The sequence below is a fragment of the Apium graveolens genome, chromosome 6, assembly GCF_009905375.1.
Source record: "Apium graveolens cultivar Ventura chromosome 6, ASM990537v1, whole genome shotgun sequence".
Lineage (NCBI taxonomy): Eukaryota > Viridiplantae > Streptophyta > Magnoliopsida > Apiales > Apiaceae > Apium > Apium graveolens.
The window spans coordinates 36,832,947-36,905,035 of NC_133652.1; the positions used below are offsets into that span (position 1 = coordinate 36,832,947).

Sequence of the window (72,089 nt, forward strand, 5' to 3'; positions counted from 1 at the left end):
AGGAATATCAGGAGTGACAATGGAACTGAGTTCAAGAATTTGTCAATAAGGCTGTTCTGTGAAGAAAATGGAATCATGCATGAGTTCTCAGCTCCAAGAACACCTCAGCAAAATGGGGTAGTTGAAAGAAAGAACAGATCTTTGATTGAGGCTGCCAGAACAATGCTTGAAGAATCAAAGTTACCAACATATTTCTGGGCTGAAGCTGTTAATTGTGCCTGCTACACTCAGAATATTTCTTTGATCAATCAAACTAAAGGCATGACTCCTTATCAGTTGTTCAAGAGAAGAAAACCAACTCTAAACTTTCTTCATGTCTTTGGATGTAAATGCTTTATACTGAGAAATCAATCTGACCATAAAGGGAAGTTTGATGCAAAGGCTGATGAAGGGATATTTGTTGGTTACTCAGCTGGAAAATCTTATAGGGTCTACAATCTAAGAACCAACATTGTTATGAAAACTGTGCATGTTGTTTTTGATGATAAAAAGATTGATGGACTAACAGATGAGGGACACCATGAGAGACTCAAATTTGACAACATTGAGATATATTGTGATGATAGTGAAGAGGAGATTAATGGAGATGACACTTCAAAAGGGATTCAAAATATGCCCTTGGATAATGCACAAAATTCTGCACCCGTTGATAGAGGCAATGCAATATCCGTTGAAAGACATAGTGCATCATCCGTTGAAGTACAAAATGAAGCATCCGTTGATCATAGTTCATCAACGGATAATCGATTTACATCATCAGTTCATAGAACTCCAAATTCCCTGCAAAGAACCAACAACTCAGGGGGAGTTTCAACTAATCAACACTCTGTCTCACATCATGACAATACCGAGGCCACCTCATCTAGAGCAAATCTTCCACCTCAAAGGAAATGGACCAAGAATCATCCCTTTGAACTGATCATTGGTGATGCATCATCTAAAGTGCAAACAAGAAAAGCTACTCAAGATGAATGTCTGTATAGTAGTTTTCTATCTCAGGAGGAACCTAAGAAAGTGGAAGAAGCTTTATTGGATCCAGATTGGATATTAGCTATGCAGGAAGAGCTGAACCAATTTGAGAGAAACAAAGTTTGGAAGCTGGTACCCAAACCAAAGAACAAGAGTCCTATTGACACAAAATGGGTATTCAGAAACAAGATGGATGAAAATGGTATTGTCATAAGGAATAAAGCCAGATTGGTTGCTAAAGGCTATTCTCAACAAGAGGGAATAGATTTTGATGAAACATATGCTCCTGTTGCAAGACTTGAAGCCATCAGAATTTTTCTAGCCTATGCAGCCCATGCCAATTTCAAAGTCTATCAAATGGATGTCAAGAGTGCATTTCTAAATGGGAAATTGGAGGAAGAAGTCTATGTAAGTCAACCTTCAGGGTTTGAAGATCCAAATTTTCCAGACTATGTGTATTATCTGTTGAAAGCACTCTATGGACTGAAGCAAGCACCTAGAGCCTGGTATGAAACCTTATCAAAATTCCTTTTGGAGAATCACTTCACTGGAGGTACTGTTGATAAAACTCTCTTCTTTAGGAATGTTAATGGCTTTAGTATACTTGTTCAAATTTATGTAGATGACATAATATTTGGTTCTAAAGATAATAAACTTTGCAAAAAGTTTGCTAAGCTAATGCAAAGTAAGTATGAAATTAGCCTGATGGGAGAACTAACCTATTTTCTTGGTTTACAAGTTAAACAAGTTAGTGATGGAATTTTCATTAGTCAAACTAAATATATTCATAATCTTCTAAAAAGGTTTGACTTAATGGAATGTTCATCTATAAAAACTCCCATGGCCACTGCCACTAAACTTGAGTTGAATAAGACTGAAAGGTCTGTGGACATTACAAGTTATAGAGGCATGGTTGGTTCACTTTTATATTTAACTGCCAGTAGACCAGATATAATATTTGCTACATGTCTGTGTGCTAGATTTCAAGTTGATCCTAGGGAGTCTCACTTAATTGCTATCAAGAGGATTTTCAGATATCTCAAGGGTACACCAAATTTAGGTATTTGGTATCCTAGAGAATCTGGCTTTGATCTAATTGGTTATTCAGATGCAGACTATGCAGGTTGCAAAATAGACAGGAAAAGTACAACAGGCTCCTGCCAATTCCTGGGAAACAAGCTTGTATCATGGTTTAGCAAAAAGTAAAATTCAGTCTCTACTTCTACAGCTGAGGCTGAATACATTGCTGCTGGAAGTTGCTGCTCTCAAGTGTTATGGATGAGGAATCAACTCCTTGATTATGGACTTCATGTTGACAAAATTCCTATCTTTTGTGACAACACAAGTGCCATAGCCATAACAGAGAATCCTGTGCAGCACTCAAGGACCAAGCACATTGATATCAAGTACCACTTCATCAGGGAGCATGTCATGAATGGTACAGTGGAACTACATTTTGTTCCAAGTGAACAATAAATTGCAGACATATTTACCAAGCCACTTGATGAATCAAAATTCACAAGATTGGTAAGTGAGTTAGGTATGCTTAGTTACTCATAAAATTTATGTCCTTATTGCAATTTGAATTGAAGCCTGAAATGTATTAGTTGCTAGAACAAATTTGACTTCTTAACAAAGATTATTCCATCAACGGATATTTCCTATCCGTTGAAAGTCAAAATTGTTCTGTCAACGGATGTTCATTATCCGTTGAAAGACATATACATTTCTGGAATTTTTATCCGTCAACGGATAAAACTGAAGTACCTTTCAACGGATGACAGTTTACTTTATCCGTTGAAATGTCACATCAGTCGATTCAGGTGTTTCACATCCGTTGATTCTATTTTCTTAACCGTTGATACTCATACATACAACTGTATGTATTTGTTTTAAAGGTAGTTTTTAGAATACTTACAGTTTATTCTTAAACGGCTGAAATTCACTAACATATATTTATTGTTTAATCTTTTATTTATACTTTTTAATTTGAGAAAGTATATAAGCCCTTCTGATTTTTCATTTTTACTTTACGCTTTCTTGAAATTTCAAAGCTTTTACCATTTTCTTTCTGCAAATCCTTCAAGTTATTCTCTGCAACTTCTACTTACAACAATGGCACCTGTAGTAAAAATTATGTCTCAATCTGGGTTCATCTATGAGAAGAACAATTTCATAGTTTTGGTAGCAAAGAATGAAGCCCACTCAGATTATCACAAAATGATGGACTTCATCAAAAACTGTAAACTTAGCTATGCAATGCTGGAAGCCCCAACGATTTACTGTGAAGTAGTTGAGGAGATTTGGACAACTGCTGAGTTCAACTCCATAGATATGACCATCTCTTTCACTCTCAAAGGTAAAAATCACTGTGTTAACTGTGATGATTTACTAGCATGTTTTAAATTGCCTGAGAACAATGCCATGACACCACACACTGATAATGATGTATCCAGCATGTTAGATTCCATAGGTTATTCTCTTAACTCTGCTAGTTTAGGGAGTATTAAAAGAAAAGGCCTTAGGAAAGAATGGAGTTTTCTTGGGGATGCCTTTATCAAGGTTTTCTCTGGGAAAATTAGTAATTTTGATGCCATAACTTCATCCTTTGTTAACATGCTCTATATGCTTGTTTCTGATAGGTATTTTAACTTTAGCAATTATGTTATGCTAGAATTGGGTACTAGATTAGGTAACAAAGCTAATAGACCTAATAACATCTATTATGCTAGATTCTTTATGTTATTGGCTAACCATGTTGCTGAAGGTTTGGTCATAACCAATGAGAATAATAAACTCAAGTGCTGGGCATAAGAGAAAAGAGTTCTTGCAGATTTATTGAGAATGGATCTCAACAGCAGTGTACCATTGGTATATTTACCAATCATGGATGCACCTCAGGTAAATGAGGTAATTGTTTCTACAACTCCTACTTCTTCCAACCCCTCTATGTCTTTATCTTCTAGTGTGCCCATGGAATCTGTGACAATGCCCCAACAGATTCCTACCAAGGTCACCAAAACTAAAATTTCAAAATCAAAGACAAAGAAAACCACCTCTGTTGTTTCTCAAAAGACAACAGTTGTAACACCTACCCTTAACCCTGAGGGGAGTGGACAGGGTGTGAGTGGTGAGGGGAGGGGTGAACATCAAAGAAACCCCCAGGATAAGGAAGGAGAGATAAGTGCTTCCCAAGCTAGCCAAGCCACAGTTTCTCAAAAAGCTGTGGTGGTTGAAAAGGTCTCTAGCATATCCCTAGCTGCATCCTCCCAAAAGGATGTAACTATTGAAAATAGTTCCCAACCAGGAACACAGAACAAACGAGGGAGGGACACTGAAGCCAAACACTCGCCAACAAAAGCTTTTATTAGAAGAAAGAGGGCTAGAACCCAATCTTCTACACAGGGTGCACACACTGCACAGATACATCAATCTGTATCTATGCCTTCTCAAACTCAGTTTGATGTGGCTCCAACAAATGTGGAGTCACAGCCCCATTCTCTCACAATTCACACACATCAATCACCACACACTTCATCACCATCTCTGGATGTGGATATGTTATTCCCATCAATTCCTGATTCTCCCTCTTTACAACTCAGGGAGGAGCCCCACTCAAATACAGGTGATCGTCATCTTTTAGATGATTTGTTGGATCACCCGCAAATTCTTTCAGATGTAATTGAAGGATCTGTGTCACCAAAACTCAAATCAATCCACACAGATTCAACAGTTATATCACTTTCAATTTCTACTTCTGTTCCTTCTTCAACGGATATCACTCATCCGTTGACAAGTGGTTGTTCTTTAACGGATAAGCTTAACATCAGTTATTCGTTGATACCATCAGTGTCACCTTCAACGGGTATTCCATATCCGTTGATAGTCTCTACACACTCAACTGAAACAATTCCAAGTGTAGAAGACATGATTACTGTACAATCACTTTTAGGACTGAGGGAAGGGAGTGACAATTTGAGTGAGAGGCTGGGTTGCTCCCAGGCAAAAGGAGAGATTGAGAGCTCAAATAAGCATGCTATTTCTTCCAGCATGGCAAAAGTAAGTGAGAGGAGTACCACCTTAGTAGGTGAAGGTGATGGTGTGAGGAGTGTGAGCCAAGGGGAGCCCCTGATGCAAGAATATAGAGAAAAAGAGAGAAAGGCAGGTACAGCAGATATAAGGGTGGATCCAGCCATTGCTAGTGAGTCAATGATTGTGGATGATGCTGAAAAGGAAAGACAATTTCAGCAACATTACAAAGATGTAATTGATAACATTTCCTTGGATGCTGACACTTTTACTCATCCTGTGTCAGCCTATCAGTTGTTGGCTGCTCAGGGCAATGAGGAGGCAGAAAAGACACTACATCTAGTACATACAACAGAATCTCTTCAAAGGGATAAAGCTGCTATTAACAAGATGCCTTCTACAGCTGGTGAGTCATCTGAGGAATTTGGAGTAAATTCTGATGATGATGACTCTGTTTCTTTTGATGGAAGCATAAACTTAGGGGGAGATGAAGGCCCTAGTTCTATTCCAAATTTACCTGAATGGGCCTTGACAAAGGAGTCTACATCAGGGCAATTCAATGTCTCCTTAGTCAAACAAATCAGTACTATCCAACAGGCCATTCAGAAAACTTCACATGCTGGTACCAAGGCAATCCTTACAGCTCATCTGGACTCACTGCATCTCATGAAGTTGCAGCAAGTAAGACAGAATCTGAGTGTGGATGAACTTAAGAAGGATATTGCTGACTTGAAATCCTACAATTCTGAAAAATTGGATTCAGTCATGCCCTATGGTACAATGAAGGACTTATTGTTGAGATTGAAAAAGGATTCAAATACTGAAAAGAGGCTGGCTAAGTTAGAAGACAGAGTCCAAGTTATTGAAAATTCTGTGGCCAGCATTCTTCACAACCAACAATCTCAAACAAGTCTACTTATGCAGCTGGCAAAGGCACAAGGTTTGACCCCTCTCCTTGATGATAACAAAAAGGGGGAGAGAAAAAGGCAAGGGGAAGGAGAGCCATCTACAAAAATCCAGATATCTAAAGTGCTAGTTCCTGCCATCACTACTTCTCCAATTATGCAAATCAAAGGAAAGCCTGATGGAATTGACCTAATCCAGCTAGCAGCAGCTGAAATTCAAGTGAAAGAGCAAAGGAGGAGAATTGATGAAAGGGTGCAACAAGTGTTTGGCTCAACACAAGATAAATCAATATCTGTGAAACATAGCACAAAGGTTGAACCAATCATTATGGAGCACAAGCCAGAAAGGAGGAATAAGGTTGGAGAGACTTCTTTCAAGAATCTAAAACCTATGGTTCTCAAGCCCAACACTAGATCCATCAAGGACTCCACAAAGAACCCCCTAGACTTTGCTCAGATGAAAGAAGTGGACTTTCCTCTTCCAAAGCCTGATGAAGACAAAGTTTTGGGTGCTAACATCATAAAGTACAAGGAGACCAAGGACATAGTTGAAAGAATGAAAATGGCCATTATCTTTAGAGAGGGAAAGAGTATCTGTGTGATGCAAGGACATCCCAAATTTCCAAAGGCCAAGAGGGAAGAAACCAAAAGATTGAAGAAAGAAGCTGAAAAACTCAAGGCTGACAAAAGAGCACAAGCAAAGCTTGAACAACAGCTAAAGTCAAGTCAAGTTGAAGGAGAGAAAGAAATTGAAGTCAGGGGTGAAGACAAGATTGCAAACCTAGATGAGGTTTTTGGGAGTATATTTGGTGAGAGTATGGAGGAAAGAGAGGAATGGCAGAAGGGAAACAGAAGAAAGGCCAAGGCACATAGAAGGAGTGAAGATAACACTGAAAAAACTAAATCAATATCTAAACCACTACCTTCCATACCTGAACCTTGTGTTGCTGATCCCACTATAAACATCCATGGTGAACTAATCATCCCAAAAGAGGAACCTATTGATTGGGACACCATCAAATTGCCTACCTTTTTAACCACTCTTCCACTACCAAAGAAACAGAAAAGAAAATCCAAATCTACACCTCCCCTAACCTCTAAGAAATTCACTCAAAAAACAAAAACCTAAGCCTAAGCCACCCATTTCTAAAGATGATTATGTTCACATCTGTGACATAAAAGAAATTTCAGACATTAAACTCTATCTGGATGAGCTGGAGGATGTAAGGGGCTGCTTACAGACAGCTACCAGAGAGATTGGTGTTCAGATACAAAGGAGCTGGGGAAAGAACATGGCCTCTCTACAGGATTCTGAATGAAGGCTACTCTACCTTGATCAGAGTCTTTTCAGCCATACAAAAGGATTCTGGCTTTACCAGGACTGCCAAGACTGAAATTCTCAACAAGATTGCCAACATAAGGAAAACTTGGAGGGAGCCCAATGCTTTGCCCAGAACTTTACTTATTCAAGAAAGGGGAATTACAATCCACAAATCACCTCATTGGTTGATGGAATTTAGAGATGATAAAGGAGTTAGAATATCAGTGATGAAGATGAAGTTGAATTCTACAGACAACTCCAACTCCAAATTGAGGAAAATGACAAAGGGCTAGGAAAGAAAACAAGGGAACAAAGAAGAAAAAGATGATTTGCTCAGACTAGAGGAGCACCCTTGGAAATTCTGTAAATCTTCAATTACCTCCTAGTACATACACTTTTGCAGCACTTTTAAATTTCTACTTAGTTTCAATTCATATATTTGTTAAGTGTTTTGTTATCATCAAGTTAACCCTGAATTTATGTCTACAATTCTTATAGACATAAATAGGGGGAGATTGTTAGGAATATATGTGCATTAGTTTGATGATATGTTTAACAAAACACTTAAGTAGAAGTTTAGTGTTTGTAGCCTCAACGGATAAGACCACTTTGGCTATCCGTTGATGGTGCAGCTTTACTTAGAAATAAGTCTAGTGTTGTAGCACATTTCAGTCTCTGTATTTAAGATATAATTCTTAGAAGTTGAGAGAAAATATAAGTCATGTTGACTACTAGAAGATATGCAAATAGGAAGGCCAATTGTAAATATTTCATGCCTTGTAATTTTGTATAAATGAAGTGGTATCAACGGATGTCTTAAAGACCTTCAACGGATGAGAAACAAAGCTTCAACGGATGTCTCTAAAGCTTCAACGGATAGAGCTTCAACTGCTAACACATCAACGGATAAAGCCATCAACGGATGAAGGCTTCAACAGATGTTCTGTTAAATAGCAGTTGATAAGTGGTAGTTGTAACAGCAGACAGAGGCACATGGGTTGACAGAGATAACTGAAATGTGGAAGCCTAATTTCAGGAACATCAGAAAAAGCAGCCGTTCTACTCTAGTACAAAGAGGCAATAGTCAACAAAGTACTTGAGTGATATGGAGAAGAAACAAGTGGAGAACTTATTTTATTATTGTATTTTTATCTTTGTCTTCACTTGTACACTTGGTGATATATAAACCAAGTAGCAGCTAGTAATTAGAAAAGAATTTTTCCAGTGCTGTTTAGAAAAATCTTGAGAGAAAAATTATCTAGTTTGTACTAGGATGCAGCTGTGATCAACATCTTGAATCACAGATTTTCTGAAATACCATCTCTGGTGGAATAATAATCCACCAGAAAAGTTTTTAAGGTCTGTTGTGTTCTTTACATTAGTGCTTGAATATATATCTGTCTGTATTAGCTTAAAGCAATTCACACACTTGTTTATCTTGAACACAAAGCCTTTAAAACTGCTCAAAACTTGAAAAAGTTTTGAGATTTACATTCAACCCCCCTTCTGTAAATCTCATTGTTAGTCCACCAGGGCAATGAGGAGGTAGAAAGGACCTTAAATCTAGTACATACTTCAGAATCTCTACAAAGGAATAAAGCTGTTGTCAACTTGATGCCTTCTACAGCTGGTGAGCCATCTGAAGAATTTGGAGCAAATTCTAATGATGATGACTTTGTTTCATTTGATGGAAGCATGAACTTAGGGGGACATGAAGGCCCAAGTTCTATTCCAGACTTACCTGAATGGGCATTGACAAAGGAGTCAACACCATGACAATTCAATGTCTCCTTAGTCAAACAAATCATGTTAATCTAAAGAGCCATTCAGAACACCTCCAATGCTGGTACCAAGGCTCTTCTTCAAGCCCACCTAGATTCTCTACATCTCATGAAGCTACATCAATTAAGGAAAAATCTGAGTGTGGATGAGCTCAAGAAGGATATAGCTGACTTAAAGTCCTACAATTCTGAGAAGCTGGATTCAGTCATGCCCTATGGTACCATGCAGAACTTGTTACTGAGACTAAGAAGAGAATCAGATGCTGAAAAGAGGCTGGCCAAGTTGGAGGACAGAGTTCATGTCATTGAAAACTCTGTGGTCACCATTCTTCAAAATCAACAGTCTCAGACAAGTCTACTCATGCAACTGGCTAAAGCACAAGGCTTGACTCCTCTCCTTGATGATAACAAAAAGGGGGAGAATAAAGAAGGGGGAGGGGAGCCATCTACAAAAATTCAAATATCCAAAGTGCTAGTTCCCGCCATCACTACTTCTCCAACACTTCAAATCAAAGGAAAGCTTGATGGAATTGATCTAATCCAGCTAGCAGCAGCTGAGATGAAGGTGAAGGAGCAAAGGAGAAAAATTGATGAAAGGATGTAACAAGTGTTTAGCTCTACAACTTCAAAATCATTATCTGTGAAACATAGCACAAAGGTTAGGCCAATCATTATGGAGCACAAGCCAGTAAGGAGGAATAAGGTTGGAGAGACTTCCTTTAGGAATTTGAAACCCATGGTACTCAAGCCATCCACTAGACTCAACAGGGACTCTACAAAGAACCCTCTAAACTTTAGTCAATCAAAAGAAGTAGATTTTCCTCTTCCAAAACCTGATGAAGACAAAGTTTTGGGTGGCAGTATCATAAAGCACAAAGAGACCAATGATGTAGTGGAAAGAATGAATATGGCTATCATTTATAAAGAGGGAAAGAGTATCTGTGTGATACAAGGACATCCCAAATTCTCTAAAGCCAAGAGGAAAGAAACCATGAGATTAAAGGAAGAAGCTAAAAAGCTGAAGGCTGACAAAAGAGCACAAGCAAAGCTTGAAAAACAGCTAAATTCAAGTCAGGATGAAGAAAAGAAGAAGATTGAAGACAAGAGTGAATAAGACAAGATTGAAAGCAGAAATGTGGATATGGGGAATGTGGTTGGTGAGAGTGCGGAGGAAAGAAAGGAATGACAGAAAGGGAACAGAAAGAAGGCCAATGCAAAAAGGAAGAGTGGAGATGACACTGAAGAAACCCAATCTAAATCTAAACCACTACCTTACATTCCTGAACCTTTTATTGCTGATCCTAGTATAAATGTCCATGGTGAACCAATCATCCCTAAAGAGGAACCTATTCATTGGGACACCATCGACTTGCCTACCTTCCTAACTACCTCTCCACCACCAAAAAAACTGAAAAGAAAATCTAAATCTACACCTCCCCTAACCTCAAGTAAATTCACTCAGAAATACAAACATAAGCCTAAGCCACAAGCCTCAAAGGATGATTATGTTCACATTTGTGACATAAAAGAGTTTACAGATATTGAACTCTATCTGGATGAGCTGGAGGAAGTAAGGGGAATAAGTGCATACAAACAGCTCCCAGAAAGGCTAGTGTTCAAGTATAAAGGAAGTGAGGAAAGGACTTGGCCTCTTCAAAGAATTCTGAATGAAGACTATTCTACCTTGGTTAGAGTCTACTCAGCTATCAAAATGGATTCTGGCTTTACCAGGACTGCCAAAACTGAGATTCTCAACAAGATTGCCAGCATAAGGAAAACTTGGTGGGAGTCTAATTCCTTTCCTAGAACAGTACTCATACCTGAGCATGGAATTAAAATTCATAAATCACCTCATTGCTTGATGGAGTTCAGAGACAATAAAGGAGTCAGAAGATTTTTCAGACTTGAAGACCAGCTTAAAATTGCCAGTAATGAAACTCTCAAGGAAATGCAATCTAAGTTGGACATCAGTGAAGAAGATGAAGCTGAATTCTACAGACAACTCCAACTCCAAGTGGAGTAAAATGACAGGAGGCTAGGAAAGAAAACAAGGGATCAAAGGGAAAGAAAACAAGGGATCAAAGGAAAAGAAAATAATCTGCTCAGCCTAAAGGAGCATCCTTGGAAATAATGTAATTCTTCAATTCTATCTCAGTTCATACACTTTTGCAGCACTTTTGAATTTCTACTTGATTTCAGTTCATATATTTGTTAAGTGTTTTGTTATCATCAAGTTAAACCCAAATTTATGCCTACAATTCCAGTAGACATAAATAGGGGGAGATTGTTAGGAATATGTGTATTAGTTTGATGATAAGTTAACCAAAACACTTAAGTAGAAATCTAGTGTTTATAGCCTCAACAGATAAGACCATTCTGGCTATCCGTTGATGGAGTAGCTTTACTTAGAAATAAGTTTAGTATTGTAGCACATTTCAGTTTCTGTATTTAAGTTATAATTCTTAGATGATTGTGGGAAATTATAAGTCATGTTTACTACTAGTGGATATGCAAATAGGAGGGCTAATTGTAATCATGCCTTGTAATTTTGTATAAGTGAAGTAGTATCAACTGATAAGCTAAAGGCCTTCAACGGATGAGAAACAAAGTTTCAACGGATGTCTCTAAAGCTTCAACGGATAACATCCATCAACGGATGAGTGCATCAACGGATAAAGCTTCAACTGCTAATGCATCAACGAATAAAGCCATCAACGGATGAAAGCTTCAACGGATGCTCAGTTCAATAGCAGTTGACAGTGACAATTCATAAGCTGACAGAGGCACATGGGTTGACAGAGACAATTGAAATGTGGCAGCCTCTTGGAGGAGTCAAGAAAATGCAGCATTTCCATTCTGGTGCAAACAAGGAAGTATTCAAAGATTCACAGATTATCTTAGATTGCATTGGACAGAGAAATGAAGAAGAAACATGTGAAGAATCTTTTTAATTGTATTTGTACTTTTGTCTTCACTTGTAAACTTGGTGATATATAAACCAAGTTGCAGCTAGTAATTAGATGGTGAATTTTTCAGAGCTGTTTAGAAAAACATAGAGAGAAAATCATCTATTTTGTACTAGGACGCAGCTGTGATCAATTCTTTTGAATCACAGATTTTCTGAAATACACATCTCTGATGGAACAATAAATCCACCAGAAAAGTTTTTAAAGCCTTTGTGTTCTTTACATTTGTGTTTTGAATATATATCTGTCTGCACCTGCCCAAAGCAATTCACACACAACTGTTCATCAAAACACTTAGCCTTTCAAACTGCTCAAAACTTGAAAAAGTTTTGAGATTTACATTCAACTCTCCTTCTGTAAATCTCATTGTTAGTTACTTGGGAATAACAAAAATATAAAAAAAAATTATATTAATTATTTAATACATCAGATATTACAACAAATTAATATTCAATTTAAAATAAAAAAAACAAAAAAAATTAAATTTAAAAATCATAGTAGGTGTGAAAACATTATAGCAAAGTTTTATATTATTTACATACATACGCGTGATTGAAATTAAAAGTAATAAAAAATAATTTATAAAACATATTGGATGACATGTTAAATTTTATTTTGCTAAGAAATAAAGTTTTATTATAGAAAGTACAATAATCGGTTATGAAAATTATAGTAAGTGTGAAAACACTATAGCAAATTTTTATGTTATTTACATACATTAGCGTGATTGAAATTAAAAGTAATAAAAAATAATTTATAAAATATATTACATGACATGTTAAAATTTATTTTGCAGTGTATTAATATGAAATTAAGATTTATTATAGAACATATAATAATCAGTTATGAAAATTATATCGTATTGAGGGTTAGAAATGAAAATTTTATATTATAAATTTTAGAACACATATATTCTTACTATTTATATTAAAATATTAATCATAAATCAATATATATATATATAAATCATGTAAAATGTATATATTTAAATATATTCAAATCATTCTTTTTGTAAAAGTCATAAATAGAATAGTTCAGTTGTAAATAAGTTTAAAAAAATATTTTATTTAGAAAAAATAAAAGAATTGTCACGTGTAATGTACCACTATATTGAGTAAAAATAATAAAATTTTAACATTTGTAAATTTCAAATTACTAAAAACAAAAAGATGTCTGATAAATACAATACAAGTTAAAATAATAAAAAAACTAAAACTTAAATATATAGCATCATTAAAAATTATTTATATTATTATGGGTTAACATCTAAATGTGCAATTATAATTTATATATGTGTTACTAATATTAAAATTAAATTATTAAATTTAATGTTAACATAAATTTTATAAACTAGCCCGTACATTGCACGATTATAAATCTAGTTTTTATTAGGATGAGTATTCAACAATATGATCGGGTTCGGAGGACATAAATATTCGTACAATAAATGTTGTCACAATTTAACTAAGCTTTATCATAATCAATAACAATATTTAATAGGAGTAAAATTAAACAACCCAAATTATACGATTTGGTTGGATGGTTAATTGATTTTAAACCATTAAAATCAAAAGAATCATTACATACTCGTAAATAATTTTAATAAATTAATTTTCAAAATGTAAGCTGGCGAAGTAATATTTTTATTACAAATTTGTTTTTGAAAACTAGTATTTAATAGAGATGGCAAAATAATCCGATCCGACGAATATCTGATCTGAAACCCAAAATTTTGGATTTACCGAACCCGATTTTTTGAATTTGGATTTGGATATAGATTTAATTTTTAAACCCGATTTTTTTTTGGATTTGGATTTGGATATTAGTTATACCGCTCCGAAACCTGATCCGAAATCCGAAATTCTATCCGAATCCGAAATCCGAAGAAAATTCGAATTATTATATATATATATATTAATTATATTTTATATATATTATATAATATTAGAATTTTGTATATTACATATTATAATATTGTAATATATATTTATATATATATTATAATTTACATTATGCATCTTATTATATAATTTTTAGAACATATTTTTTTAATATTTATGTTAAAAATTAACTAATTATAAAGTTTAATGAAATATAGCTATTCAATCATTTAAACCGATGATAAAGTTTATAAGGTTAACAAAACATCTTTCGGTAATAAATCTAAAAAACTGGGTATCAATTGAGTTAATTTGTTTGTATATTAGCTATACATATAATAACACAATTAATGATGTGAAGGAGTGGTCGAAGATGATACGTTAAAACTTTTTCTCTGCAAATCGCATGTTCGATGCCAAACACTTGCAATATCAATAATTATAGAAATTGTCATATTTCGGCTTCAGGTATGAATATCCAATTAAAAAAAATCGGGTTTCGGGTATACCCGAATCCGATCCAAAATCCGATGGATCGGGTTCGGGTATTCATTTTCGGGTATTTTCGAGTTTGGACCGGGTTCAGATATTGATAAAATTTTCGGGTTTTGATATGAATTCTTCAATAACCGACCCGATCCGATCGTCATCCCAAATATTGAACTTGGTAAGTCGTTTTAGTTGTTCAAACCGTTAAAATCAAAAGAACTGTTACATACTTGTAAATAATTTTAATATATTAATTTCAAAATATAAGCTCGGGAAGTCATATTTTTGCTACAAATTTAATTTTCAGAACTAGTAATTAGCTTTGGAAGTCGCTAAACTCGGGAAGTCATATTTTTACTGCAAATTTAATTTTCAGAACTACAAATATTTAGTTTGGGAGTCATTTTGGTTGTTTAAGATGAGTGGTGGCCTAGTATTAAGATCTGGATATTGGAAGAAGACCTGATGAATGAGTCCTGTTGAGAAAAGATGTTTATTGTTAGCAAGAGAACTACCAGGGGATCGCGTAAATCAATGTAATTTTTGGCTCAAATCATAAATCAAGACATGATAAAAAATTTAACCTCATCCGCACCGTGTAATCTCAAAAACCGTACAAATTATATCACAAAAATATGGTGCGGTCCGTTCAATTTATTTATTAAAAAAATAATATTTACATACAAATATAATAAAAATTTGGCTAAAAGTAATATGTTTTTTTATTATAAATAAAATATGTCACTAATTTGTAAGATGTAAACTATTATATACAACATAAAACTATAGTAAATAAGAAATAAATTTATAATATATAATATATCTATATGCATATATATATATATATATAATTGCAGTACGGTGCGGTTTGAACCGCAATATTAAAATTTCAAACCGCACCGTGCGATTTGTCGAAAATTAAAACCGCAACCGTACGCCTAAATATTAAAAACTGCATTTTACGCTGCGGTGTCAGGCGGTCTGACGATTTATGCGATTTGATGATCAGCCCTAAAAACTTTACATGGATTCATCATGAACCGTAAATTGGAATACACTCGACATACTTGTTATCGAATTTGCCAAATCAGAGAACTCCATCGAAAATTCATAACCGAAAATAAAGGTTTTTTATGAAATATTTTTTTCATTGATTTTGGGTTAGGCGTAAAGGGTAAAAGACATTTATCGTGGGTAGAAAATCAAATTTCACTTTTAAACAATCAGATCAGTTAAGGATATTCATTACGAACATTTTGAATCTTGAACTTGCGTTGACCGTGCAAATACATTCTTTTCGAAATTGAGAGGTTTCGGAGAGTAAAACCATTCTTACCTAGATCCATGTGAATAAAACCCTGGGGTTTGTATACCATCTCGATGAATTTTGCAATTATAAATTTTTGTTTGTATACTATCTCGATGAATTTTGCAATTATAAATTTTTGTTTGTTTGAATTTTTTTACTTCGTTCTTACAAGTATTCGATTAATCGTACCTTTCGCTTTTTACACAGTACACAGTATACGCATGCTCACACATAAGTGATTGGTATTTTTGAAAACAACTTTTTCATTTTTTTGAATAAGAGAAAGATTGATGAAATTTATTGAATACGTTTGATTTTGTGCTTACATAAGTTTTAAATCACTTTCATAAATATTTTCAATTTATGAAATACTGTTAAACTTAACAAACCAATATTGCCAATGGAGGTCTATCTTTTCTTGGTCTATTTAACTTATTGATTTGGATTCTTTATGTCTCATTGTGGGAACTGAAAATTTGAAATGATCTTTAAATACATTTTTAAATAAATAGTTATCAAATTAAATGTGTGTAATGTCAAATGTCACGTATCATATAAATATTTATACACCAATAAATAATTTAAAATAAATAATTCAAATATGTATCCTCGATAATATTATATGTGTATGTGATACATGTATATTGTGGGTATTGGTGATTTTATTCGGTTTAGTATAAAATACTCTTTCCGTCCCAATTTATCAGTCCCGTTTTATTTTTTGTGGTCAAATTAACTCAATTTTGACTGTAAATTAAATATCAATCTTTCATTATTTTGAAAAACCCAAGATGTGTATTAAAGTAGATTAAATGTACTTTGTAATGATATAATTTTTATATTTTTTTCCATTAAAATACTATATGAAATTTTCAGTTAAAATTTGATCAATTTAACCACAAAAAGTTAAATATGACAAATAAATATTGTAACATAGAAAATTTATGTGTTATGTTTATATTTTTCCGAAAAATCGGACGGTTTGAAATTTTAACACAGATTCTTTAGAAAAATATTGTAACATAGATACTTAAACCCATGTCCGACTGGACGACCATCTCTTCAACATAGTCGAGAGTATACTGTTATGAATCCGGTTGCATTAATTCTGCTTCACTTCTCGTACATCACTTCTTTCTTGGTGGTCTTGTTTGTGTTCCACTTTCGACTCGCCTTTCACACTTATAATATGTGTTTATGGTAAAAGTCCTTTGGCCAAAATATGAATCCATTTCAATTAGGGTTCATTATGTTGAAATGGGGGACAAATCAGGTGCTATATATCTGTTGTAAGTTGTAAAAGACAGAAATGTCCTTGAAAAAACTAACGGAGTTAGCTCTACTGGACGGTAGTACACATTTTTTTAAAAAAATTTGAAGTCTAGTAGTGCAAGTGGTCATTTCGGAATATGGGTATGCGATGTGATTTGACAGCTAAAATGTAAGAATACGAAGTGCACTTTACTCTAGAATAAAACATTAAAACTATAATCAATCCAAACCTTCACATAACCGTAAAATTGGGCTTGGACAGTTTAAAACGATCCGTTTGGACGATTTTAATTTGTTTTTGCTCGCCCATAATTTTTACCATCAATCCCAGCCTGAGCCTCTATTGTTGAAATGCAGTCTCATGCTTCATGCTTGTCTGCTGAGTTCTGGTCAAGCCTGCTGTTACGGCTTTATATGGGTTGGGGTTGGAAGGTTGGGCTAGGCCCAGGAGTTTGGATAGGAGCTGGTCATAAGTCCATTTCTACAGGTAATGGTCCATGAACATGTGTAATGGGCTTACCCCTTTGCCTATTAATATATTTCGTGATCATCATCAGTTAAAGAATTCTAAATACTATTTTTTTTATCATATGTGAGTTTTCCGGCGCTATATGCATAAAATTATATCCTATATATAATTAGAGTTAGAGAGTTTTGATTCTTAGGTTATATGATTTGGTCATAGGTGGCTTAATACTCTGTATAACAAATATATATAATTAAGAAATTGAACAATAATTATATATTCTTAAATATTAAAAAATATTGAAAGTATTATATTATATATAATACAAGCAATAATTATTTTAATAAAAATAAATATAAGTAACAATTAACAAATCATTTTTAATCGGTTTATGTAGTATCATTTTAAAAAAAAAATTAATATAATAAGTTAGAAATATAATAATAATAATAATAATAATAATAATAATAAATTATTAGAATTTAAAATTGAAATTTAAATCTAATGAAATACATTTAAAGTACCATGAAAATAAAAAATATTGAAAGTATTATATTATATATAATACAAGTAATAATTATTTTAATAAAAATAAATATAAGTAACAATTAACAAATCATTTATAATAGGTTTAAGTAGTATCATTTTCTTAAAAAAAATTAATATGATAAGTTAGAAATATAATAATAATAATAATAATAAATTATTAGAATTTATAATTAAAATTCAAATATAATGAAATACCTTTAAAGTACCATGAAAACACGTGTGAAAGTGTAGGTATAATAATAATAATAATAATAATAATAATAATAATAAAAACTATTAAAAATTAAAATTAAAATATAAATCAAATAAAATATATTATATACTATATATATTTCATCTATTATAATATTCCATTAAAATACCTAATAATCTAATTAAATAGATAATTAATTAAGAATTAAACTATAATTACACATTTATAAAACATAAAAATTAGGAAGAAATATAATAAAAAATTATAAGAAACTATTTTGATCAAACTCCACAATATTGAGAAAAGAAAATAAATAAATAAAATAAAAATAACTATATAAACATATTATGTGAATTATAATTATATTTTATTAAATGATATAAAATAATATTAAAAGTATTATATTATATATATATATATATCAATTTGATTTAAAATATTTATGAATTGATAATTTTATTTTTATTTTATAAAATTAGAAACAAATTTAAATTATATTTAGGTATAACTATTACATGTGTTTTGTTTTGTAACAAGGAAAATACCGTTTGTCTTTTAAAACATTTTAAGCACATGTATCTTATAAAATTAATGGAAATTACAGTTTGTCTTTTAAAAAAATTTAGAGCACATGAATTCTATAAAACATAAAAATTAGGAAAAATATAATAATATTAATTTTTTTATTACAATTCAAAATTGAAATACCAATCTAATAAAATATATTTAAAGGTACTGTGACAATTAAGTGAAAGTATTTTTTTTGAAAATCATTTTTAGAACCAAAAAATTATAAAAATATTATATTAAACGTCGCAAGATGCAAATCCAAATAACTTTCTAATTTTTGATGAAACTCCAGAAGATTAAGAAAAATATATATATAAATAAAAAGATAATTATGTAAACATATAATATGATATGATTAGAATATTTTATTTAAAATTTATAATATGAAAAAAAATAAAATAATGAAAGAAATTAAATAAATTATAACATATATTTTATACTCAAGTTATCAACGTAAAATATAATATTACAATAATAATTAAACATATAAGTACAAAAAATACAATTTTTTAGAAAAATACATTATTAATGAAGAACATAAAATTTATCTAGGGAATAAAATTATTTTATTTAAAATTAATTAAATTAAGAATAAATATTCAAAAAAAAATACAAAAAATTTATAATTATCCCGTGCTTAGCATGGGTACAAAACTAGTTAGTTATAATTGTGTTTAAATGATATGAATAAGGTCGAATATTTTAAGTGGTGTTATTTATGTGAATAAAGAGTTAATTCTCATCATAATCTCACATTATCTTTTGCAAAGTTAGAATTTTGTTTTATAAGTTACCTTAGATAACATACAAAAAAATTCCCTAAATTAGGAGAAATACTCTTACACGAGTTATCTTACATAACGAACAAAAATATTACAATGTTCTTACCCATGAGATCAAAATAGCCTTTTCATCAAACTTCCAGTTACCGAAATCAATCATTATAACAAATAAATTTTATCATTAATCAATACTCAACAGTGCTCGAAGAACATGAAAAAGCTAGCACAAATCTCGAACTGTGTACAAACTTATACGGAAGATACGTAGCTAACAAGTACTTGATGCTCAAGTAAGGACCTGGGGAAAGATCCAGTGTTTATAAACAATGCATATATGACTTCTCAAACTAAAGCAAACAAGCGCTTCCAAGTTTTCATATGACTAGCAACTTGTTTATGACTACCTGCTTTAGCTGCACCAACACTTAAAACTATGCCTTTCTTCAGTTTCTTCAGCCTCTTCCCAATCCTAACCTTTAAACTAACCATTCTTATTCTCAACCATGACCTTCTTTTTCGTCGTCTCGGGTACGAGTCTGCAGCCTGTTGAAGAACTTTGTAGATCAAGAACTGCGCGCGCCGATGTTTTATTTCTTCAGGGTCTTCAATTTCCAGTTTTGTGTAAGCAAATGACCTCCTACTCAATATAGTAGCCATGGTTTCTTAAGGAAATAAGCAAGAAGTGGCACTTGAAGATAGGAGGTCAATTTAGTGAGATTTGAGAGGTACTAACATAAGTTATTTATATAGAGAAGTAAAAGCCTATTGGATGGTGTGCGGAAGATTACTGAAGAGGTCAGCAGCAGTGCATGTGCACTACTTCAAGTTGTTGAAATAATGGTGTTGAAAATTAAACTGCAGAGCTGGACAAACTATGAAGCATATTAAAAAAGACTCTGCTCTACCCTTCAAATCCAACCAATGAGCACTAAACTTAGCTACTAACTATAGTTGAAGCCTGGAGTAGAAATTGACTTACTGACATAGCATAGATTAATGTATGATATGAAATGACTTTAATATTTAAATCATGTTAACCATTACACTAATCCAAGGGGTCTCTGAAATATGACTGTGTGCGTAGCTGATAGGCTTAAGGACATGCTTCTGAAAAATTACATTATCTTTTACCTTTGTCTTTCTAAAATGCTAGTAACAATGTAGCAGTCATTATAGTTAGTAGAAACATCCTTGTCAACCATAATCTACACGACCACGTGGGACCATCAAGGTCTCGTAAAGTAATTTTGATTAAGGTATCTGAAATCTCATAAAATCCTAGTTCCGTGTTTTGGGCTATTGCTAAAAAGAGCCGTTGGTTGCAACTTGCAATCTTGGTAACCCTGTCCTGAAAGTCGGTGTTGAGTTAAGTCAAATATGCAAGTAAAAGAAACCCATAAAATATAGGCAGATATAAATGTGTAATGAGGAGGAACAACCAACACAGAAGCAGGAAAAGTGTACGGTTGATTCTTTAATATAAAATAATCCCCATGATTAATAGGGGCACACCAGCCAATGCAGAAACTGAAAATATTATGGTCGACATCAGGAGGGTGCAATAATTCTGGTATTTATATATATAAATTACATCATCATAATGCAGAGGCATCAGCATCAGCATCAGCATCAGGCATGCATGCATGTAGTATTACTACATGCCTTAGGCGCCGCGGTGCTGCTAAAATTGGTTGCAAAGTCAACACGGAACACAACACATGAATACTGCTTCTCTATTATACAAGTGATTCAATATACAACTAATAAAACACATATGCTGGTATACATAAGCTGGAAACGGCAGGCTTTTCACCAATGCATCAAGAGGCGGAGAAGTAGCGTCAAATGAACAGCTAAAACTGCGCTAGTGTAATTGATTTCTTTTTTATCAGAGTAAACTGTGCTAAAGGTACCAAATTTGTTTATTTGCACGTGTAAGTGCAATTCTATAATTCAAATATAGGCTGTCAATGTTGTATATTGTAATTTTTCTTTTACCTAATTTGAGACATCTAACCAACATATTTATATTTGGATAATTTGATAATATCTGAATTTGGATAAATTCTGAAGGTGGTTTTGAATTGCATTTCAAATAGTATAAAATTTCAATTGGAACAGAACGAAAGAGGGGGCAAAAGTTAGATAGAAAAAAGAAGAGGTGAAACAAAAAAATACTAAAAAAAGTATGCTGATTTCTGGTAGATCAAGAAAAGTACTTCTAAAGATATCCTGTCTTTGGTAATAACGGTAATGCTCAAATGAGAACTAAGTACCCGAGAACTATTATTATAATTATGTTCTATGTGTCCTACAAAAAAGAAATTTACTTTTTTTCTTCAATTACATCAAATATTTTCATAAATATATTTTATTTTTATATAACACTTCAAAATTTTAATAAATATTATCATGATTACTATAAAACACTAAAATATAGAAGTATAATGTGTTATGTGATTTGTGCATAACATATGTATATATTCTATAAAAAATTTCTTATATTTTTTTTATCTATATACAAATTTTTGTTTTCATTAATATAATATATGCATTTTAAATAAGAGATGAAAAAAATATAAGAAAAAATGCAGTGTTCTCCGGTATTTCTCCATGGAACCCAACCCTCTATCTACAATTTTATTTCAATAACAGTCCATCAGATTCCTTAACAAGAACTAAACTTTAAGGATAGTTTTTTTTTGAAGTGAATTATTAAGGCTTAGTTCATTCGATGCACACATTTATAATACTATGAAAGTTGAGGATATCAATCTTCTATAAAATACATATTTTAAACTGTTAGGTGAGTTGTCATTTTAAACTACATAGTAGACGGATACAATAACATTCCTTGGCCAAGCCAAAACATGGTAACTGGTACACTAGTTTTTTTTTTCTTACAACTCACCCGCAGTACCTGTAGTAGAAGCTCTTTGATGACCTCTATACTAAATATGTTACATTTCAATTTAATAGATTAGATTTCAAATTTTCTGACATATTAAATTTTCAAGTTAACATAGTGCTAGAGGGCAGTGACAGTTTTAAGAGAGAAGGGTACCATACAAATTATTTATATTTACAAACTGCGATGTAAAATTATTTTGTATATAGTAAGAACTTGTAATTGCTATTGTATCTTCCACAATTTTACAAAAACTCATCAACTACACCAACTATACCTGTGACCTGGCTGAGAACAATAAGCTTTATAGGCTAACCAACTGATCCTTCAAGCTTCAAGCTCATGAGTTGGTTCACTTCAGCGCCAAATTCATCAGGGAGCTCATTAAATACATCTCTGCAGAATCCAGATATCATAGCTGCCATGGCTTTCTCGTAGTCAATGCCCCTCTGCTGGAAATAAAATAGCTGATCTTCGCCTATCTTGGAGGTACTGGCTTCATGTTCAATTCGGGCTGTCGGGTTTTTCCCCTGTTTAGAGCACGAGTTTAGCAATAGGAAAAAGAAAAAAAAAACATCCCCACAATTTAATATAAAGGGACAAAGGCGGTCAAGATTAGTGGACTAATCATAGTATATATAATTAAATAAGAAACCAACTTTGGCTATAAGTCTATTAAACTTAAGAAAAAAAAATTATGATATCTACACTAGAATTCATAGGCCAATAGAGCGAAATCTGGGATTTATGAGGTAGGGCAATAGAGTAACGCAACTTTGTGAAGGTTAAATAAAGACGAATTATTCAACACAGATTTCGACTTTACTTCTCGACTGTTAAAAAGATAACATTCAACTACTACGTTTTTTTCCATTTTTTGTGTTCATATTTTGTTTCTAGAATAAAGTAATATCTTCTATATAACTATCTACGTGTATAAATGTTCCTTTCATTTCCTTGCACTGACAAGCATGCCTATGAAAGCGCAAAATTTGGTAAATGACTTTAGAGTTTTGACCATCTCCATAACAATTGAAAGATAAGAAAAACCGTCTTAAGCACAATACACATATTTATTATATTCTATCTTCATATTGCCAAGAGGTTCATATATTAACATGATGGTAGTAAGACTTCTCCAACAAAAACAACTCGGCATTAAAAAGCAGAAAGTCGCCTTCCTGAAATGCTAACATTCAGATGCCTAACAATTTAGAATAAATACTTCAGACTAAATATACTCCCTATCATTCGGCCCAAACATCTTGGCTTAGCAAACTATACAGATTTATACTAAAAAGGGTGTAAATTCTAGACATTCTCAAAGTAGTGTTTGATACAAAATATTGACTTCTAGAATTAGGGGTCAAAAAAACAACAGAAACAAACATTTTTAATCAACAAAGGAATAATGACCAATTGACGACCATACAGAAAAAGGGAGAAAAATAAAAATGTTCTATAATTCATCGACCACTTCGGCTTTCACGAGGGGTTGATTTTTAAATGACCCTGATAATCTAAGAACTATAAACGAAAAAAAAATAATGTAAAATCAAATCTATCATTCTCAATCTCGGCAATAAATTCTATCTAGGTTCCTTTTTCTCTCCCAACTCCAAATCCTGTAAAGAACCGCATGAACCTTGCAAGCAGAGCTGCTTTCTAAGTCCTCACAATATCATATCTCAAAGCTAATCAAATTTAAGGAGCATTTTCTAACTTCACTACCTAGATACTTTAATAGTTTAATTTATTTACTAGAAGCATAAACTCACTACGACAACTCCATCAAGCAAGCTAGAGTGTGATGACTGATAACCCATAAAATTTCCTGTCTCAAATCAGCCACCCTGCAGAAATCATCCCTTTGTCCATAGCTACACAATCTTCATGGGGGTAAACTATTTACGTAATTGATTGCAATAAGAGAATATGAGACAACAATGAGTTAATAGTTACTCAAAGTTGAATTAATCATGGCTATAAAACCCGCAACAGGAAGCCTATATTTATTTACAACATAATATTCTTGAAAAATTCTATCTTTGTACTTGATACTGATTAAATAAACATAATTTTCCTTTTTCATCGGAATTTCTCATTTCTTTTCATTGTCGCAAGTGCAACTATAAGAATTAAATAACTAGTATACAGAAACTGTCATTTTGGCTTGACTTTTCTCACACATTACGCGCAGGATCTTAGGGGAAGGTTCTACATGAACAGATTAGTGCTCAAAGAGATTGTACATGTTCAGCAAATGTCTGACAACATCATTTATAACTTTCTTGATATTCATCTAATTGTGCAGACTATTTACTCCAGATTAGCAAAATCATCTCTTATCAGTAATCTGGTTAGTTTCACACTTTCACTAAGTTCCGGTGCTAATTCATACTCTGCTACAGAATATTGTCAATTTAAAATCTTTCTATATCAAAACCGAAAAAAACAAATAAAACAGGTGTTATCGTAGGATATAACAGTCAGCTGTAGTCTAGAACTATAAAGTTTGGCCTAACTAGAAGAAAGATAGCAACAAAATTCAGTAGTAAGGTTGAATCAGAAATTTGAACAAAAGATGGAAAAAGAATGCATATGGTATCTAAAATGTTACCTGGATGTAAGGATAAGTGTTGGCAGCTGCATTATTACCAATAAGCATTGAATCACACTGTGAAGAGTTCCTAGCATTATCTGCCTTGGACTGGACTTGGACAAGACCCCTATAACAGTTTCTAGAATGTCCAGCAGAAATACCCTTTGATATGATTCTACTCCTTGTGTTCTTCCCCTTGTGTATCATCTTTGTTCCCGTATCAGCCTGCTGATAATTATTAGTCAAAGCCACTGAATAAAACTCACCAACTGAATTATCACCCTCTAGGACAACACTTGGGTACTTCCAAGTGATAGCAGACCCAGTCTCTACTTGGGTCCAAGAAATCTTCGATCCATTTCCAGCACAAATACCTCGTTTCGTGACAAAGTTAAAAATTCCACCTTTCCCTTCCTCATCACCAGCATACCAATTTTGCACCGTGGAGTACTTAATCTCTGCATCTTCATGACAATACAATTCGACTACAGCAGCATGAAGCTGGTTAGTGTCATACGAAGGTGCTGTACACCCCTCCAAATACTCCACAAAACCTCTATCTTCAGCTACTATAAGAGTCCTCTCAAACTGTCCAGTTTCCATAGCGTTTATTCGAAAATAAGTCGAGATTTGCATAGGGGACCTAACACCCTTAGGAATATACACGAAAGACCCATCACTAAACACAGCCGAATTCAAAGCAGCATAAAAATTATCCTCAGGCGGAACAACCTTTCCCAAATACTTCCTAACCAAATCCGGATAATCCTTAATAGCCTCAGAAATCGAACAAAATATGACCCCGGCTTTCATTAATGTCTTCCTATGCGTAGTAGCAATCGAAACACTATCAAGCACAGCATCCACCGCAACATTAGCCAGCCTATTCTGTTCATTTAACGGAACACCCAATTTCTCAAAATACTTAACAAGCTCCGGATCAGCCTCATCAAGACTATTCAAAGTTGGTTTCTTTTTAGGCTCAGAATAATAACACAAATCTTGAAAATCAATTCTAGGATAAGTATTATCAGACCAAGAAGGCTCAGTCATCTTACAAAACTTTCGATAAGACTTTAATCTAAACTCAAGCATCCAATCAGGTTCATTCTTTCTAGAAGAAATTAATCTAATAGTCTCTTCAGATAAGCCTTTGGGGATAGAAAAAGAATCAATTTCTTCACTAAACCCCCATTTATAATCACGTTTAAGAAACTTATGAAGTTGGTCAGTATCAGAATTACCTTTTAAAGCATCAGAATCAAGAGTTTGAGGCCTGTAATCAACATCAGCTCGAATCTTGAAGAATCTTGATTTGGGTCGTGAAGATTTGAGGGTAATGAGATTGGGGAGAAAGCCTTGAGAGAAACAAGGTGATTCAGTGTGGGAAAAATGAGAAATTCCATTAGCAAGAAGAGAAGACATGGATGTGGTGTTTCAAGATGTGGTGGTCTAGGACTTGTTGGTGTTGTGTATATGCCTTTTGAGGAGGTTTTTATTGGCCACAAGTTTATCAATTTGGCGTATGTTGACCACAGGCCTCATAGGAGTATTCTTGGATTTTTGAGATAGAATTTGGGTAATTATTGGAACTTTACGGTACACACAAGTCTGTAATTTTATAAATTTTACAAGAAAACTGATTAAGCACATGGATATTGACAAAAATCCAATTTTGCCCAAATATAAAATTCAGAGGATGATTTTTAGTTAACAAAATCAAGTAAAGTTCAGACAGCAATTGTTAGAAAAGAATTCCTTATAAAGAATAAAATAATATTTTAAAAAATATATTTTTTGAGATTTTTGAATAACATATAATATTTTAAGTTTTTATTTATCAAAAATATGATTTTTCAAAACTTTATGAAAAAATATGATTTTATAATCAGATACAACACTAACCGAAAGCGTCCGATAATGACCGAAAGAGGCTGAGAATGAGTACGTAACCCTATTCAATCTTGAATATTTAATTTTCGAAAAAACAAAAAAATTATATACATGATTTATTTTGGTTATAAACTGTATTTTTTAATTTATTTTCAAAATATACTAAAATCGTAAATAATTTTTAAAATAAAAACACTTTTGATAATTTCTCTATTTTATTATTACTAGTAGTATATAACTTGTGCGATGCACGATTATTTTTATCATTATATATTATAAAATATAATTTTAATATATTATTGTTGAGATTCAAACCTTATACTCCTAATATAATAATTTTACAATCCATCACGGTTAATTTTATTATCTATCTATACTATTATATTAAAAATAAAACATTAAAAATTTTGGTTGTTGGTCCTTGGTTACTCAAGTTAAAGCCGTTATATTAAATTTATGAGAGCTGTAATATATAATATTAAATATTATTATTCAAATGATATAAGATTGAATCCTATAAGTAACATATTATTAAAATTATACTTTATAATATACTAGCTTAAAATCCGTGCGATGCACGGATCATACAGATTTTTTTTAATATTATATATATTTTTAAAAAAATATATTGAATTCAATTCTTAATTTTGTATATTTAAACCTTTAAATTATATGACTTCATGATAATTATATTAGTAAATGTATATGTTCATAACTTTTTAGAACATTTAAACTTATTTAAAGTGATAACATTGGTAAGGGGGGAAATATTATTATAATGAAATTATTATTTTATTGAAGGTAAAAATATAATGTCTCCGTTATGTTAGGACCTTGGAAAAATATTATTTTAGCATGGTGATTACTTAATCGATTAACTATCACTCTATAAAAGATATTTGAAAAAGATAATATTACTGGTCAAATACGATAATTTTGTTTTAGATTGAATAATTAGTATATATGATTTTATTTTTGTTGGTCAAATTGTATTTTTATTTTAGTTTTATGTTACTCTGTGTCAATTGTATAATATATTTTTTTATCCTGTATAAGTAAAATATATTATTTTGTTTATCCAAATTTATTATTCTAATTTTTTAGGGTGATTGATAGTATTATTATTTTATCTTAACCCGAGTCACATTATATATCAATTAAATCTTCAAAATTATATTTAGTCTACTTAAATTTAATTTAGTCCGAAGTAATAAATTAGAATAATAAAAAACTCGACATGAATTAAAATTTAAATTGGGAGAAGAAGTTGAATTTAATATAAATTAGAATGATATATAGTTCGATATTAAATAGAATTGAAATTGGTAAAATAATAGAGTAAGTTGAGTTTAATATCAATTAGAATTGGAATTGATCGACCCAATAATTAGAATTAAATAATGAAATAAAGATAATTAAGTAATTTCAGCAAGTACCAACCGACCAACTACTAATCTTTTAATATTTCGTCTATTATAATATAATATAGATAATAATAAAAACGACCGTTTGTTATCAAAAAAAAAATAAAAACGACCGTGCACATATACTAGTATATTATAAATTATAATTTTAATAAATTGTTATTATGATTGAACCTTATATTACTTTTATAATAATTTTTAAGATTATATGTAACGATTTTCATTAGTTAATCTAACGGCTCTGAATTGAATGACGAAAACCAACAAACAAACTTTTAATATTTTGTGTATAGATAAATGATTTTTAGATGCTGAATTCTTTTAAAACAAATGATGTAATACTTTAAATAAAAAAGAAGAAACATGTTTGAAATTTAAACACATACTCCCTCCATCCCCTTAGGATATATGGATGCACCGTTTACACGTGTTTTGAAACTTCTATAAAATATAATTTTATAATATTTTTTTTAAAAAAAAATTTGAATAAAAATTTAATATAAAAATTTAATATAAAAATTTTATTCATTGTTTTTTTTAAAAAATATTATGAAATTATAATTTAAACGAATAAAAATTAAAAAAAATATATTATAGAATTATAATTTAAAGGAGACCAAGGGAGTACGAATGGTCTTCTTTTGTATGTGTATCAGGTTTTGAAATTGGGGGTGTAGAAAGAGATGGACATAATATCGCAATTACAAGAACAAGTGAGCACAATAGCAGGACTTGCTGTGAATACTTATGGTACTTTACAAAGAGATGCTCCTCCTGTTCGTCTCTCTCCCAATTACCCTGAACCTCCTCCTCCCCCCACCTCCGACGATACCAACTTTTCCGATCAGCCCAAGCTCATGAGCTCTGCTCTTGTTGATGCTGCTAAGAAGGTACTCTTAAAGATTCAATCTTTTTGTGTTTTTGTGATTACCCTTTTGTATTTTTGTGTGTTTGAGTTTGATTTTGTACTTTAATTTGTGATTTATGTGGATTTAATTGTAAATGTGGGTGGTTCTTGTTGGTGCTGGTAAGAAGGTACTGTGAAGATTCAATCTTTATGTGTTTTTGTGGTTACCCTTTTGTGTTTTTGTCTGTTTGAGTTTAATTTTGTACTTTAATTTGTGATTATATCGATTGAATTTGAATGTGGGTGGTTCTTGTTGATGCTGCTAAGAAGGTACTTTAAAGATTTATTCTTTATGTGTTTTTCTTATTACCCTTTTGTGTTTTTTCCGTTTGAGTTTGATTTTGTACTTAAATTGTGAATGTGTTCTTAAATACCCAATTAAGATGATGTTAAGAATAGTAATGTTTTAGAGTTTGGTGGCCCAAATATACACTTTTTCGAAAGATGTTGCTAAATGATTTAATTTTGATATTGGATCAATATTCAAGATAGCATATTTTAATTTCAACTGATACTTTTTGGTCTTTTAATGTAATTTGGGGGAATGTACTGTGAAATTCTTATTTAGGATGTTTATCAGGTCTTGGAGTGTTTTTGCGAGTTAGTAACCTGCTTTTCTTTGGGACATATTGAGTTGTAAATGACAAAAGTCTCCCATATTGATCTCATTCGGATTATGTTTCCTTCACACACCTAGAATAAGTATCTTCCTGTTGTGGTTCTATCTGTGACTAAGCTTTATGAGTAATCTAATTTTTAATTAATTGGATTAAGAGTGGAGGAGCTGCTTTAAGTTATCCTGGAGAGGAAAACCCTTGTGCTCCTGCTACAATGATACCAGGATATGATAATATCTGAATTTTAACATCTGATGTGGTATACTGGTATTTTGAATTGGAAAAAAACTGTTGGCTTCATATTTCTATAAGTCGGGTGGTGGGGACTATTGGGAGGTCGTGCTTTTCGATAGAGGTTATCATCGATTTTTTAAGACAAAGTTTTATAACACTGTGCAAGAAAATTACCATCTTCCAGTCTTAAGATATCATGAAATATTAATTATGCTTAATAAAAATTAATGGACAAAATTGGAGGAATTATATAGTCGCTTCAATAGATGCAGAAAGATATGTGTGGTATAATAAGAGAAGTAACAATATGTGCACCATGCAGGTATTCAATTTTAAATTAATTTGACTCTATAAATTTGCATAGCTGGTTTGTCGATTAGTTTGTGTTCAGGTCCTTAACAAATACTCCCTCCGTCCCTAAAAACGTTTCCTATTTGTGTTGGACACGTTTGCCAATGCACACTTTTGATTGTTAATATCTTTAAATTCGTATTAGTATTAAATATAAAAATTTCACTGTATTAAAGTACTGATAAATACGAATCAAACGAGATCACTCATGACTATGTTTGATATTATAGATTAGACGTAAATTAGTAGTCAATCGCTTAATATGAACAGTACCGAAAGTCAAATTAAGAAACGTTTAACGGGAGGGAGTACTAGCTAACATATATATATATATATATATAGGGAATGATCAAATACAAACTAATAGGAACCAATCTAAGCCATTAGATCTACCTAATCTAATGGTCCACCCAACTACTCCACCCAACTACTCTGCACCCTCCCACACCCAATTTCAGCTTTTCCCCTCCGTTTTTAATTTATTTTTTCCCGTCAAACCGTAAGTTTTTTTAAAAATCCGGTTTCACTATATTTTTCTACATCTCTCAACGATCGATTTGCATACCATATGTGTTATATTTCGAAATAGTTTTAAAAAAAAAATTATTTGGTTTCTAGTTTCCATTCTAAATTGGTTTCTATTGGAGTAGCCCCCTATATATATATATATATATACCGGAAAAGGTCGTTCTAGAGAATCATGCCTATAGGCTAAAATGTATTTTTGTACAGTGGGGCTGTTAATAAACCAATCCAATTGCCATGTTCTCTTAATGCTTTAACGTTGGCTTAATTAAAATGAACCGGTATTCATTAAATATGTAAGCACCGGCTGCAGCTGATATTTACAAGTGAGATAGTTTAAACAGTACACTCTCTGTCCCATTCAGTTGAAATGTTTTTTAAAATATCACAAAGAAAGTAAATATATGTTGTGGCATATGATGTCTTAAAGTGGAGCTCTTTCAGAAAATACTATTCCTAATATGAACATGATGTGATATGTGCATAAGCAATTTGAAGCATGCGGTATTTATGGATAGCTTCTCAAATCTTGTCATAGGGCCTCCATAATATTGTGCAGTGAGCAGGCTATCTGTCACGAAACTTTACATAGTAAATACTACCCAAATTTAAAGCGTTAGATTTGCATGCAACACAGGGTCAGCTAACCTCCTGGCACAGCTCCACAACCTATTCATAGAGAACAGTCATTTTGTCTTGCCTGTTATGTTTACCTTCCAACACATATAATACTTGACTGTCTTCTTACTAATCTATGATATGCACCTTGACAGTTTGATGCATTAGTTACAGCACTTCCTCTGTCTGAGGGAGGTGAAGAAGCTCAACTGAGAAGAATTGCAGAATTACAGGTATAATGACTCCAAGCAGATACACTATTTAAGTTATGAGGAGGGACTGTGGCTGCTGCAATGGCTGACTAATATTTATTTTGTGAGCTTTAATGCAGGCTGAGAATGATATTGTGGGCCAAGAACTCCAAAAGCAACTGGAGGCTGCAGGTAAAGAACTAACCATATTTATCAACTGCATGTGTGCATCCCTTCAAAAAAATTATTGATCATTTTCAACAATCTTGACACCATGTACATGTCCGAAATTCTTTTCGGAAAATTTTGAGGAAGGGAGAGGGATTTAACCTGCTTGAGCTCTTCATTTTTTCTTAATTGGATATCTTTAATTGATTTTCCTCTGTTGAGCAATCTTTGATCTCTCTGCTTTTACATACCTTCAAAAAAATTAGTCAGAACATCAAATGTTTGTCCCTGCTTACCGTCTTTTTTCACTTAATTAAATACTACAGAAACATTGATACACATATTTGCATGTTCAAATACTGTAGTATAGGAGAAGAGTTTATATGATTTCATTGATCATAATTAGTCCATTTTTTGCTGGCGGGTCAGAAAATGAATTGAAACGGGTGCAGGAGCTGTTCAACCAAGCAGCAGATAGCAGCCTGAACTTAAAGAAACCTGATTGACATAATAGACAGATCATTTTGCATTTTCCGAGTTCGAGTTGAAGAAATTGTCACATTTCTTGATTGCATGATGTATTTTCATGCACTTTTAGGAGAAGGATTGCGTGCAAATCCTTCTAGATATCTTTCATCTAGATGCACGTGGGTGTGAAAGAGCCGAATTTCTTGGAAATTGCATAAACATAAGTAAGATTTTGTTGGTTAAGACATTATAATATATATGTAGGTAGCTTATTGATAAATTATTTGTAAGGCAATAAATATTAGTGAGGGTTTCATTCTTCTCCAGGTTACTCACAAGTAATTACACTGGATATAAAGAATCCCCCCTATAAATTCACTAGATTTGTCATCAATTCCAGCCGGTTTATTATTATGACCAAAATATACCATATAAATTAGCTAGAAATAAATACCATCATTTGTAAGAACAGGAAGTGATATTAACTTGCTGCTTTTACCATTGGCAACAATTGAGCAAAACAATATTCAACAGCAAAGACAAAACGAAAAGGATTCAGAAATGAAAATGTAATGGACCTCTCTGCTACAAAACAGAAAACAAAACCAACAAAACCAACTTCAAATGATACTCCTGTGACCATGTCTGTTACACAGTAAATGATCCTCAAATGTCTATTTATCACTTCCAAAGTATATCCACCAGCTCCTTGGAGGTGTACAATTTGCCAAAACTAAGAGGCCATCAGAAGATGCCCGCGACGAGATCAAGAGGGTTACACTCTGGGACCGCATCCGGAAGGAAGAAGAGACCAAGGCCAACATTGAAAAGAGGATCTAAGAGGAGGAGGCGAAACAAAAGAAGAAGACACGCAGGATTTATGTCTCTTCAGGTTCAGATCAGGAGAAGGAATTTAAACAGGAGCAGATGGCCCGGGGTCTCCGGGATCTTAAAAAAAAAGTTGAGGGGGACGTGGAGGTCGGAGCGGCGACCACGCCCTTCTCCAGAAAATTGGAATCCACCCCAGGGAACCCACACTCAAACACTTCAACTTTGACTCTTTTGACGGGCTTGCCGACCCTGAAGAACATCTGAATTACTTCGAACAGATTTCAAACATATATTATTACAACGACCTCACCAAATGTCGTTTTTTTGCTTCAACACTAAAGGGAGGAGCATAAAAATGGTTCAGCAGAATCTCCTCCCGGAGCATCGACTCTTGGAAAGACTTCTGGGAATTATTTCTAAAGAGGTTCAGGGCGAATCGCATGAACGAGCTCCAGATGTGCCACTTGGAAACCATTCAACAAAGAAGCAAAGAAACTCTACCAGAATTCATCAAAAGGTTTCAAGAATCGGTCAACCAGCTCTCCAACCTTGAGGAGAAGGAAGCTGTGAATATTTTTCGGCGAAATCTCCACCCGATTTCATGCGAAGGCTACGTAAAAGACCTGATCCATAGAGGGAGCCCCAAAGCCTTGCTTCTGCTTATGCGATGGCTTCAAAATTTATCAAGGAAAATGACTTCCTCACATCCATGAAGATGAACAGGCGAATTCGGGATGATGATGAGTCTCTGGAACTCCGCTCCTCCTACAGAAAAGAAAAGAGACACAAAGCGGACATACAAGCCAATTATGTACAGCAGTCTCGGGAACCCCACCCTGGGATGACTACTCCAGACCTCAAAGGAATGAAAGAAAGCCCAAGCCTAAAAGGAAGCCGAAGCCAAAGCCAGAGCCCGAGTGGACACCGCTCAACCGACCTTGGTCTGATATCTTAAGAGAGGTCAAGGGGAAACCTTTTTACTACCCCCCAAAGCCGCTGCTAGCACCCCCCGAGAACAGGGCGCGAGACAAACATTGTGGATATCACGAGGATCACAGCCATACCACAGAGAACTGTTTTTCTTTCAAAATGTTCATTGAAGACCAGATCAAGAAGGGCAACATGAACTAGCACCTGCAAAGGAGACTCAATGACAAAGATAAGCCCTCTAGCGGTAGCAAGCACGTGGTCAACGTGATCTTCGGGGGAACCTCTTCCCCTCCCCGGAGCCCAGATATGGACAGTGATACCGTGATGATCCAGCCTGCTGAAGATGAACCCATATATTTCTCTAATGTCGATTATGAAGGCCTGGATCCCGAACACAACCAAGCCCTGGTCGTGACTCTCGACATTGCCGACAATGAGGTATAAAGTATTTTGGTTGATAATGGTTCCTCAGTTAACATTGTCTTTTAGCAAACACTTAACAGGATGAAGTTGGGACACCTTCGCATGGATCCATGCCTCGAAGACCCCTTCTATGGATTTGGGAATAATATGATCCCGATCCGCGGGGTAATATACCTCCCCATGGTCTTCGGGACCTAACCCCGACAAGTCTCTCATGTCATGAAGTTCTACGTGATCAGTGCTACATCCTCTTACAACATGATTTTGGGGAGGCCCACCATCACCAAGCTCCGGGCCATCTCATCAACAATTCACTTAAAGCTAAAGTTTCCCACCCCGGGGGGCATCAGAGAACCTAAAGGGGACCGGGGCATATCCGGGAGATGCTACGGGCAAGCCCTGGTCATGGCCGAAACTGACCCGGAGAACAGGAAGAAGGCAATAACCTTACCCAAGGGCCAAAGCCGCAAGAAACATCGCGAACATTTCAGCAAAAAGCCAAGGTTGGACGTCAACATGATAGAGGATTCGGGGTACGGCGTAACCAACGCTGATGCCCAGATACAGAAATTTGTGGAAGTAAAGGAAATGACCAAGGTAGAACCTGCTTCACAAACTGTGGAGATAGATCTGGAGCCCGGGAATCCCACCCGGAAGTTGAAAATTGGAAAGGGCTTGGAAACATCCTTCAAAGAAGAGATCATCCTGCTGCTAAAAGAATATGCGGACGTATTTGCATGGACACCGAAGGACATGCCCGGGGTGGACCAATCCTTGGCAATGCACAGTCTGGATGTGGACCCGCGGAAGAGACCGATCAAACAGAAGAGGATAAACTTCGCCCCGGAGCGACAACTGGCTATAGACGAAGAGGTAGAGAAGTTGCTCAAGGCCGACATCATCTGTGAAATCAAGTACCCCGACTGGCTCGCCAATGTAGTGCTAGTCAAGAAACCAAATGGAAAGTGGAGAATGTGTGTTGATTACACAAGCCTCAACACTGCATGCCCTAAAGATTCCTATCCTCTCCCCAACATTGATCAGCTAATCGACGCGACTTCGGGTCACACCATGCTCAACTTTATGGACGCCTTCTCAGGCTATAACCAAGTCCGGATGAATCCCAAAGACATCGCCAAAACATCCTTCATCACTCATCGGGCAGTCTACGCCTTCATCATGATGCCCTTCGGGCTCATTAATGTCGGGGCCACCTACCAGAAAATGATGAACACAATCTTTAAAAACCAACTGGGGAGGAATATGGAATCCTATGTAGACGACATGATCTCCAAGTCACTCACGGTCCCGGGTCACATCAAGGACCTCAAGGAGTGCTTTGACAGTTTGAGAAGGTACACCATGAAGTTGAACCCAGAGAAATGCGCGTTCGGGGTACCTTCGGGAAAATTCCTGGGCTTCTTGGTCAGCGAGAGAGGAATCGAAGCAAACCCGGAGAAAATCAACGCCATAATAGAAATGAAGATACCCCGTACATCCAGAAGTTGGCAGGATGCCTGACGGCCCTACGTAGGTTCATCCCGAAGCTGGCAGAAAGATGTCTCCCATTCTTCGAGTTACTGAAAGGCGCCCGGAACAAGAAGTTGGTAGACTGGACCCCAGAATGCTACACAACTTTTGAAGAAATCAAGTGATACTTGATGAACCCCCCGGTGCTATCAAAAGCTAAGCCCGGTGAGCCTTTGTCCCTCTACATCGCCGCCGGACCCAAGGCCGTCTCTTCTGCCCTAGTCCGGGAGGAAGGAGGAATACATAGCCCCATCTACTATGTCATCCAAGTCCTCAAAGATGCAGAGACTCGGTACCCAAACTTGGAAAAATTCGCCTTGGCCCTCGTACACTCCAACAGGAAGCTAAGGCAATACTTCCAAGGTCGAGAGATTAGAGTGGTCACATATCAGCAGCTCAGAAAGATCATCCACAAGCCAGACGCCTCCGGAAGGCTAGTCAACTGGGCCATTGAATTAAGCCAATTCAACATCAAGTTTGTGCCACGGACGGCGATAAAAGCCCAGGTCTTAGCAAAATTCGTCATAGAATGCACCTTCCCGGAGCATCAACCACTCGCTTCCAGCGGGATTGCCCAGGAAGAAGCCAACCCAAGCACAGACTGTTGGAAGCTCTTTGTGGACGGGTCATCTACGACCGAAAGTTCCGGAGCGGGCCTCATTCTAATCAGCCCGGAAGGTTTCACCATTCAGCAAGCAATAACCTTTGCCTTCAAGGCAACGAACAATCAAGCTGAGTATGAGACACTCATCTCCGGGCTCAGATTAGCAAAATCTCTGGGTATTATGAAGATGATCATCTACAGCGACTCCCAAATTGTAGTCAAGCAAACCAGTGGAGAGTATATTGTGAAAGATCCAAAATTGGCACAATATCAAGCAATAGTGCGGGATATCCTGGAAACCATCCCCGATATCACCATCCTCTACATTAATAGAGAAGAGATTTCCAAGGCAGATGAGCTATCCAAGCTCGTGCAGAATACATCGGATCTCACCAGTTCGGTATACTTCGAAGAGCTTAAGGCACCCAACACAGAGCGATCCAAGGTCCTGTGCATCGGCAGCCCGGACAACTGGATGACTCCCTACATAGCCTACCTAAGGGACAGAACGTTCCCGGAAGACCATAACACAAACCATGTGTACTTAGAAAAATTTTATTCAGTTAAAATTTTAAACCCCCATCCCGGGGACCATTACACAAAATATAATAAATTATTTATGTCCTATCAGTCCACATTACCAAATTATGTCCCATTCTCTAAGGAATTCATTACATTGTATCTCAACTTGAGCAACTCTTAATATTGCCATCTAGTTTGCATAGGATTACAACTCAAAGCAAGCTAATCGAAAAGGTCAAGTTACTTCATTACACACTGTGAAAAAAGATGTGAACCATTCAACACCTAAAACAAGAACAATTAACATTAAACAAAACAAGAATGACATGAATAATTAATTATCTTTTATTGGAAGAACTAACTATAATAAATTTCAGTCACACACATATAACTACTAACTAATGAAAGTTAGACATTACCTCGAAAATTCTAATCTTTAACTTTCCCCGATTCAATTTAGGGTACCAAATATGACAACGATCACTCTCAGATTGGAAAAAACCCACATCATGATAATGTAACAAAATAACACAATGAAGGGATAATAATGATACCTTTTCTGCAATATAAATGAGGTGTCTGTCATAAAAAGGGAAGACCGGGAGGAAACACAATATTATTGATCGGAGTAGCTCTAATTGAACACATGCCAGCATTGCTTTCATCAACCGAGGAAAATGCATGCATAACACCCACAGGCCACAAGCCACAACCAAATCCATCAAATTCTTTGCCTTCTCATCCAAAAAAGTCCTTAACGAAGTGGCCTAAAACCAGAATGGTTTTCTTTCAGAAATTGATCTCATATACGATCCGACCCCAATATTTGCAAACCAATGGAACAACCAATAGCATATCTATTGGGTCTAAATTGGCGAAAATTTGACCAAGAGGCTGATAGGAAAACCAAGCCATTTGTTTGCAGCCATTTTTGCCGATCTAGCATGACAATTTCTACTCCTCTTCGCCACCCTAACTTCTCTCTCACTCTTTTTACAGTATCGTTTTTCTTAAATGAAGATTTAATTTGCAGTAGCAACGCGACAATGGAGGACTGAGGACTACAATCTAGTGTGGCGGGGCAAATTGGAAAAAAAAATTATTCGGGATAAGATTTCCCCAATATCAATTAAATCCATTTAATTCTAAACGACCAACTAATACATGTCACAGTTCACACTCTAAACAACATATATTTTTAATGAAAGTCTTTTACATAATTATATAAACCCAAAATATCCCATGTATCAAAGGTTAAGGCAATATCGGGAGATAAAATGAACCTTACCTACAACACTTGCTACCCCACCAAGAGAATTAGGTAGAAAAGTTGTTCTTTAGATACCCTTAGCTTTCGCAGTGCAATAATAGTAACTAAAATAACCACGACAATGACATATACATGACGATACAAGGTAAATACAAGTTACATAACGATATGGTCACTTAACTCAAGCCCATGTATCAAAAAACACACTTTAGTTATCGGGGTCTCACTTGCATCACTCTAGTTGACGATAATGAAAGGCCCGTTAGTTAAAACCGTTGACCTGACGGGAATATTACGTGGTAGTGAGTAGTTGGACAGAGTGGACATAACGGTCCAATTTTTGCTATGTAGATACATAACCTCTATATAACGGCTATATAAGATATACAACCTCTGTATGCATGTATAAATTAGGGTTCATCAACTTAAATTAGTAGAAATCTAAGTCCATCATATATCAGTTTAATTTATTGCACAAAATTGAAGGTAACATGTCGACAAACAGAAGCCCCATGGGTAGAAGCAGCAATAGTTCATCTTCGGTGAAAAAGGAAGAGCACCAAATGTGTTTATGTGGGAGACGAGCTAGAATTTGTGTATCATGGACCTTAAAAAATTCTGGAAGGCGTTTTTACACTTGTGCAATTCCTAAGGTAATTGTTTGTTTTTTTTTAATTTAAGATTTATGTAATTATTAAAAGCAATTTGTTTTTGGTAAATGAAGGCAGGAGAAGGATGCCATTTCTTTCAGTGGTTTGAAGAAGATTTTTGTCCCAGGGCAATGGAAATGATTACTCACTTAAATCACATGAGAATCTATCTAGAGGTGAAGTTGAAACTTGTTGAAGATGATCTAGCAGATGGTGTTGAAAAAAGAAAGATTTTGAAGGAGGAAAGAAGGCTGTTAATTGATGCAATAATTCAGTTGGAGGCTGACAAATCAAACTTGAAAAAATAATTGAAGATCTGCATTGTTTTAGCTGTGATAGGGGTTGCATTTTTGTTAATGTTGATGTAGTTGTAGTGTAGTAATTGTTGATGTGCCATGGTAGGTAGTAGTAGTGAATGGTATTTAGTAGTGGCTGGTAACACTCAATGTATGGTATATTTTGCAATGAATAAAAAGGTCATGTAGACCTAATTTTGGTCCTTGCGTAAATAGCCAAAGTTTAATGTTTACTAAAAAAGTAATGGTTATGGAAATAAATTCATTCAACTGCATTTAACCATCAATACCAAATAGCAAAAGTGATACCTTGTCTTACAATAAGATGGTAAATAGATCTTACAATACCAAAAACCAAAATACATAAGTCTTGGAATGAGGAACTTAACATTACATATTTAGAAGTCTGGAAATAGATACTTCATAATCATTAGATAGATAATTTAGTCTGCTAGGGTAATTGGATCTTCTGGAGTGTTCTTGAATCCACTCAACCTTTTAAGCTCAGTACTCAATCCGAGTCCATACCTGTTGCTGGGAGGAGGAGGAGGTGGTGGAGGGTTTTGCTATGCATTTCTGGCTGAGTTGTTGCTGGTTTCAGGTCTGACTGGGGGAGTTGATGCTGGTGGTGTGCCCCTTGGAGGATTGAAAGGAATTAGGCCTTAGTCTTTGCCACTTTTCTTCCATTCATCTGCATTTTGGCCCTTCACCAATGACATTTTCTTCCTTGGAACTTTTTTGAAAAATGCTAATTGCTCATCATCTTTTAGTTCATCTGCTACCAATGGTTCATCTGTCTCTTTCTCTTCTACCAATGGTTTCCCTTGTTCATCTTCATGCCCAAAATAATCATCTTCAAATAGTCTCCACACCTCATTCTCACTGTGATCTGAATCATTTTCTAATTCAGATTCTGGTGCTAGTGCCTTGCTTTTACCGGTAGAAGATGCTTCCTTGACCTTGCTCTTCGTAGTTTGTGAAGATTGTGTTTGTGGTTCATTGATTTTAATCTCTTTCACTGGCCTTCTCACAATGAGTTTCTGTCTTTTAAGTTCCTTGGATGCTTTCTTCCTTTTACTAGCAGAATTTTGCTTTTCATTTTCTGCAGTTTCATTGTTTCCAGCTGTGTCCTTAGCTTCATCTTTTCCTGGGCATTTTGACACTCTATGGCCTTCTTGAAAAAAATGCCTTACACCACTGTTTTGTATCCAATTTAGATAAATGTGCATAAGCAGCCTTTGAGTGCTTCTCCAATTCTTTCATTGACCTGGTATATGCCACCTTGTGTGTAGCCCAAACAATATTCCAAAAAATCCTCTTCAACAAAGAGCTAGGGAACCTGCACAAAATATCAAATGGTCAGTTATACAAAATATCACAAAATAGAAACATAAAAATAAAAAAAATGGTGAGTTTTACCTTTTTGTGAAATTGGAATACAAATGTCTTGTGCAAAATCTGTGTTCTACCCTAGGTAGAAGCTCCTTCACAGCATTTTCAAGCCCTTTTTGCTGGTCACTGATAATAGTCAAGCCCCTCCCCTCATTCAAGTCTAAGTCATCACTCATCAAACCAATGAACCATCTCCATGAATATGTATTTTCAGATTCTACAACAGCATAACATAACTTGTTCTTCCTCATCACTCACACAATCATCAGGAACTAAGCTCTCTTCTTCAGAATCTTCACTGTCACTCATGTTTTTAAAGTCTGGATCATCAGGGTCCTCTGAATCATCACTTAAGTAGACACCATCACTCTCATTATCTGGCTCACTCTTCTGATTATTTCCCCTAACTGTTTCAATTTCCAACATTGTATCTACATGGGGGCCAGTCTTACTTGGATTTTGTTTTGGAGTGTTTGGTACATCAATTAGTTCATCAAGCTCAAAATGATCTACATACATGTCTATTCTACCATAAGGCTTATGTATTTCTATCAAATCAAGAACAGATTTATCATCATAAACCAACCCAGTACCATTCTTCAAATGAAGACCATCACACTTGAAATAGACCAAAGCATTAACATCATATGAATATTTTTCAGCAAATTCTTTAAGATAACGAAATGACATAGAATCACAATGAAAATCTTTTATAACCTCTGTTCTTCCACCAATATACTTAATATTAGGAGGTGGTGTAAAATCACCGTGATGGTGAAGGTACACAGTAGTAGGCATGCTGTAAATACATACAAAAAACATAAATTACATTACTCTAAACATATCAACATACATACACACAAAATCAACACTTTTTCTTCTCAATAATAGGTGGGTTTTTCGAATATACCTCTAATTAAAGACAAACAAAAGCACTCTTCACAATGTATGCATATTCTCCCAATTAATTGAACGATTTCGCCTTTTAGGGTTTTTTCGCCCAAATCACCTATGGAACCCTAATTTGCTCCAAATGCCCCGATGTGAATATATTAAATCATTTTTTATGTTTTACCCGTGTTATAATTTATATCAGCTTAGTTGTACGCCACGTAACATACCACATGCTGCCACGTCTGAACTGATGTGTATTCCGTTAAAAATTAAACGATTCCCGTCAGGTCAACGACCCTGACTAACGGGCCTTGCATTATCGTCAACTAGAGTGATGCAAGTGAGGCCTCGATAACTAGAGTGTATTTTTTGATACATTGGCTTGAGTTAAGTGACCATATCGATATTTAACCCAAATATCAAGTACCAAATAACAAATTTTAAAAAGCATACAAAATATGGTATAAAAAAGTAGAAGATTTAATTTTAGCCATACAAAAAAAAGAGATCTTATAAGAAAGTATCATAAAAAAGAACACAATATGAATACATTACCAAAGCACACAAAGTGAAGGATAAGTGGACATAGCTATTCTAAATTAAAGGTACTTTTTACTAAGAATGATACAAGTAGACCGGAGTAAAGGGAAATAAAATAACGAGTGAGGCCATGATGGCTAAATTGTGGACCAAATACTAATTTTCACCATATTCAATCAGAACTCAACTGCATCTTACTACTTATGTTAAAAAAAATCCACATGCTCCGGAATTTATAACTTCAGATATGTTTACATGTTTCCTGCAAGTTAAAGAACTGAATTCCCGATAGCAAAAAAAGATGACAGGGGTTTAAACTTTAATATGCAAATTGCATGTCATGTTCAAGTTCAACAGTAATCCACTCTTATTCTATTTTAAGGTATTTCTTGATTGCCTCTAACAAACTTTTCATGCAACCAATTAGTTCACAAACACGACTACGATTATAACATGCTTATAATCCACTACTAAACCATCAGGATATTTACTACATGAAAATATGTACTACCTATACACAAGTAGAATAGATAGAACAAGTTAACCACAATTTCAAACTAAAATATGGCTGCCACTTGGACAATTTGGGGAATATTTTGGTTTAACAATCTGTTGGATCAACCAGACATAACCACCCCATAAACAGTCCAATCTTCAAGGGTTTCCTCTGTATATCATTACTCAATCTACATTGCATTAAACAAATCTACAATCCAAAGTAAAACTTTTACAAAATCTTCCTTGTTAAAAAAATGTCTGGTCAAGTAATATACTTTTTTGACCAAAAATTTAGCTCTCTGGTGAACAGAATATCATAATATAATAGGTTTTAGGTTAATGGGTAACTTAAAAAAAATAAGTAAATCCACTATCCTTATATTAAAATGACACACAACCCCATTTTTTACTTACATAATAATATTTGAGCTAAAGCTATAGACTTTAAGACCAGTTTATTAGAAGAAACAAACTTGAATACTAAGACTGAAGTTTGGATATAAAGTGCCTTTGATGTCCATGAACTCAAATAGAATCTTGCTGAAGCTGTAAATTCTGTTGGAAAGTAATTTAGAAAATTCTAGAATATTTATAAATGTTCAAATTAATGTATATGTAGGTTCATGTATTCTATATATGTTTATGTAGTGCATTTAATTATGCATCTAGAATCATCTAAGATATATATATAGAGTCTTACTCCAATACAAACTAAATTAAAATACAAACTACAAACTACACCTCCCACACACAACTACACATAATTCCCTCCATTTTTAATTGAATTTTTTTCGTCAATTAGTGAACTCTTTTTAAAATTTAACTTCAATATATTTTTCTACATCATCCAACAATCAGTATGAAAACCATATTTGATATGTTTCGACGATAAATCACTAATTATGTCTACGAGAATCACTAAAAGTAATGGTTCTGGAATTAGTACTGATTTCAGTTTACTGATTCGTGTAAGTTTAAATACTGATTTGTCGTCAAAATATAGCAAATACGCTATGCAAATCGATGAGTGGGAGATGAATAAAAATACAGTGAAATTATTTTTTAAAAAAAGTTAACCAACTAACGAGAATAGTAAAATTAAAAAAGAAGGGGAAAGTGATTAAACATGTGGGTCTCATTGGTTTGTAGTTTGTATTCTAATATTGGTTTGTATTTGAGCACTTGCCTATCTATATATATCATATCATATATGGCTTTGTACGATAGACACCAAAAATCAGAAATAATATTATATAATAGACCAGACCAACATTTTCATATATATATTTGTTCCCGTATAATGCTACTCGTATGACAGTGGTATTAGAGCCATACTAAACACTATGGCTATGCCTATGAATACAAACACCTTATTCTTTTGCTCTCCAAGTCAAGTTCCCACTTTTGATGGTGAGCACTATGACTACTGGAGAAGTCAGATGCAGACATTCTTCATTTCTCAAGACATCTGGGAAGTAGTTGAAGATGGTTATGAAAAACAAGATCAGGCATATTTGACAGATCTGCAACCAAAACTTTACAGAGGGACTGTGAAGAAGGATGCTACAACCCTTAGCTACATACAACAAGGCGTAAGCAAGACTATCTTTCCAAGGATCTTTGGCATAACCAGGGCAAAACAGTTATGGGACACTTTGAAAAATGAATTTCAAGGATCAGAAAGAGTCATTTCCATCAAACTCCAGTCCTTATGGAGAGATTTTGACAATCTATCAATATAAGAAACATAAAGGTATGTGACTTTTATACAATAGTTGCTGGAATAGTGAATCAAATCAAGAGTTATAAAGAAACTATAGCAGATAAGAAGATTATAGAAAAGATTCTTAGAAGGTTTCCCCAGAAATTTGATTATGTTGTTGCAGCCATAGAAGAATCCATAGATTTGTCAAAACTTACTATGGCAGAGCTGACGGGTTCTCTTGAATCCCATGAGAAAAGAATGACAAGATTCTCAAAACAACCATTGGAGCAAGCAGTGGCGGACCCAGGAATTTTTGTGAGTGGGTTCCTTATATAAATATTAACGAAGACAATAACAATGAAAAAGTACGAAATTTATATAAATAAGAAATATTTTTACATTTTATAGTTGTTCCCTACACGTTTTTATCTTTTGAAAATAATTTATTACATCATCATTACTAACATTGGTAAGCGCTTCTTTCTCAATAGCTGAAACAAGACAATCACTTAAAAATACATCACCAATTCGGTTGCGCAAATCCGACTTCACAAGTTTCATTGCAGAAAAGCACCTCTCCACGGTTGTAGTCGCAACGGGCAAAACCCAAGCAAGTTTTAGCAAATGATAGATTAAAGGATAAGATAAATGCTTCCGTGTTTGGACCATCAATCTAGCAAGATCACTAATCCCATTCAAATGAGCAAATCTTTTATCGGCTTTCACATTATCAATATACATGATAAGTTCATACTCCAATGCCATCCTTTCCATAGAACTAAAGTCATTAGGATAAAAATCAACTAACCTCATCAACTGCAATGAGTCAAATGCAACAAATGAATCATAGCAGCCATACAAATGAGCAACTCAGAGTTCACCTCATTAAAACGATCATCAAACTCTGCAAGTTGCATATCCATAATAACATTAAAACAGTCAAAACAATAATAATGTTCATATGTGATTCCTGTTTTTTATCTTCTATTTTTTGGATTAATATATGACTCTGTCATATTCAACTTTTCAATGCCATGCTTGTCACAAAAAGAAAATATCTTCTCTAAAAGGGGAACCCATCCATTAGTTCTAAACTTTAGCAACTGTCGGTTTAGTTGATTTCACCAATGAAATAGCATTCAAGATATCCTAATCTTTTCTTTGTAGAGCTTTTGTTAAAGATTCAGTGAGCCCAAAGATATGCAACATCAAATTCAAATAAAAAGCAAAATCAAATGACATGAGATATATCTGAAGACCATTTGCTTGACGTTTTTGCACATCTTTTTCACCTTCTTTCTCAACATAGCTAAGCATATCAAGAACATCCTGAAATAAATCAACCAAATGCATAAGTGATCTATAATGAGAACTCTAACGTGTATCCCCAGCTCTAATGAGAGATAACTCTTAATTTAGTCCACTTCCAGTTTCTCTTTCACCACACCCTATATCTTTTGACAATTTTTCTCTTTGACTATCTCGAATCATATCTGTTCGTTTACAAGAACCACCAACCACATTTATTAAAAGGGATACCATATCAAAGAAATCTCCAACCGGAAAGTGTTTTTCACAATAGCCACAATAACTAACTGAAGTTGATGAGCAAAACAATGTACATAATAAGCCGAGCTATTTTCTCTCATGATTAAGGTTTTTAACCCGTTAAATTCACCACGCATTTTGCTTGCACCATCATAGCCCTGCCCTCTAACTCTTTGCAAACTCAAAACAAATTCAGTAAGTAAAGAATCAATACCTGATTTGAGAGTTAAAGCAGATGTCTCATTTACATGAACAAGACCAACAAATCTCTCCTTAACCAATCCACATGCAGAATCAACATATCTTAAAACAATAGCCATTTGTTCCTTCTTAGAAACATCACTTGACTCATCAACTAACAAAGCAAATACGTCATCACCAATTTCTGAAAGAATAGTTTTAAGAATTTCTTGTGCAAAATAGTGACAAATATCCTTTTGAATCTTGGGAGACACCATTTGACTATTTCCTGGAGCATTTTTTAATGTGACCTTACGAACACATTCATTCTGATTTTGAGTGTACTTCATCAATTCCAAAAAATTCCCTCTATGAAAAGATTTTTCTGACTCATCATAACCCCGAAAAGGTAATAAACCATTTAACAAATATCTTGACACATCAATTGAAGCATTTAGTGTAATCCGATGCTCATTCTTTGTAACATCACTTTGCTTATGTAAAGCAACGGAAATAGATTGATCTTGACACATCAGAGCATCATCATTTTTAATTACTTTACTATGAACACTACCCCAATATGAGCTTTAAGCCTTTCTTGCATTTTATTCCAACCACCAAAACCTTTGAAAATAAATTCATCACCCCCAGCTTGTGTTCTAACATGATCATTAAATAAGTAACAAGGCAAACAAAAGACTCTATCAACTTTAACACTATACTCCAACCAATCATAAGTTTCAAACCATTGAGGATTAAAACGTCTCGGCTTACCTCCTATCATCGTTGTTGGATATATAAACCCTTCCGGTCTACAAGGCCCTCTAAGTATATATGCCCTTCTAATTTCATCTCTTTGATTTGGATGATAGTCTAAAATTCTTTTTCTATCATGTGGATCCGAAGGAAGTTCGTTCAAATCAATTAATTTAGGCATCGAAGGAGTAGAACAAGATTGAGACACATTGACATTTTCTCTCGAGGATGCATTGATAATAGGTTCAACATTACTATCACGATGAGATGGTTCCGATGTTAAGGGTAATTTTCTTTTAAAGTATCTTTCCATTCTGTAAAACAAATAAGTAAATTTGAATTAATCAATTAACTAATTACACATTCAAATTATTAAACAATTTTAATCTAATTAATAAATAATTAATTAAGCAATTAGAATACTAACAATGTATCACAATAACAATTAATAATTAGGATATCATATTTTTGATTTTAAAAAAAAGGAATCGAAAATAGATAAATACGAAATTTAGAAATTGCTTACTTGAAAGGTTATAGATCCAAAGTAAGAATGGAAGGAGATAAAAAGAGAAAAGAGTGCAAGAAGATCTTTCGATTTTTAACACTTGGCTTCAGCTCCAGACTTCGGAGATCAGGGAGGGAGTCATGACACACCAAGTCCGAGGCAGTGTTTTTGTTTTGTGTTTTTTTGTTTCTCTGTTATTTGTGTTGGTGACTGAATAGTGTGATATACTGATTTTTTTAGATAGACAGTGTTTATACCTAATGCTAATGGGCTTATATAATAGTGGGCTTGACGTGTAGTGGGTTCCTGGACAAACTCTAAGTGGGTTCCCTAATAATTTTTTTTAAAGGCTAATGGACTTTGCAGGAAGCCCAGTGGGTGCCTCAGAACCTATAGACAAGGCTGTAGGTCCGCCCCTGGGAGCAAGCATTCCAGTCAAAAATCAGTTTTTCACGAAATAAAGACGGAGGACAAAACAAAGGAAATTAAGACAAATCGCAAAGAGGAGGACGATCAAATTCGAGTCGAGGATGTAGCGGAGGAAGATTCTAACAGCAAAATAAAAGAAGAGAATATGTTAAATTTCCTTCTCGTTGAGATATTTGTAGGAAGACCAATCATGATGTGAAGGATTTTTGGTTTAGACAGTGCACTAGTTGCAAAAATTCCGATCACAAGTTTATAGACTACCCTAAGAAGAAGGAAAATGAAGTTCATTTTTCAGAAAGTAAGGATGATGTTACAGAACAACTATTTTATACTTGCAGCAGTTCTTGTTGTACAAAATATGCCTATACTATAACAAGACTAAGTCAAATTGAAAACCCTAAGTAAGTTGTATGATAATTTAAGTTTGCATTTTGTATTGTATCACTTAAGTCTGTAAAAGTGTAAAAAGATTAGACTGGAATATTTTTTTTGTAAACAGTCTCAAGCCTAAGAATAAACTCTGGAAGAAGATCATGAAGATCATGCCTCAGAGACAATGTGAAGAAGTTTGGAGTTGAATAAATCTGTTTTGGGAAAAATATTCTAAGTCAAGAAATCTACAAGTCACATATTAATTCTTATAGAGAAGTCATTCGAGAAATCCGGAATGACTTATCGAGAAGTCAAGAAAAGCTTATTGAGAAGTCGCAGTGATATCGTCAAGCCAAATTGAAGACATGAAGATTGGAGATATAGACATGTCATTTCTTCACTAGAGAACTCTAAGATATCGATAAGTCAAAATATCACTAGAGATCTCTGAGATATCGATAAGTCAAAATATCACTAGAGATCTCTAAGATATCGATAAGTCATTTCTTCACTAGAGAACTCAGAGATATCGATAAGCCAAAATGAAGACATGAAGATTGGAGACCTCGACAAGCCTAATTCTCTTATAGAGAACTCATAGACTTCGATAAGTCAAAACAACTATAGAGCAATAAGAGATCTCGATAAGCCATTTTACTTATCGAGATGTCGATTTCTCTATTTAACAAACTGGAAATCTTGATGTAAAACTCAAGTACAGAATACAGATCAGTTAAATATCCAAGACTATCAATCAACAAACAAATCAATCACTGATTTGAAAAGTCTACAAGAAACAGCTTGAAGAGTACAACATCAAAGGCCAAGATTAACTGACAAAGTAGAAGTCGCAGACATGCACGATTGGCAAAGATACACTAAACCAGAAATAGAAAGTTTTAGTTAACTTAAAGTAGGGTTTAGTACATGCTATTGCATGCTATGTAAAACCTGTGTTTACTGCTCTATAAAGTAAATACTGGATGCTTTGTTTAAGTTATAACAAAATAGATCTAGAAAATCTTGTAACTATCAAGAGAGAAGCTAAGTTCTTTATCAACAAAGAACCCATAAATTTGTAGCAAGACATACTTGATTTTAATATAAAATTAAGTGAGTTTTGAAAGATAGTATGTTCATTTGCATGTTTTATTATTCCTGTTAAAGCATATTATCTCTACAAGACAAATTACTTTGTTCACCACTCATAACAGTTCAAAAAGCTGAAAAAAAACCAAAAACACATTCACCCCCTGTGTTGTATTCATTACCTAACAAGTGGTATTAGAGCAAAATCTGAAAGCAAACATATTAAAGATCTTGGAAGAATGAATACACAGAAGCTTAGCAGTATCAAAATTCCTACCTTTGACAGATCTAACTACACACTATGGAAAAAGAAATGATGTTGTTCATGAGGATGACCAATCCATTATACATTCAGATCCTTAAGAATGGGCCTTTCATTCTCATGATAAGAGTTGAGGAATCTACAGATGGGGACATAGTCATTCGAGCACATTATGCTCCTAAAGATCCTTCAGAATATACTGAACTTGAAAAAGAAAAAGTCTCTCTGGATAGTGGCTTTTAGCTGATCTTGATAGAGTCACTTGACAATGTAATGTACAATAACATTGTCAAATGTGACACAACCAAACAGATCTGGGAGAAAATAGAGATCTTATGTGAAAGAACATAGGAAGTTAGGTTAAACCAAAGGACGATTCTGGTTTCTCAGTATGAGGGGTTTATGGCTAAACCAAAAGAAGGAATCACTGAAGTTTTTGAAAGGTTCAATAAATTGATAAATAACTTGCAGCTACATGATAAATACTATGAAGCTGAGGAGGTTTGCCTAAAGTTCTTTCTAGCTCTTCCTGACCATCTTGAACATAAAATATCAGCTATTAGAGAAGGAAGAGATTTTAGCAGAATAACTTTGGAAGTTCTTTATGAAATCTTGAAAACTTATGAACTTGAAATGCTACAAAAAAGTCATTGAAAGCACATCATGGTCATGTTGTTGATGGTTCGAGTGCTTTGATTGTGAATGACAGAGAAGAAAATGAAGATAAGCAAGATGATCAAGTTCCAGTTGTTCAAGCTATGGAACAAAAGAGCAAAGGGCTTCATAAGCAATTTATGTTGGAGCCGGAGGAAGATGAATATTACATCCTAGATGAGTTAGATGAATATTACATCCTAGATGAGTTAGATGAATTGGATCAATTTATGGCTTATTTGGCTAGGAAATTTTCTAACATAAAAGTCAAGAAGCCAAGATTCTTCAAAAGCAAAGGACAATCTTCCAACAACAACAATTGAAAACCAAAAGCTCAGTATAATTCAGCTAGCAAAGGTGGCTATAAAACAGGATCGGTGGACTGATCAAAGATAAGGTGCTTCAATTATGATGAGTTGGGTCACTTTACTACTGATTACAGAAAGTCTAATAAGGTGAATAAGGATAAAGCTTACTTGGAACTGAGAGCAAAGTATGAAGCTCTCTTGAAGAAGTAATATGGAAAAGCTTATATTGCAAAAGGAAAGAGTTGGGATGATACTGCTATTGATGATGGGGATGAAGAAGTTGGAAACTATGCACTTATGGCTTTTGAGCATGGAGAAGCATCCACTTCAAAATTAAAGGTACCAACTCTAATCACTATTGATTTGAATGCTAGTCAATATAAGGAGACCATGGAAAAGATGAGTGTGGAGATGTTTCATATACACACTAGCTTAGTAGCAGCTACTGGGGAAGTCAATAGGCTAACAAAAGTTAATGAGAATCTTGAGAGTGAGAAGCAAAATATGGATCTATTGCTTGTGGAGCTTGAGTCAGTCAGGCAAGAAAATAAATATCTGAAAAACAAGTTGAAGTGTGCAAGTGAGATTGAAGCTGTGTTAAAAAAAATATTGAGAAGAATGAGGTGAAACTGGAATCATTTAGGAATGCATCTGAGTTGGTTGGTCAGTACCATGAGAAGAATAAGCCATGTGCTAATATAACTATCGGTCTTGATTATGATGCTTTGAATATCAACAAGAAAACTGTAGGTAATAAAGGAAAATCAATAGAAAATGAAGATGTCCCGGCTATGCTGAGAAAACTTGGTATTGAGTGGCATTTATGACACTTTATAACGCTCCATTAAGCTTTGAATTGGTGTATTTGTACTCAAGTTGTTGGTGTTTTAATGTGTTTTCTAGTGTTTTTGCATTTCAGGCATTAATCCGGGATTCAGATGAATTAGCATTGTTGTGGTGTTAATATGGTGTTAGGATGGTGTCCAAGGAATAAAGCTCGGGAAACCAACTCATTGAACCAAGAAAAGAAGGAAAGCATAATTTTATCCAGAAGGCCAGCGCTCCCGCGCAGTCATAGCGCGCGCCCGCGCTGTCATAGCACGCGCCCGCGCCCAAACTTCAGAGACGCAGCGCGCCCGCGCTGATCAAGCGCGCGGCCACGCCGGGTCAGGATGTTAAAATCCTGATTCTACCTGGCTTCTGATTGGAGGACTTTTACTTTGCATGGGCTGCTATATATACCTAAATAAAGGACGTTTTTTCATGGAGAGACGTAACGGAGCTTAAGGAGAAGACGACAAGAAGACCTATAGCGCAGTTCAATGAAGGCGAAGAAGATCTAGTTTATTCTTGTGAATCTTTGTTCTAAGTTGTAATCTTGGATGCTCGTTTCTTGTTTTGTTGAACCTAATATTCTGGATTACGTACTTTTTTATTATTTGTTTACAAATATTACGTTATTTATACCATGTTTTCATCGGAACCCACGTTGATGATGAGTTCGGTTAAGGGCTAATCGTTATCATGGGGTTCTAGCAGATTTATTTATGGATTCCTTTAGTTGATTTATTCGATGCCTTAGTGTGTGGTGATTGTATGATAACCTAGTATTGGTTGTGCTTATTCGTCTTGTGAGCGTTGCAAACTTATAAGATAACATGTTAATTTTTAATAAAGTGACAATGAATTTAAGGATTTAGAACTTGCCATGCTAACATAGGTTCATGTGTTATATTTATGCATGATATGTAGGTAATTTTAACCATCTTACTTGCCCTATGTAATCACGATAGATAACTTGTGCATTAAACCCTTATGTTGTCAAATTTTATAGACATATAGGGTCTCAATATAATTGGTGTCTATTCAGCTTGTATCTCTTTTATGGATGTCTGGTAGTATGGTATTCGTGCAACGAAAGTTGGCGTTTATCAGTTTCGTGTTATCTGATTAGTGTCATCACCATTACATGCTAAGGTTAAGAATGAAAAGGCTATTGAATGAAGTATTAATGAAGTTAGAATCCCATGTTTGTGTCATATATTATTCAACTCTCTTTACTCTCTTTAGTTAATATTCTCTAGTATAATTCTCAGTAGTTAATCTTAGTATAATCAAAACCCAAATTGTTATTCGTCTTAGCATTTAATAATAGCCATATCATTGTTGCATAAGTGCATAAATCACAAAGTTAATCTAAACCAGTCTCTGTAGTAATGAACTAGAAATAATTTTATATTACTTGTAATCGTGTATACTTGCGTGAATTATTAGCACGTGCTTAGCGACTAACAAGTTTTTGGCGCCGCTGCCGGGGACACGGTGTTAACTTTTAGTTTATGTGTTTGTCATCAGTGATCGTTAAAGTTCATTGACTCGGACATTGTTACATATCTACTCTTTTCCTTGTCGTGTTTCAGGTACTCTAGCAAGCGTGTATGCATACGCGTTCGCGGGCTCGTAAGAGAACTCTGGATTAAGACGAGGAAGAAGCTGTAGTGATTCGAAGGGAAGTTTTTGAGGAATAAGAGAAAGTCGAGGAACCAACTTTAGTAGTGATGGGAGATCAAGCAGAAAAACCCAAGGCTTTGATGGACTATTCTCAGCCTAAGATCAATGATATTCAGTCGAGCATCATCAGACCAGCCATCTCGGCTAACACTTTTGAGATCAAGTCGAGCATGATTCAGATGATACAGAACTCAGTTCAGTATAGGGGTTCTGCGACACTTTTAAGTTCAGTGGGGTGACTGAAGATGCTATCAAGCTGTGACTCTTCCCATTCTCTCTGAGGGATAAATCAAAGTGCTGGTTACATTCTCTACCACCAGGGTCTATCACCAAATTGGAGGATCTTGCTCAAAAGTTTCTCACTAAATTCTTTCCTATGGCGAAGACTGCTGCATTCAGGAATGCTCTTACTCAGTTTGCTCAGCAAACTTGAGAATCTCTGTGTGAGGCTTGGGATCAATATAAGGAGATGCCGAGGAAGTGCCCACACCATGGCATGCCTGATTGGATGAATATAAACTATTTCTACAATGGTTTAGGCGCTCAATCTAGACCTATGCTTGATGCAGTATCTGGTGGAGCCTTTTGGGCCAAAAGCTATAATGAAGCTTATGAGTTGATTGAGCTTATGGCAACTAATGAATACCAGAATCCTACGCAAAGAATATTGTAAGGAAAGGTAGCAGGAATTCTGGAAGTGGATACATCTACTGCTATAGTTGCTCAACTTTAAGCTTTGACGATAAAAGTGGACTCTTTGGCTAATTATGGAGTTAATCAAATCACTAGTGTTAGTGAGCTTTGTGCGGGGGCACATGAAACTGAGCAGTGCGCTATTTCTAGCGAATCAGCTCAATTTGTGAGCAACTTTCAGAGATCACAGCAACAAGCTCCAGCCACTTATCATCCAAATAACCGCAATCATCCTAACTTCAGCTGGAGTAACAATCAGAATACGGTACGATAATCTTATCAGCCATACACAACAAAGCAGTATAACCCTCCTGGTTTTCAGCAACCGTAATATGCCCCTAGGCAAAAACTTCAACTTCAGCAGTTACCGCAAGCTAATGAAAAATATGAATTGGAGGAGTTGAGGCTCATATGCATGAGCCAAGCTGTGTCTATCAAGACCTTGGAGAATAAGATTGGGAAATTGCTAATGCATTACTGAATCGTCAACCTGGCACGCTTCTGAGAGATACTGAAGTGCTAGGCAAGAAGGAAGCTAAGGAGCATGTTAAGTCAATTACATTGAGGTTTGGTAAGGTTATAAATCCTGAAAAAGCTAAGACTCCAGAATCTGAAGTTGAGGCTGAAGAAGAAGAAATGCAGAAGGAAGCAGAAGTGGAACCAATGAAGACTACTGTTGAGCACACTCCTCCTGAGGGTAATACAGGGGAGAAAAAGATCCATCCTCCACCTTCTTTTCCTAAGAGGTTGCAGAAGAAAAAGCTGGATAAGTAGTTTGAGAAGTTTCTGGAGGTGTTCAAGAAACTTCACATCAACATACCTTTCGCTGAAACTCTTGAACAAATGCCTAGTTATGCAAAGTTCATGAAAGGTATTCTCTCTAGGAAGGTAAAGCTTGATGACTTAGAGACCGTTGCTCTCACGGAGGAATGCAATGCCGTGCTATAACAGAAATTGACTTCGAAGCTTAAAGATCCTGGAAGCTTCATTATTCCTTGTACCATTCGAAAGGTGTCATTTGACAAGTGTCTATGTGACTTGGGAGCTAGCATCAATATGATGCCTTTGTCAATCTTTAAGAAGTTGGACTTGCCTGATCCAAAGCCTACTTATATGACTTTGTAGTTGGTCGATCGTTCGATTACATATCCGCGAGGTATTGTGGATGATGTCTTGGTCAAGGTGGATAAACTCATCTTCCCTGCTGATTTCGTAATTCTTGATTTCGAGGAGGATAAGAAAATTCCCATAATCTTGGGAAGACCTTTCTTGACTACTGGACGAACCTTGATAGATGTGCATAAAGGTGAGCTCACCATGCAAATGATGGATCATGATATAACTTTTAATGTGTTCAATGCCATGAAGTTCCCTACGGAAAATGAGGAGTGATTAAAAGTGAAGTTGGTTGATTCTATGGTTACTTCAGAACTTGATCAATTGCTAAGGTCTAATGCCTTAGAGAAGGCCTTGTTGGGGAATTCCGATAGTGAAGATGATGAAGGGGATGAGCAGTTGCAACTTCTTAATGCTTCTCCATGGAAGAGGAAGATTGATATGCCTTTTGCATCTCTGGGAATGGAGGAGTTGAACAAAGCTCCTAAGCACCTCAAGCCATCTATTGAGGAAGGCCCCTACTCTTGAGCTTAAGCCTTTACATGAACATTTGAGGTATGCGTTTTTAGGTGATGCATTTACTTTGCCTGTTATTATTGCATCTGACCTTTCAAGTAGTGAGGATGAGAAGCTCTTGAGAATTCTTAGAGAATTCAAATCGGCAATTGGTTGGACTATAGTAGATATCAAGGGAATCATCCCTTCTTATTGTATGCATAAAATTCTGCTAAAGGAAGGTAACAAGCCTACTGTTGAGCAACAAAGAAGATTAAACCCTATCATGAAGAAAGTCGTGAAAAAGGAAATTCTTAAGTGGCTGGATGTAGGAATCATCTATTATTGTGTATATGTTGTGTACTTGATGATTTCATTAACAAAACACCTTGGTAGATCTTACTTAGTGAAAAATGTAGCACTCAACGGATAAGGATTATAGCCCCGACGGATAACTCAATATAGTCCCGACGGATGATAATTTATTATCCATCGAGTGAGTAGCTTATGTAATAATAAGTCTGTAGCACATTTCTGCATACACATTGTTTAGATTCTGTAGTAGTACTCAAGTCATGTTGACTTTAACTCGATATGCAGAATAGGTTGATTAATTGTACATAGATGATGTCTTGTAATTCTACATAAATGAAATGAAGTCAAGTGCCAGATTGCTACCCGATGGATGAAAAATAATGCCATTCGACGGATGATTAACAAGACAACCCGACGGATGATCATGAACTCGGCGAATGATCATGAACCTGACGGATAAAGAATTTGATAGTGACAATACAATCACATGCGTCGAGTGTATGCAAATGGAATGTGGAAGCCTATTCAACTGGGTTTTAGAGAATAAAGAAGCATTGCCATTTCCATGCTATTATGAAGATATTCAAAGATGCTGGAATAGAGTAATGAAATAGCATAGTAATAGACTTGATAGTTTTTGTTTTATTATCTTGTCTTATTGCTTTGTAATCTTGGTGATATATAAACCAAGAAGTAGCAAATAGAACAACTAAGTAACCAAGAGAGAAACATTTGTAAGCTGTATTCTTAGCATTTCTCTATAATCTTAGTTGTTGAAAATTTGTAAGCAGCTTTTGAGCTAATTGTTACACAGAGTTCTCTTGATATATTATATATCTCTGGTGGATACATTCAAATCCACCAGAAAGTTTTTAAAGACTTGTGTTTTTAATTACTTGTATTTTGATTCATTTCAAGTTATTATTCCGCACTCTGCAAATCAATTCACACTGATATATACATATTTAAGTTAGAACAATTTTATTTGTGAAAAGGTTTCAAGAATTTCATTCAACCCCCCTTCTGTAATTCTTGTTGCATTGTTAAAGGACTAACAATTGGTATCAGAGCAAGATCTTGATAAACAAAGAGTTTAAAGATCACAACAAAACAACAAGATGAACAAAAAGGATGTTGGAGTCAAGATTCCTTTTCTGGATAAAAATAATTACCATCACTGGAAGGTAAAGATGCATCTTTATTTACTTTCTCAAGATGAGGCCTATGTAGATTGCATATAAAGAGGCCCTCATGTACCAATGAGAGATGCAACTGAAAATGAGCCATATGTCCCCAAGCCAAGGCATGAATGGTCTGATCCTGATATTGAACAAGTCAGGAAAGATAAGAAGGCCATGAATATCCTGTTCAATAGAGTTGATGGTGATATGTTTGACAACATCATCAATTGCAAAACTGCCAAGGATGTTTGGGATACAATACAGATTATCTGTGATGGCACTGAGCAAGTTAGAGAAAACAAGATGCAGCTACTGATTCAGCAATATGAGCATTTTCATAGTGAAGAAAGTGAGTCTCTCACTGACATCTTTAGTAGGTTTCAAAAACTACTAAATGCTTGTAGTTGCATGGAAGGGTCTATCAGACAAAAGACTCCAATCTGAAGTTCCTTATATCTCTTCCAAAGGAATGGAAACCTATGACAGTCTCATTGAGAAACTCTCAAGATTACAAGGAGTTTACTTTGGAGAGACTGTATGGCATCCTGAAAACCTATGAGCTTGAAATAGAGCAAGATGAGAGGATGGAGAGAGGAAAGAAGAAAGGAGGATCCATTGCACTAGTTGCTGAGTTAGAAAAAGAGAAGGAGATGAAGATGGAAGCTGTTGAATCAACTTCAAAGGTCTGTGAAAACAAGGGCAAGGGGCTGACAGCAGAAAATGAAAATTCTTTGAGCCAAGATGACATGGAAGATATTGATGAACATCTAGCATTTCTTTCCAGAAGATTTGCCAAGCTCAAGTTCAAGAAGAACTTTGGAGCAGCTAAGCCAAATAGAAATATGGTGGATAAATCAAAATACAAGTATTTCAAATATGGCTTGGCAGGGCACTTTGCCAGTGAGTGTAGAAAGTTAGATTTCAACAAAAAGAAGTTTGAGTCAGTGGATTATAAACAGAAATACTTTGAGCTGCTCAAACAAAAGGAAAGGGCTTTCATTACACAAGAAAATGACTGGGCTGCAGATGGTCTGGATGAGGATGAGGATGTCAGCTATGTCAATCTAGCCCTAATGGCCAAGTCTGATGAAACAGAGACAAGTTCTTCAAGTAATCAGGTAATCACCACTAACCTTGCACATTTATCTAAAGCTGAGTGTAATGATGCTATAAATGACATGTCTACAGAATTATATCATTTACGTGTTACACTTAAGTCTCTCACTAAATAAAATGCTAAAATCAAAGAAAACAATTTGTTTTTAAGTGAGAGGAATAATGTGCTAGAGTCCCAGTTCATTGAATTTGAAAAATTAAGAATTGAGTGCAAAATTGCTAAGGTTGAATTAACTGAGTCCTTGAAGAAAGAAGAGATCTTGAAGAAGCAGCTTGAACGTGAACAGGAGGTGATTAAGGTATGGAAAATATCTAGAGATGTTCATGCTCAAATCACCAAAGTTCAAGGGATTGAGTCCTTTTGTGATGCAGCCTGGAAGAAGAACAAGGAGAAGCTGGAATCCAACTTGGTGGAAGGATTGCTAACAGATATAGACTCGACGGATGATGAGGGTCATCCGTCAGATAGCAAAAAGGGTTATCCGTCGAGTGACATAAATCCTCATCCGTCGACTGTGAGCAAGCCTGTGAGTAAAGCCAAGCTTGTCAAGTTAAATGAGAGATATGGATCAGTTTCCAAGAATTTTGTTTCAGGAGAATCTAGTCAAGTGAAGAAGGAGAAGAAGGCTAATGTTGGTCATATGACTGTCAAGCAATTGAGTGACAGACTTGAAAAGATTGAGGTTAAGACATAGGCTAAAAGGAAAAATAATAGAAATGGTAAAGTAGGGATTAACAATCACAATAACTATACACCTGATAAATATGCTCCTAGAAAAATCCGTGTCAAGTGTGGTAGTGTAAATCATTTGTCTGTTAATTGCAAATCTGCCATGCCTACTTCTATATATGTGCCACCTCACTTTCCTAACATGAATGCCATGTCTCCTATGCCTATGAATGCTATGTCTATACATAATATGAATGCACAGTTTGCTAATATGCCATTTGCACCTAATCCTTATTATGCTGCATTTAGTATGCCACAAATGCCATTTAGCATGCCTTACTGGAATAACATGTTCACTAAAACATGCCATTCCCTGTTAATCATAATATGCATGATAATTCTGCTATAATGAATGGTTTCAAAGGTTCAACTCAAATGACTAAGGATGAATCTGATATCCCCAAGTCAAATGAGATCAAACCTAAGAAACAGAAAAAGAAAGCTAACAAGGCAGGACCCAAGAAAACTTGGGTACCAAAATCAACTTGATTTGATTTTGATGTGTGCAGGGAAACAGAAAGAATCTATGGTACTTGGATAGTGGTTGTTCAAGACACATGACTGGTGATTCTACCCTGCTCACAAAGTTCAAGGAGAAAGCTGGCCCTAGTATTACTTTTGGAGATGACAGCAAGGGTTATACTGTGGGATATGGCTTGATTTCAAAAGATAATGTCATTATTGAGGAAGTTGCCTTAGTGGATGGTCTCAAGCATAATTTGCTGAGTATCAGCCAGCTTTGTGATAAAGGCAATTCAGTGACCTTCAACTCAGAAGCCTGTGTTGTGACTAAAAAGAGGAGCAACAAAGTGGTTCTCACTGGTGTAAGAAAAGGAAATGTGTACCTAGCTGACTTCAACTCATCAAATGCAGAATCTGTTTCTTGTCTTCTCCACAAAGGAAGTCAGGATGAAAGTTGGTTATGGCACAAGAAGCTATCCCATTTAAACTTCAAGTCCATGAATGAACTAGTAAAGAAAGAACTGGTTAGAGGCATTCCTCAAGTGGAGTTTTCTAAGGATGGATTGTGTGATGCCTGTCAAAAAGGAAAGCAGATCAAAGCATCATTCAGGAAGAAGCTTGATTCAACAATTGAAGAACCTTTGCAACTACTACACATGGATTTGTTTGGACCAGTCAATGTGTTGTCCATTTCGAGGAAAAGAGTTTGCCTAGTAATTATAGATGATTTCACAAAGTTCTCTTGGATATATTTCCTAAAGTCTAAAGATGAGGCCAGTAAAATCATCATCAATCACATAAGGCAAGTCAATAATCATCCTGATTTCAAAGTAAGAAGAATCAGGAGTGACAATGGAACTGAGTTCAAGAATTCTGTCATGAGAGCATTTTGTGAAGAAAATGGAGTTTTGCATGAGTTTTCAGCTGTAAGAACTCCACAACAGAATGGAGTAGTGGAAAGGAAGAACAAATCACTTATTGAAGCTGCCAGGACAATGCTTGAAGAATCTAAATTACCAACATATTTCTGGGCTGAAGCTGTAAATACTGCATGCTACACTCAGAATATTTCTCTAATTAATCAAGCAAAATGCATGTCTCCCTATCAATTGTTCAAGAACAAGAAGCCAAATCTAAATTTTCTTCATGTCTTTGGCTGCAAATGTTATATCTTGAGAAATCAAACTGATCAGAATGGGAAGTTTGATGCTAAAGCAGATGAAGGAATTTTTGTTGGATATGCTGTTGGTAAAGCATATAGAGTCTACAATCTAAGAACCAACATTGTTGTGGAATAAATACATGTTGTGTTTGATGATTAAAAGATTGAAGGACTGCAAGATGGAGACTAACATGAGAGCCTCAAATTTGACAATGTGGAGATGGTTAGTGATGACAGTGATGATTAAAGTGATCAAGAAACAATATCAAAGGATAATGCAGAAAAATCTACTACCAATGAAGCACAAAATTCAACATCTTTCGAGTTGCATAATGCTTCATCCGTCGGGAGACAATGTGCCTTATCCGTCGAAAGGCAACCTGCTTCATCCGCCGGTACTCAAAATTCACCATCCGTCGGGTTATCAAAAAGAGCTGAGAGTCAGGATAGATCACTTACAGAAAGCTCCCCTTTCTCAAATCAAAGATCCATTAACTCAGGGGGAGTTTCTAACAATCAAAACTCAATCACACATCAAGACAACAATGAGGCCTCTTCATCTAGAGCTAATCTACCTCAACAAAGAAAATAGAAAAAGGATCACCCCTTTGAGCTCATCATTGGTGATATATCTTCCAGACTTCAAACAAGGAGAGCAACTCAAGAAGAATGTCTATACATCAGCTTTCTTTCAAAGGAAGAACCAAAGAAGGTAGAAGAAGCTTTGTTGGATCCTAATTGGATTTTAGCTATGCAGGAGGAGATAAACCAATTTGAAAGGAATAAGGTATGGAAGCTGGTGCCCAAGCCTAGAGGAAAGAATCCAATTGACACCAAATGGGTATTCAGAAACAAGATGGATGAAAATGGCATAGTAGTCAGGAACAAAGTTAGATTGGTTGCTAAGGGCTATTGTCAATAAGAAGGAATAGATTTTGATAAAACATTTGCTCCTGTTGCAAGACTTGAAGCCATCAGAATCTTTTTAGCCTATGCAGCCCATGTCAATTTCAAGGTCTATCAAATGGATGTCAAAAGTGCCTTTCTGAATGGAGACTTGGAGGAGGAAGTCTATGTTAGTCAGGCTCCTGGTTTTGAAGATCCAAATTTTCCAGAATATGTCTACTATCTTTTGAAAGCACTTTATGGACTGAAGCAAGCACCTAGAGCCTGGTATGACACTTTATCAAAGTTTCTTTTGGAAAATCACTTCACAAGAGGTACTGTAGATAAAACTTTATTCCTTAGAAATGTTAGTGACTCTAGTATACTTGTTCAAATTTATGTAGATGACATTATTTTTGGCTCTACAGATAAAAAACTTTGCAAAAAGTTTTCCAAATTGATGCAGAGTAAGTATGAAATGAGTATGATGGGAGAACTAACTTACTTTCTTGGTTTGCAAGTTAAACAAGTTAGTGATGGAATATTCATTAGTCAAACTAAATACATTTATGATCTTTTAAAGAAGTTTGATCTAATGGATTGCACATCTGCAAAAACTCCCATGGCCACTATAACTAAGCTTGAATTAAACACTACTGAAAAGTCTATGAATATTTCAAGTTATAGGGGCATGGTTGGCTCAATTCTGTACTTAACAGCTAGTAGGCCAGATATAATATTTGCTACATGTTTATGTGCTAGATTTCAGGTTGATTCTAGAGAATCTCACTTAGTAGCTATTAAGAGAATTTTCAGATATCTCAAGGGAACACCAAGACTTGGCATTTGGTACCTTAGAGATTCTGGTTTTGATCTAACTGGTTATTCAGATGCAGATTATGCAGGTTGTAGAATTGATAGAAAAAGTACAACAAGAACTTGTCAATTTCTAGGAAATAAGCATGTGTCCTGGTTCAGTAAAAAGCAAAATTTAGTTTCTACGTCTACAGCTGAAGCTGAATATATTGCTGCTGGCAGTTGCTGTGCAAAGATTTTGTGGATGAAAAATCAATTGCTAGACTATGGTTTACAAGTTGAGAGGATTCCTATTTTCTATGATAACACAAGTGCAATTGCCATCACTGAAAATCCAGTACAACATTCAAGGACAAAGCACATAGACATCAAGTACCACTTCATAAAGGAACATGTAATGAATGACACTGTGGAACTACATTTTGTTCCAAGTGAAAAGTAGCTTGCAGATATTTTTACCAAGCCACTGGATGAATCCACCTTCTCAAGGTTGGTAAGTGAGTTAGGTATGCTTAATTACTCTTAAATCTTTCCAGATAATTTACAGGTTGTTATGCAGCTAGAAATTTAATTGATTTTTCAGTCTAAGATGGAATTTTGGCTAAGTCAAAATATACATCTCGACGGATGATCTTTATCCATCGAGTTTGATCATCCGTCGGAATATTGCTTGTAAATAAAAATCAATTATTTTTCTGGAATACTTTATAACTCGACGGATAACAGTTTATCCTCATCTGTCGAATTGTCTTAATCTTAGCCGTTAATTTCCTGAATATTATCCATCGAGTATACTTACAATTTGTAAGCATAACACGACGGATAATTGATGGAATTTTTACAGTTTATTTTTAAATGGCTATTTTAGGAAATTTTCATTGGTTACTTTATTTTACTTTATTATTTTTTTGACAGTTATTTTTGAGATAGTATAAAAGCTTATTTCATTTCCATTGCTTTTCTTTTATCATTCTCAAATTATCTGCTCTAAATTCTCTCTTTCTCAAAAGCAATTAGCATCTCTATCTCTGCAATTTCCACTCTCTAACAATGGCACCAGTAGTCAAGATCATGTCACATACTGGATACATCTATGAGAAGAACAACTTCACGGCTCTAGTAAACAAGGGGATTCAACATTGAAATGACTACCACAAAATGATGGATTTTGTGAAGAACTGTAAACTCAGCTATGCAATGCTAGAATCACCCACCATCTTTTGTGAGGTTGTTGAAGAGATGTGGACTACTGCTTCATACAACTCGACAGATAAGACCATCACACTCACCATTAAAGGTAAGGAATTCTGTATTAATAGTGATGTTATGAAAGCATGTTTCAAGATTCCTGATAATACTGTGACCTCACCATACACAGACACTGGTATAGTTAATATGCTTAATTCCATGAACTAATGCTCTTTCTACTTCTAAGTTAAGTGACATTAGGAGATTGGGTCTTAGGAAGGAATGGAGTTTCATGTGTGATGTAGTGACCAAGGTCTTTTCTGGTAAAATTAGTAATTTTGATTCTGTCAATATTTCCATGCTTAACATGCTTTACATGCTAGTTAAAGATAAGTTCTTTAATTTTAGTGATCTTGTTTTGTTTGAGTTGGGATTTAAATTAGGAGAGTTAAATAAGAGGGGTAAAAATGTTTATTATGCTAGATTCTTCATGACGTTAGCTAACCACCTCTCTGAGGAAATTGTACTTGAGAACCCAAATAAAAAATTAGATTATTGGGTTCAAGAGAGAAGAATTATTACAGATTTGAACATGACAAATCATCATAGAGAAGTGCCACTCTTCTATTTCCCTGTAATGGAAGCACCTTAGGTAAGTGAGGTAAGTTCATCTGTCCCTACTATTCCAACCTCACAAATTTCTTTGAATTCCAGTATAGAAATGGAAACTGTGTCAATGACCCAACAGTTGCCTACCCAAGCTACTAAATCATCAAAAATTTCAAAATCCAAATCAAAGAAAGTCTCCTCTGGTATCTCTCAAAAGATGCCAGTTGCAAAATCTACCAAAACCAAAGAGGGGAGTGTGAAGGTGGGTAAGGTAGGTGAGGGACAGGGTGAACATAAAAGAAACCCTAAGAATAAGGATGAAGAGTTGAGTGGTTCCCAGCCTAGCCACACTGCAGTTTCCTAACAAATTGTAGTGATTAATAAGGATAAAAGCTCATTTCTAGTTACATCCTCCCAAAAGGATGTAGCTATTGAACAAAGCTCTCAGCCAAGAGCACATGCCAAAAGGGTAAGGGACACTAGCTCACCCCAAACTTATGCCAGAAAGAAGAAATCCAAAACCTTTGGGGATGTACAGGGTTCACACACTCTGCAAACTGGTGCTAAAGACACAGTCACTGCACCTTCATAAATTCAGCTTGATGTGGCTCCAATAAATGTGGAGTCACAGCCAAAATCATTAGTTATAGAAGCACCTCAAACACCAAATTCTCCCACAAACTCTCGGGATGTGGACATGATCAACACATCAATTCCTGATTCCCCTTCTTTAACTTTGTTGGGGAAGCCAAAATCTATTGCAAGTGAGCATCATCTTTTGGATGATTTGTTGGCTCACTTGCCAATTCTTTCAGGAACTGTTGAAACATCTGTGTCCAAAATCTCATCAATCAACACAGAGTCCACAATAGTTTCAATTCCAAGTTCATTCATTTCTACTCTCTCGATGGATATTGCTCATCCATCGAGTAGTGATTGTATCTCGACGGATAAGCTTAACAGCATTTATCCGTCGGATAGTCAAACTGCTAACCCGATGGATATTCCTCATCCGTCGGGTGTCTCTACACAACTTCAAATTTCATCTATTATCTCTAGTGCAGAAGACTTAGTGGTTGTACAGTCACTCTTAGGATTGAGGGAAAAGAGTGTTATGAGTGAGAGTCTGGGTTGCTCCCAGGAAAAAGGAGAGAAAAAGAGTGCAAATATGTAATCCATTTCTTCAGGATTGACAAAAGAGAGTGAGAGGAGTCCCACCTTAGATGGTGAAGGTGAGGGTGTGAGGGTGGGAAGCCAGGGTGAGACCCTGATGCAACAAAAGAGAGAACACGAGAGAAATATAGGTACATGAGCTATAAGGATGGATGTCATTGCTAGTGAGTTAATGAATGTCCAGGATGCCGACAAGGAGGGACTATCCCAGCAATCTCAAGCTGTTATAGATTTCACCTCCCTTGATGCTGAGGCATTTACTCACTCTGTTCCAGCTTATCAACTTCTAGCTGAACAGGGCAATGACAATACAGACAAGGATGCTCAATTTGGTGCATACCACTCAGTCAATGCTAAGAGCTAAGGATGCCATCACAGCTTTGCCCTCTACAACTGGTGATGTTGATTATGAGACTGGTGGTTCAGCAGATTTCTTTGGGGATGAAGGTGGAGATAGTGAAGAAGAACCATTGGACATAGGGGGAGAAGTAGGTTCCAGTTCAAGATCAGACATGCCATCATGGGCATTTTCAAAACATTGTGATGAACACTACTTCAAGACAACCCTGATCCAACTCATAAATCAGACAAATTCTGCTCTTCAAACCACTACAAATGCCAACACCAAGAAGCTCCTTCAAGCACATCTTGCTTTTCTGCAACTACAACAGATTCAAGGCTTCCAACATGCTAGAGATGTCAACACCATCAAGGGTGATATTGATGAGATGAAAAAGGCTATTTCTGACAAGATTGACTCTAAGCTTCCAGAAGCTATAATGCTTGACATCAAGAGACAACTCAGGAAAAATTCTGATCTTGCCATAAAGATAGATGCCTTGGATACAAGAATGTCAGCTATGGAAGCATCTCTAACATCCATTCATCTTCATCAAGCTCAACAAACAGACTTGCTTTAGAAACTGGTGGCTGCACAAACCTCCTCCTCTACTCAACTTGATGATAATATAAAGGGGGAGAAAGGACCAAGTGAGGGGGAGAAGCTTCAAATTTAAATCAGTAAAGTAATTATGCCTACAATTGCTTTCACCAAGCCACCAGTAATAGATAGTATTGATCTGATCAATGCAGCAGCATCCAATTTAAGAGAAGCTGAAAAGGAGCAGTTGAAACCAATCAACTGGGAGAAAATTGATGAAAACATATAAAAGAAGTTTGGGCTAGTAAAGGAGCCAGTAAAGTCAGCCATTCATCACTCACAAGTCAAGAAGATCTCTGTGAATGAAATGAGCATGAACTATCTGGAAAGAGGACAACCATCCTGTATCAAATCTCCAAAGGCTGAAATAATTTTGAAGCCAAGGGTGAACTATCCAAAATCATCATTAAAGAACCCTTTGGATACAGTATATGAGACACCTAAGTCTGATCAGAAGAAGCTTCCGTCAAGATCAATTACCTTCTACAAGGATCCAGCTGATTCAACCTTAAAAAGGAGAATTGCTAAAGTTTTCAGGAATGGGAAAGAAATTTGTGTGGTGGCTGGACATCCTCAATTTGCTCAAGCAAAGAGAGAAGAAAAAGGCAAGATTGAAGCAGGAAAAGAAGCAAGCTATTCTAAATGCCAAAAAGGCTAAGCAAAAGAAAGAGCAAGTTGCTATTTTGGCCAAGCTACAAGCTGTGAAACCAACATAACAGATTCCTGATCAGCCATATGAAATCACTGAATCTCAAGATCCAAAGAAGCAAGTTGAATCACAACAGAAGAAATCTCAGAGATACAAGGAATTGGCCAGAAGAACCAAAAGGAAATTGAACTTTGTTGGTAAGGAATTGGAGGATCAGTTTCCCAATGAATCCACTCCAACTACAACTCAAGCATCAAAACCCTCTGTGGTATTTGAAGACATCAAGGTGGTGGATCCTTACAGGAACATTCATGGTGAACCTATTGTGCCTAAGGATGAACCAATAGATTGGGAGAGCCTACCAATTCATGACTTCAATCTGCCAATCCTTAACAAGCCAAAGAGAACAAAGTCAAGAGCAGTCAAGAAAGTGAAGTTGTCACCTCTCAAATCCAAATCTCTAGTCAAAGCTCAATCTAAAGTCAATAAGGGAGATTACATGTACTTGCATGACATCAAGGAATTCTCTGATCTAAATCTCTATCTAGATGAACTAGAAGAAGTGAGAGGGATTGATGCATACAGAAATCTACCTGAAAGGTTAGTTTTCATGTACAAGGGAGGAAAGAAGATTCAATGGCCACTTCACAGGATCCTTCAAGAAAGCCAAGCTGTACTGATAAAGGTTTATTCATCTTTCAAGAAGAACTTTGGGTTCAATATAACTGCAAGAAGACTGGTTCTAAAGAAGATTGAAGAACTGAGGAGTATTAGAGCTAAAGATGCACTCCCAAAGACTCTAATTATTCCTTACACAGGGAAAAAAGTGCATCTAAGGCCCTACTAGCTGATGGAGTTCTTGGATGACAAAGGAGTTAGAAGATTTTTCAGGTTAGAAGACCAATTGAGCATCTCTAGCAATGATACTCTCTTGGAGATGCAAGACAAGCTAAATCTCTCAGAATATGATGAACTGGAATTCCACAGACAGCTCCAAAATCAGATAGAAGAAAATAACAGAAAGCTTGGAAAGAGATCCAGACCTTCAAAGAACTAGATAAATCTGCTCAGGCTAGAGGAGCACCTTGAAAATGAATGTGAGCTAAACTTTGTACATTTTATTAAATGATGCACTTTACAGTTTTATCGACTAACTTTCAAAGTTGTATTTTTAGGGTATTTTGTTATCATCAAGTTTCTCTTAATTTATGGCTACAATTCCAGTAGACATAAATTGGGGGAGATTGTTGTGTATATGTTGTGTACTTGATGATTTTATTAATAAAACACCTTGGTAGATCTTACTTAGTGAAAAATGTAGCACTCAACGAATAAGGATTATAGTCCCGACGGATAACTCAATATAGTCCCGACGGATGATAATTTGTTATCCATCGAGTGAGTAGCTTATGTAACAATAAGTCTGTAGCACATTTCTGCATACACATTGTTTAGATTCTGTAGTAGTACTCAAGTCATGTTGACTTTAACTAGATATGCAGAATAGGTTGATTAATTATACATATATGATGTCTTATAATTCTGCATAAATAAAATGAAGTCAAGTGCCAGATTGCTACCCGACGGATAAACAACAATGCCATTCGACGGATGATCAACAAGACAACCCGACGGATGATGAAGAACTCGACGGATGATCATGAACCCGACTAGAAAGAATTCAAACATCTGTTGATAGTGACAACACAGTCACATGCGTCGAGTGTATGCTAATGGAATGTGGAAGCCTATTCAACTGGGTTTTAGAGAACAAAGAAGCATTGCCATTTCCATGCTATTATGAAGATATTCAAAGATGCTGGAATAGAGTAATGAAGTAGCATAGTGTTAGACTTGATAGTTTTTGTTTTATTATCTTGTCTTATTGCTTTGTAATCTTGGTGATATATAAACCAAGAAGTAGCAAATAGAACAACTAACTAAGTAACCAAGAGAGAAACATTTGTAAGGTGTATTCTTAGCATTTCTCTACAATCTTAGTTGTTGAAAATTTGTAAGCAGCTGTGAGCTAATTGCTACACAGAGTTCTCTTGATATATTATATGTCTCTGGTGGATACATTCAAATCCACCAGAAAGTTTTTAAAGACTTGTGTTTTTAATTACTTGTATTTTGATTCATTTCAAGTTATTATTCCACACTCTACAAATCAATTCACACTGATATATACATATTTAAGTTAGAACAATTTTATTTGTGAAAAGGTTTCAAGAATTTCATTCAACCCCCCTTCTGTAATTCTTGTTGCATTGTTAAGGGACTAACATCTATCCCATTTCTGAGAGTTCTTGGGTGAGTCTAGTTTAGTGTGTACCAAAGAAGGGAGGTATCACAGTCATTGCTAATGAGAAGAATGAGCTCATTCCTACTTGAACAGTCATGGGGTGGAGAGTTTGCATGGATTATAGGAAGCTGAACAAGGCCACAAGAAAAGATCACTTCCCTCTGCCGGTTATTGATCAGATGCTTGACAGATTGGCTGGGCATGAGTACTACTGTCTTCTGGATGGTTATTCTGACTATAATCAAATTTGCATTACTCCAGAAGATCAGGAGAAAACTACTTTCACTTGTCCATTTGGTACTTTCGCCTTTAGAAGGGTTTCTTTTGGGTTATGTGGAGCACCAACAACATTTCAGCGATGCATGATGGCTATCTTTTCTGATATGATTGGTCAAAATGTGGAGGTGTTCATGGACAATTTCTCTGTGTTTGGTGATTCATTTGATGCGTGTTTGCAGAATCTATGCGACGTTCTCAAGAGGTGTGTTGAGACCAATCTAGTTCTCATTTGGGAGAAATGTCATTTTATGGTGAGACAGGGCATTATTATTGGGCACAAGGTTTCTAGTAAGGGTCTTGAGGTGGACAAAGCCAAAGTAGGGGTCATCGAAAATCTTCCCCCACCAATTTTTGTTAAGGGAGTTCGCAGTTTTCTTGGTCATGCGGGCTTTTACAGGCGGTTCATCAAGGACTTCTCAAAAATTTCTAAACCTTTGTGCAATCTTCTGGAGAAGGATGTCCCGTTTAAGTTTGATGATGAGTGCGTGGATGCTTTTGAGTTCTTAAAATAGAGTTTATTCATGGCACCTATCATAACTGCACCCGATTGGAATGAACCTTTTAAGATGATGTGCGATGCAAGTGACTCCGCAGTTGGAGCAGTTCTTGGGCAGAGAAAGAACAACATATTTCATGTGGTCTACTATGCTAGTAAGACCCTAAATGGTGCTTAACTGAATTATACTACTACGGAGAAAGAACTTTTGGCTATTGTCTATGGTTTTGAGAAATTTCGATCTTATCTGCTTGGGATGAAGGTGACAGTTTTCACTGATTACGCTGCAATTTGATATCTCATCTAGAAGAAGTACTCGAAGCCTAGATTGATCAGATGAGTTCTTTTACTTCAAGAATATGAGTTAGAGATCAAGGACAGAAAATGGACTGAAAATCAAGTCGCTTATCATCTCTCACGTTTAGAGGATCCAATTGCTACTTCACAAGATAAGTCGTTGATCAATGAGTCTTTTCCTGATAAGCAGCTGTTTGGAGTGCAAGAGGAAGAACCGTGGTTTACAAATATTGTGAACTACCTTATGAGTAATATCATGCCTCCCGACTTGTCATATGCTCAAAGGAAGAAGTTTCTGCATGAAGTGAAGTGGTATATGTGGGATGAGCCGTTTCTTTTTCGACAAGGAGCTGACCAAATCATCAGGAGATGTATTCCTTGCAGCGAAATGGGGGGGGGGGATCTTGCGAGATTTCCACTCAATGGCTTATGGAGGATACTATGGTGGAGAAAAGACAACAGCTCGTATTCTTCAAGCAGGTTTCTTTTGGCTGACCTTGTTTAAAGATGCTCATCAATTTGTTTTGAAATGTGATCGATGTCAACGTGTGGGTAATATGTCCAAGAGGGATGAGATGCCTCTTAATGTGCTTCTCGAGGTTGAAGTCTTCGATGTTTGGGGAATTGACTTCATGGGGCCGTTTGTCTCATCTTGTAACAATCAATATATCTTGTTAGTGGTTGATTATATGTCGAAATGGGTTGAATTTAAGGCATTACCGACGAATGATGCGAAAGTAGTGATTAATTTTCTTCCCAAGCAAATATTCACAAGATTTGGAACTCCAAGAGTCATAATCAGTGATGATGGGTCGCATTTTAGAATCGCAAGTTCACTGCTATGATGCAAAGATATAATATGAATCATCGTATTGCTACGGCTTATCATCCTCAGATGAATGGTCAAGCTGAGGTATCTAACAGAGAGATCAAGCATATTTTAGAGAAGGTTGTGTGTCCATCGAGAAAAGATTGGTCTTTGAAGTTTGACGAAGCTGTTTGGGCATATAGAACAGCATACAAGACTCCATTGGGAATGTCGCCATTTTAGTTGGTTTACGGTAAGGGGTATCATTTGCCGTGGAACTAGAGCATAAAGCGTATTGGGCTTTGAAGAAGTTGAATCTGGACTTGGATGCAGCTGGAAAGAAGAGGATGCTTTAATTGAATGAACTCGATGAGTTTCGACTTCAAGCATATGAAAATAATAAAATGTATAAGGAGAAAGTCAAGAGGTGGCACGATAGGGGTCTAGTGCTCAAATCATTCGTGTCAGGGCAACAAGTTCTTTTGTTTAACTCTCGTCTCCGTCTTTTTTCTGGAAAGTTCAAGTCAAGGTGGTCAGGGTCATTTGTTGTCAAAATTGTGTTTCCAAATGGAGCGGTGGAGATATTTGAAAATGATCCGGGCCAAGCATTTAAGGTAAATGGTCAGAGGTTGAAGCATTACTATGGTGACACGATAAACCGTGAGGTGGTTAGTGCCATTTTGTTGTCCATTTGATCTCGCATTTCTACATCAAGTTAACGACATAAAACAAGTGCTTCTTGGGAGGCAACCCAAGTATGTTGTACATTACTAGGTAGAGGAAGCAAGAAGAAAAGAGAAAAACACAAAAAAATCAGAAAAACAAAAAATTTCAGGGCCAACTTCAGAAGCTGAGCGCGCCCGCGCTGATCTAGCGCGCGGCCGTGCTGGAATTCCAGAAACCAAGCGCGCCCGCGCTGATCTAGCGTGCGCCCACGCCGATTTAGCAGAAGGTGAGCGCGCCCATGTTGGTCTAGCACGCGGCCGCGCTGGGGTCCTGATTCAGAAAAAAATAAAAGGCAATTTGTGAAGAGAAAATCTGGGACTTCTTTTAAAAATCAATTTATACCCGAATTTTACTCTTCCACATCCCAAATTTCCTTCTCCAAATCAAACCCATTATTCCCACTATTCCCATAATCAATTCCCATTTCTATTTTGTATCCAATTCTCTTTTCACCTCCTATATATACATACACTTATCCACAAACTTCTCCACCACTTCTCAAATTCTCAAACACAATTCTCTATCAAACACTTATCTTTTATTCTCTCTTATTCAATCC

At 35.3% G+C, this 72,089-nt stretch overlaps 2 protein-coding genes, 1 non-coding gene and 1 pseudogene across 5 annotated transcripts; 1 reads left to right on the top strand and 3 right to left on the bottom strand.

Moving 5' to 3' along the window:
• Positions 1-22,540: 22,540 nt before the first annotated feature.
• Positions 22,541-26,484, bottom strand: LOC141664067 (iron-sulfur cluster assembly SufBD family protein ABCI8, chloroplastic). The gene is made up of 2 exons (XM_074469926.1): positions 25,010-26,484; positions 22,541-22,919 (listed from the first exon to the last, which is right to left on the bottom strand). The coding sequence occupies exons 1-2, from the start codon at positions 26,414-26,416 to the stop codon at positions 22,701-22,703; spliced, it is 1,626 nt and encodes a 541-aa protein (XP_074326027.1). The 5' UTR covers positions 26,417-26,484; the 3' UTR covers positions 22,541-22,700.
• Positions 26,485-28,932: 2,448 nt separating this feature from the next.
• Positions 28,933-39,610, top strand: LOC141667937 (mediator of RNA polymerase II transcription subunit 21). 3 transcript variants are annotated; one of them, XM_074474586.1, is made up of 5 exons: positions 28,933-29,198; positions 31,716-31,793; positions 31,892-31,943; positions 38,984-39,150; positions 39,222-39,610. In XM_074474586.1, the coding sequence occupies exons 1-5, from the start codon at positions 28,992-28,994 to the stop codon at positions 39,453-39,455; spliced, it is 738 nt and encodes a 245-aa protein (XP_074330687.1). In that variant the 5' UTR covers positions 28,933-28,991; the 3' UTR covers positions 39,456-39,610. The 3 variants fall into 3 exon arrangements, with proteins under 3 accessions (XP_074330687.1, XP_074330688.1, XP_074330689.1); XM_074474587.1 differs by having other exon boundaries at positions 39,275-39,505; XM_074474588.1 differs by lacking the exons at positions 38,984-39,150; positions 39,222-39,610 and adding an exon at positions 32,349-32,667.
• Positions 39,611-40,105: 495 nt separating this feature from the next.
• LOC141664906 (uncharacterized) lies at positions 40,106-47,269 on the bottom strand (annotated as a pseudogene).
• Positions 47,270-53,480: 6,211 nt separating this feature from the next.
• On the bottom strand, positions 53,481-53,587 carry LOC141670233 (small nucleolar RNA R71). Its single transcript, XR_012554473.1, has one exon. It is a non-coding gene; the product is annotated as a small nucleolar RNA R71 (small nucleolar RNA).
• Positions 53,588-72,089: the final 18,502 nt, after the last annotated feature.

What these genes read in the sequence shown, in the direction of transcription:
- LOC141664067 (XM_074469926.1), bottom strand. Translation starts at nt 26,416, where the DNA reads ATGTCTTCTCTTCTTGCTAATGGAATTTCTCATTTTTCCCACACTGAA. An exon ending in ACACTTATCCTTACATCCAG is followed by an intron (nt 22,920 to 25,009) that starts GTAACATTTTAG and finishes TGCTCTAAACAG; the next exon opens with GGGAAAAACCCGACAGCCCG.
- LOC141667937 (XM_074474586.1), top strand. Translation starts at nt 28,992, where the DNA reads ATGGACATAATATCGCAATTACAAGAACAAGTGAGCACAATAGCAGGA. An exon ending in AAAGCAACTGGAGGCTGCAG is followed by an intron (nt 31,944 to 38,983) that starts GTAAAGAACTAA and finishes ACAAAATTGAAG; the next exon opens with GTAACATGTCGACAAACAGA. An exon ending in ACACTTGTGCAATTCCTAAG is followed by an intron (nt 39,151 to 39,221) that starts GTAATTGTTTGT and finishes TGGTAAATGAAG; the next exon opens with GCAGGAGAAGGATGCCATTT.